Source organism: Cyprinus carpio, chromosome B17, assembly GCF_018340385.1.
Source record: "Cyprinus carpio isolate SPL01 chromosome B17, ASM1834038v1, whole genome shotgun sequence".
NCBI lineage: Eukaryota > Metazoa > Chordata > Actinopteri > Cypriniformes > Cyprinidae > Cyprinus > Cyprinus carpio.
The window spans coordinates 25,418,854-25,490,942 of record NC_056613.1 but is presented as its reverse complement, the minus strand read 5'-3'; the positions used below and the strand labels follow the sequence as shown (position 1 = coordinate 25,490,942).

The 72,089-nt window shown below is 38.1% G+C and overlaps 1 protein-coding gene and 1 long non-coding RNA gene across 6 annotated transcripts; one reads left to right on the top strand and one right to left on the bottom strand.

Moving 5' to 3' along the window:
• Positions 1–20,504: 20,504 nt before the first annotated feature.
• On the bottom strand, positions 20,505–58,841 carry LOC109091154 (centrosomal protein kizuna). Of its 5 annotated transcripts, none has more exons than XM_042742924.1 (15): positions 58,611–58,841; positions 57,920–57,982; positions 56,788–56,950; positions 55,300–55,380; positions 51,916–52,471; positions 51,636–51,783; positions 42,128–42,244; positions 41,615–41,782; positions 40,984–41,134; positions 38,518–38,683; positions 37,924–37,986; positions 36,494–36,580; positions 28,464–28,521; positions 22,128–22,167; positions 20,505–20,881 (listed from the first exon to the last, which is right to left on the bottom strand). In XM_042742924.1, the coding sequence occupies exons 1-15, from the start codon at positions 58,673–58,675 to the stop codon at positions 20,735–20,737; spliced, it is 2,073 nt and encodes a 690-aa protein (XP_042598858.1). In that variant the 5' UTR covers positions 58,676–58,841; the 3' UTR covers positions 20,505–20,734. The 5 variants fall into 5 exon arrangements, 4 of the variants coding, with proteins under 4 accessions (XP_042598858.1, XP_042598859.1, XP_042598860.1 ...); XM_042742925.1 differs by having other exon boundaries at positions 22,128–22,171; positions 58,611–58,837; XM_042742926.1 differs by lacking the exon at positions 37,924–37,986.
• Positions 50,343–50,840, top strand: LOC109086183. Its single transcript, XR_006156897.1, has 3 exons — positions 50,343–50,427; positions 50,575–50,678; positions 50,812–50,840. It is a non-coding gene; the product is annotated as an uncharacterized LOC109086183 (long non-coding RNA).
• Positions 58,842–72,089: the final 13,248 nt, after the last annotated feature.

Here is a 72,089-nt window from a genome sequence, read left to right as displayed (position 1 = left end):
GAAAACAAAATGATAATCTGTCAGTCAGAAGAAGGCATGTGGTAGATTATGAGCAACAGGTCTTTAAGCAAAGTTTTGAACGCTGATCATTTAGAGGCCTTATATGAAACAGTAGGCTTTTATATGGTTAAAGGGACAACTTTGCACCTTATTTACTCCTAAAAGCTGCATATTAGTAACTTAGAGCCATAATATAATCCCTTGAAGTACTACCCAGAAGCTTGCATGGGTAAATAAGGTACAAAGAAGTCTTTTTGAGGGTACTGCCTTAGTGACAAGCTGTTATACCGCTAAATGTACAATTTAATGTTTAATGGGAAAACAATCAGATTTTTATTAAAAATGTAATAAAAAAGTACAAATATGATACATATCAGTGTAAATTTAAATAATAATACAAAATAAATATCTCCTAACCCATGTGGGGTAGTCCATCACTCTGGGAGCATGGTTAATTCATTTAAAGACAATGTTTATCTGTTTGAACATGGCTTGTGCCCACTAATAAGCTTAATCAAGTTTAATTAAGTCTAACAAATTAAAAGACCACTGCTTGCTTCATTAAGTGGAGATGAACCTAAGAATGTTGGCACATTTGTTATTGTGTGAAATCCCCTCGTACAAACACAGCAAGTCAGGCCTAATATGCTGCGTACACAAGGCCAAAGAGCAGCGCAGGACCACCCACTCTCTTTCCAATTATCATCTTGCGACAACCTGTCTACTCTTCACCATTCACCAATAGACGCACCACTCCAAAGAGGCCATTACAATTAGATGCCTGTTGTTCCCCTTAATAAATTTCTAGACAGTTGCTGGGAATCAATAGCTGGCAGTCCATGTGCCCCGGATGACAAACAGGATTACACCCCAAATCCTGCGTTCTGTCCCCTGCTCCTCCTCCTTACTCACCCAGGATGTCAAACACTGAGAGCTGGCTAATCAGCAGAACACAGGATTGTGCTGCGGACTGAAAGAAATTAAGATTTCTCTTCGAGGCTCCTGCAGTGCACTCACAGTGGCATGCTTTCTAACTCTCTCTGGCTCCTTTTTCGTAACTGTTCATCATTAATTATCAGACGGTGTCCATCTGATCGTATGTAAATGTATCTGTGCATCTTGCATCACATTTCAGATCCATTCCTTCCTGCGTTTATCTATAACCTGCATAATAATATAATGCACATGACCCATGTGCATTATGCAAATAAAGCCAATTAGGCCAGGAAATGCATGAGACAAAGGTGCGCTACAGCTGGCTAGCCTCTTTTGCCAACAGCAGACGCTGGAGTGTTTGCTTGCCCTGATTTAAGCAGCTGGTCACAGAGGTTAGGCCTGGACACATTCACCCCGCTCCACGGCACACTCAGAGAGAAAGTTTTAGCTGCATTCACTTTTGCCGGGGGGGGGTCAGTGATGATAGGGGAAACAAAGATGACATGCAACACAGGTTTTCCTCAAATCCTCGGTCTAGCCGCACGTAATGGTTAATTAGCTGAGCTCGGCCAGTCCCCTAATCATTACACAGCACATTAAACCCATCCTAATCAGGCCTAATCCTGAATGTGTGCTCCTGAACTTTCGCAAGAGATGGACGTGCTCTAGTAGTATTGATTAAGCCACAAGTGCCTGCTAAGATGTGTACATACAAATAATTAGATTCTATATTAAGAATGGGATGTTTTTTCCTAATCAATCGCTGCTTTGGGCATCATCAGGATTTCGATTTTCCACGGACGTATTTCCCAGAAGCAATCTGAGATACTATGGAAGATCATTTCATGGAAGATCATTATGGAAGATCATTACCAAAAAAAAAAAAAAAAAAAAAAAAAACTGACATGGCTGGACTTGCATTTGCTAATAGGCTAATTGCAATGATAAATTTTTAAACATCATCTTTCCAAAACAAACCAGGCTCATTTGAAGTATGTGACTCAAAGCTGCAAAAACTTACCTATACTGTACACACATCGCACTGCACTTTCCAGCTGAAATGAACACTAGTAGCAGAGAATCACCAACAACTTTTGTTTCTTTCTGCACTAATTAGATTGGGGGCAGCTTATTTTGACCTCAAAACACTTTTACATAATGCATGATTTATAAACTAATATGTTTGCATCATAACCTGGTCCACATGCATGTTTTTTTTTTAAGTAGTAAGCTTGGTAGTTCACTTGGGAATAAGTCCTGTGAAATGTTAATAGAGTCGTAGAAGGAAGCTAAAATGGCATGGTTATGTCACCAGATGAGCGTTTGTTTTTTCCTCACACTGTCGGTTGGGTTTAGTGTAGGGGCATGTTCAGTTCAAATGTGAGACAGCATTAATCACTCACTGCACATTTCATTTCTGAACTGCCGTGATTTGTGCATTAATGTAATAAAATGCTGCCACATTCACATTTATAGTTTTTCAGAGGAAACTGAACAAGTTTTTTTAGAGACAGTCACTGGACATTTCACTTTAAAAATACCATAAATGTGTTTCATGCAATGAAATATATATGAAAGATGAAGATATATATATTGCTTATGGTGCCTCTTGTGGACATTCACCTGAAAAGTGCAGGGAATTGTACCTGAAACAACTTATTTCAGGTTTTGCAGAAATAGAGTCATGTAGACTCATGAGTTGTTTCGAACCGATATGCCACAATTTCTTCCAAGGAAAATGCAGAATTTCAAATATCTGACACTGGCTACTTTAACTGCGCTCCAATTACCTTGCTCCTCCAAAATAGGCAAAATGAGCTGGTCAGAATTTTCCAAGCGACCAAATTTTATTCTGAGTGCTGTGCTGCAGAAAACAGATCAGGTAATTACTGTACTTTCCAGGACTATAAGGCCATACATTAAAATCTCCAACAACTTCTCAAGTGACAACTCATCTAATCACAAGGACAATCATAGAGACTGTTCTGTTTACTGATTGCTCTAATCAAAAATAGCTTCTTCAAACACCACTAATTGGTAAGTTTATCCACCGAATCACATGGCAGACATGCAGAGGACACAGTCCTGATTTGCCGAACCCAAATATCCCATTTGCATTAAGTGCCACCAGAATGCTCTTGACTCCCACAAGTTATCAGCAAACCAGACAATTATTCATCAGCAGTAAATTGGCACATCAAAGTCAAATCAGGGAATTACGGAGATGAACACCCAACACCGGGGCTGAGAGATGTTAGGTGGCCTTTGATTGACCGCATTGCCCTTCCAGAGTCTTCTCCGACATTACAGCGCTTAAACCCCTACCGAGGCCCATTTGTCTGCTGGACAAGTGTTATATTCAGATAATGGCCATTTAGACAGCGAATGGAATCTCGCCTCGTTTCCCCTGATAAAATTAGTATATACCGCTCCGTCGTGGGGTTTGGGCATTTCACAAAATTGATAACTCTAGCAGACTAAGAAAGCACACACATGCAGCACCTTGACTAGTACAGGTATTCAAATTTCCATTTTAAGTTATAAGAAGCACAGAACTACTTTACAGTTGTTTTAACCTCATGAACAAAATATTATTTTCCAACAGTGGTTCTGCATTCCAGCTGAGATCCTACATAAAAACAAGGTACTAAAATTTATTAAAATGAAATGTTGCCCTCTACCATACGCTCCACGCATGAGCTTTTATTTCGGTGTCAAGAAACATGGGCAAAAAACAGTTTGGCAAACTGGAAACAAATGGATTTTAAAGATTAGGGGTCACATTAAATTCTGAAATGAGTTTATAGAAAATGCTTGCAGCTGAAAGGCTTTAATCCTACATTATGTAGAGACCTGAACAGTAGACAGTCAGCGCTTCAACCGTATGAATGCGACTTGGCCTTCTTTTCGCTTCGGCATCGCTTGACGGTCTTTTATCATCAGCTGAATAGCATGTTTTCACTGCTCTTGTACGAGTCCATCATTAATAAAAGACAGAAATGTGTGTATGAACAGAAAGACACTCTCATTCGAGGACTAGCCATTCCCAATTTTATCGCTGGCAAGCGAAACAAACCTTACGAGCAGCTATCCAGCGGTGGTCATGAAAGAAATGCTTCAAAATGCTGCACTTTAGGGCAGCCGACCTATTTCAATCATACGCTGTGAATCGAAAATGTGTGGCCTTGCTTCTGCTCGGTGTTGAGTTGAATACAAGGTGAAAGATATTTTTGACGAATTTGAGCATCTTTTTGCTGGTTTCAGGTTCTCCTAATTTCAATAAAAACTGAACCTGATCAGCCACATTCAATGAATAATGTGCTAAGTTAAATAAGGATTCATATTTTGTGTGAACATTTTGCACTTAGACCAGCGAGTTGCTGTCATTCATATGTTGTTTTACATGGAATGCATTTCTGTGATAACAAAATAAATAAATAAATAAATAAATAAATGGTGACTTGCTCAAGGGTTGTGATCAGAAACTGAAATGCATCGTTGCTGATTGCATGATCAGCAGCAGCGTTCCTCCTCCAAACCGTACCCTCACTGCATCGGTCAAGTGTTGAGATTTCTTTGATTCGAGTAAGACGATGCGGATCCTTTGTAAGGAAACTGATAGTGCTTGCATCTCATTCAAAGTATGTGACATATCCACAATAACACAGATTCAACATTGGTGGCCTCTAAGTACAAGGAAAGCAATGAAACCTGAGAGCACTTGTTTCCCATTTCAAGTACAGTGTACAACATTATGCTTCCTCAACCATTCCCTTCTCCTTACACACTGTAAGCCAGTTTATTCTGCTTCAAAGGGACATCATATGGTGATTTCAAAGTTTGGGACACATTAATATTCCATGTTGATTTTGAAGAGAATTTCTTATTAGCACTATATGAATTGCAGTAAACACTGGAAGCCTTTCTGGTGTGTTTACTCTTCTTTGTGGGAATTTTGATCATTAGTTCAATGGCTATTTAAGATTCTAGCTTGCATATTCAAAACTTACAGCTGCAGTACAGTATGCATAATGAATTACTATAATAACACTTTACTGAGGAATATCTTTTAATGTAAGCAAGGTAATTCAAATGTATTGTTTACCATATTCCTGTTGCAGTTAACAAGCTACACACTGATTCGTTGCAGTTTGGGGGAGTTCTAACTTTTCAGTAGCATTGTAGTAGCTCAGCTGTTTTCAAAATAGTATAGCTTTACCAGGAAGTAATAGCAGTGCAGTGTGACATGTTAGGTTTTCATGTCACGTATTGAGTTTTACAACTGAGCAATCTGAGGCAACATTCAAAAACATTTATTTGCATAGTGCTTTTCTCAATACCACGTATTATTTCAAAACAGCTTTACAGAAAGTCATACCGAAATGTTAATGCCTTAGTGCTTCACCAAAGCACAAGTTTCAGGACTGAGTGATATGACAATATAAAATAAAAAGCTATATTGTATGTGTGTGTATATATACACTGAACAAAATTATAAACGCAACACTTTTGTTTTTGCCCCCATTTTTCATGAGCTGTACTCAAAGATCTAAGACTTTTTTCTTTCAAATATAGTTCACAAATCTGTCTAAATCTGTGTTAGTGAGCACTTCTCCTTTGCCGAGATAATCCATCCACCTCACAGGTGTGGTATATCAGGATGCTGATTAGACAGCATAATTATTGCACAGGTGTGCCTTAGGCTCGCCACAATAAAAGGCCACTCTAAAATGTGCAGTTTTACTGTATTGGGGGGGGTCCAGGGGGGTCCGAAAACCAGTCAGTATCTGGTGTGACCACCATTTTCCTCACGCAGTGATTGTGGCCTCTGGGATGTTGGTCTGCTCCTCTTCAATGGCTGTGTGAAGTTGCTGGATATTGGCAGGAACTGGAACACGCTGTCGTATACTCTGATCCAGAGCATCCCAAACATGCTCAATGGGTGACATGTCCGGTGAGTATGCTGGCCATGCAAGAACTGGGATGTTTTCAGCTTCCAGGAATTGTGTACATATCCTTGCAGCATGGGGCCATGCATTATCATGCTGCAACATGAAGTGATGGTCGTGGATGAATGGGCACAACAATGGGCCTCAGGATCTCGTCACGGTATCTCTGTGCATTCAAAATGCCATCAATAAAATGCACCTGTGTTCATTGGTGATAACATACGCTTGCCCATACCATAACCCCACCGCCACCATGGGTCACTCGATCCACAACATTGACATCAGCAAACCTCTCACCCACATGATGCCATACACGCTGTCTGCCATCTGCCCTATACAGTGAAAACCGGGATTCATCCGTGAAGAGACACCTCTCCAAAGTGCCAGACGCCATCGAATGTGAGCAATTGCCCACTCAAGTCAGTTAGGACGACGAACTGCAGTCAGGCCGAGACCCTGATGAGGACGACGAGCATGCAGATGAGCTTCCCTGAGACGGTTTCTGACAATTTGTGCAGAAATTCTTTGGTTATGCAAACTGATTGTTGCAGCAGCTGTCTGGATGGCTGGTCTCAGATGATCTTGGAGGTGAAGATGCTGGATGTGGAGGTTCTGGGCTGGTGTGGTTACATGTGGTCTGCGGTTGTGAGGCCGGTTGGATGTACTGCCAAATTCTCTTAAACGCCTTTGGAGATGGCTTATGGAAGAGAAATGAACATTCAGTTCACGGGCAACAGCTCTGGTGTACATTCCTGCAGTCAGCATGCCAATTGCACGCTCCCTCAAAACTTGCGACATCTGTGGCTTTGTGCTGTGTGATAAAACTGCACATTTTTGAGTGGCCTTTTATTGTGGCCAGCCTATGGCACACCTCTGCAATAATCATGCTGTCTAATCAGCATCTTGATGTGTCAAACCTGTGAGGTGGATGGATAATCTCGGAAAAGGAGAAGGGCTCACTAACACAGATTTAGACAGATTTGTGAACAATATTTGAGAGAAATAGGCCTTTTGTGTACACAAAGTCTTAGATCTTTGAGTTCAGCTCATGAAAAATGGGGGCAAAAACAAAAGTGTTGTGTTTATATTTATATACCGAGCAGTCCTTAGCCATCTTTAAGAATCGGCTAAAAACACATCTCATCCATCTTTATTTGACCCTCTAAACCAGGGGTGCCCAAACTCGGTCCTGGAGGGCTTGTGTCCTACAGAGTTTAGCTCCAACTTGCCTCAACACACCCATAGACATAAATACCTAGATGCCTCATTGGCCGCTTTGAGGCGTTGCTGTGATATGTCAACGCGTCCGCCATGTTTGTGAGGGCAAGACTGCCTTAAAAATAAATGGAAGGAAACAAGGTAGCTGCGTTTTTTTCTGGATAAAAACACAATAACGTTTACATTTATCAACCAATTTCAGAGGTTTGTGATCTACATGCAGTTAAAAATAACTTTGCCTCCAGTTATTTAGTTAGGTTTGGAAAATTATTAATTTTCGAAAGAAATTGTGAAGCTTACCTTTGTCTCACTTGTTGATTTCGCTGATTTTTTTTTGATTTACAATTCTAATGTTAATGAAGTATAACTGTAACATATCCATGTAATTTGAATGTACATTAAATTAAATTAAGTTGTTTCATTGCTTTCTCTGTTCAACCCCAACATTTTAGCTTCAGGTCAGAACATAGCTCATTCCCTTTGAAATACTGAAAAAAAAAAAAAAAAAAAAAAAAATCGAAATAATACATCTTTAAGCACTAATAATTTAACATCATTGAGAAAATTGAATACAACCAGCAAATACGAATCAAAAAGTGACACACTTGTAGTCAACACATGCAACTGATAACACTATACAACATACAAACAAAACCCAAAAAAAAAAACAACAAACTTAAAAGACAAAACTTACAGTTAAAGTGGTAAAATATTATGCCCTGATACAGTGCACAGTAAAAGTATAGTAAAAGTGATATGTAATATTAAAAAGTATATGTAGTACAACTTATAGTAAAGTGCATAATATAAAAAGCGAGTAAAACAGTACAATAACATAATTAATATAATAGATTTATAATAGTACAAATTATATGTATAATAACATAATAAATAAATGAATAACAATAGATGAATAATAGCAAGAAGAATATGTAATAAAGGGTGGAATAATATAGAATAGACCATAATGAAGAATAAATAGTAAAATGAATAAAAATAATAAATTATAAAGTAAAATAAATAATTGTGAAATGTACAGTTTTATAATATTATTTGTGTAATAATTATTAAACTAATTAACACTAATGACACAACACAAAAAATTGTGGACGTGAATTCCAAATTGTGTGTAATTAATGAGCTCCTTAAGTATAATATATACATGTATACAAACACACACACACACACACACATATATATATATAAAATCCTCTGAATCAATCTCAGCTCAAGATACACATTTTATTTCAGTTTTCAGTTCTAGCTTTCCCTGGGAATAGAGTGGTTTAGTTGTGATGACAAAACCTGATAATGACTAATTCTCTACCGCTTCCTTCAAGATTTTCCTTTATTTTATTCAATTAATGAGAAAAATAATCTAAACAACTTGATGATGCTTGACATTTTGCTCTAAAAAGCAAATTACACACACCCATGCAGAAAACACAAATTTTGAAACAATTGTTTATTTTTCCATATATGGTTGGGGTGTGAGTCTGTGCAGCTTATGTTGTACAAAAAAAAATAAAAAAATGTCAAAGTATGTTTAACAGACCAGGTTATGAGATGCTCCCCCCCTTTTGTATACAGTAAATACACATACAGTACATGATCAGCATTAAACAGCCTGTGTAAATAATTTTAAATGCAGTCTATAGTATTGTGATTGACTGAAGAAACTGGTTATATTTAAATATGACAAAAACGACAGAAACATTTAATAAGGTAATTATATTAAATGATATTGTTATAAATTACCCTTACAAAGGTAAAAAAAAAATTATCCTGGAAGTCTATTCTGGGGAGAGAGAGAGAGAGGTTTGAATATGAGCAGGGTCATTCAGTATGGAAGCAGATTAATCTCAAATATAATTCACGCAAAAAACACGATTCACACATGCGTAGACAATTTCACATGCATGAAACCTAATTCACGTACACACAAAAAAAATTCACGTGCGTGAAAAAAATAATATATTCACAAAAAGCAATTCACATGCGCAAAATAAAATTATATATTCATAAAATACATTTCACAAATGCAAAAACACAATTCGTAGATATACAACTGTGCACAAAAACCTTTGAATGTTTAAAATGTACGAGTGTCTGAATGTACAAATCGTCATTTACTACGAATCCACTCGGATTTGTGTGTGTGTGTTTTTGAGACTTTCCTGGCAGAGCTCTCTTCCCACGTGGGTCTGTCGTACTCTTTAGCCAATCAGATGCGAGCTTACCATTCAACCAATCATATCATAAGCCACTGAGAGTGCATTCAAGGAGAGTAGTTTTGCACATGTTCAGATGAAGTCACAATAATGGCAGAAGCTTCCTTTGTTTGAGTCTGCGCTTCAGAAACGGAAGTGCTAAAAATCGCTAAAAATGGGCTTCACTTGTCTCAATTGAGTTCCAGTTGGGTCGCTGTGTCCATATCTTTTACTGTCTATAGGATTACTGATGTAAAGGCTTAATTTTGATTCTAATTAATCCATATTGCGCAAAAGGTGCGCAGAATCGTGCTCCTTGAATGCACTCTCAGTGGCTTATGATATGATTGGTTGAATGGTAAGCTCGCATCTGATTGGCTAAAGAGTACGACAGACCCACGTGGGAATAGAGCTCTGCCAGGAAAGTCTCAAAAACACACACACACAAATCCGAGTGGATTCGTAGTAAATGACGATTTGTACATTCAGACACTCATACATTTTAAACATTCAAAGGTTTTTGTGCACAGTTGTATATCTACGAATTGTGTTTTGCATTTGTGAAATGTATTTTATGAATATATAATTTTATTTTGCGCATGTGAATTGCTTTTTGTGAATATTTTTTTTTTTTTCACGCACGTGAATGTTTTTGTGTGTACGTGAATTGGGTTTGATGCCTGTGAAATTGTCTACGCATGTGTGAATCGTGTTTTTTGCGTGAATTATATTTGAGACTAATCTGCTTCCATAATTCAGGGCTATTCTGGGTTTTAACTAGTACAAGTACAAGCTTGGGCTTTGGAGGTATAGCCTTGTCTCTTGGAAATGCAGAGAACAGGCTTTCTTCAGCTTTCCTTAAGACTTTCCTTGTCCTGTTTGCAACTGACTAAAAAGGAAAATATATATATATATATATATATATAATCAGTTCATAGTTTTATGATAAGCTATGAAATCCTTATAATCAAGTGATGATAAACTTAATATTTGTAAATAAGTAACGTTAGTGAAATTAAAGAGAGATGCTTTAGCTCCACCCCTAATCCTGGCAGTCTGAGACTTGTCAAAGTGCTCACTGTACATATTGTGCTCATAACACAATTTAGTTTATGATATAAACTACAATATAAGTTAAAACTTTATAAGAATTTATTTAAACTTTGATTTCTTATCTTAAACCGATAGTTCACCCAAAAATGAAAATTTAATGTTTATCTGCTTACCCCCAGGGCATCCAAGATGTAAGTGACTTTGTTTCTTCAGTAGAACACAAATTATGATTTTTAACTTCATCCGTTGCAGTCTCTCAGCAGTATAATGCTTGGCAATGGTAACAAAATCAATGAGAGTAAAAAAACATGCACAGACAAATCCAATTTAAACCCTGCGGCTCGTGACGATACATTGATGTGCAAAGACACAAAACGTTTGTCTGTGCAAGAAACTGAACAGTGTTTATATTGTTTTTACCTCTGATTCACGCAATGTCCGAACTGTTAGAACGCTTGTGAATGTGCATTCATAGCAGCAGGCGCCTAAGGCATCTTCTTCTTGCTTTATGGCAGATCGCAGACTTATAAGTGCATTAGCGCCACCTATCACTCAAATGGACCATTGACACTCTATTTACAATCTCAATTAGGAGATTCAACCAATCATTTGAGAGACATATATCAACATCCCATAAAACAATAAAAAAAATACAATCAACATGGTGAGCGTGATTTCACCAAGTACAACATGTTCCTGGATCAACATCCTTGTTGATCCTGGAACAACATTCCAATCAACCAATCAGAATCGAGGGATAACTTTTCAGGAAATATATGTTTTAGGCTTCTGATCGGGGTTAGGTGCTTCTACACCCTTGTTAATGAGCTATCCTTTCACACTGATTTTAGGAGTAAATTATGGGTAGAGTTAGGCTTTGGGGTAGGGATTGGGTAAAGTGTGTATTTTTGGACAATAATGTTGATCCAGGAACATGTCTTACTTGGCAAAATCAAGGCGACCTACTGTATATGATTAGGGTTAGGATTAGGTTTGGTTTAGGGTTACTTGCATGTAATTATGCATAATTAATTGTTATTATAATAGTAAGACATTAATAGGAAGAAAAAAATTTTTACTCAGCACTTTTATGTGTAAAAAGATTTTGTCTCCTTAAATAACTTCACTTGCTACTTTGGATTAGTACCCTGTCTTTGCTGGTGAGTAGCTACTTTCCAAAAGAGTAGCTTCGCAGTAGATTAACTTCTTCAAATGACGGTTAGCCTGTAGCTTGGGAAGTAACCGTCTCAAAGAAGCTTCCCAAATGGTGGTCCTGCATATATATATTTATACCAGTAGCTAGAATCTCTTACCGCGCATAGCTAGGACCGCTGCTGAGGAGCAGGTGTCTGAGGCTTTAAATTAGCATTTCCTATTCATGCTAATGGCTGAACCCTGTTCCCCCTGTGAGGAGAGTTGAGCGTGCTCTCTTCTCCAGAGCACAGTGCATGCTAATAAGAACACACTCCACAATCCCCGCTCTGTGTGTCTTGGCTAATCTTGTTTTATCACCTTTGTTAACATCTCCATGAACAACAGATTTAATCCAGGCAGAGATTATCGTAATGTGACTTCTGCTTTCCCAGATGGAGTCTGCACCCTTCAGTCTATAAACATTTGTATTCCCTGTGGTAGGACAAAGAAGGATGAAGTGAAACGCTACAGATGTAACGGCAGGTTATGAACTGTGCCCGAATGCTTGAAGTGCAGAGGTTAAAAACACAGCACATCCGCATATAGGATGCAAGCAACGGGTGAATGTGAGAGGTGACCCCTTTTGAGCCCTCAATGCTGTTTGCTGAAAGTCAATAGTAGCGGAAGCCAAAGAGACACAAGAAAAACTAGTTCACCTTTATCTGCAATGATTAATTCTGTTCATCTCAGGAGATTGTCTTCAATCACAGAGCATAAGGTGCCAGTGCTTTGGCCCTGCATTCAGGGAGCAGTGAATTACCCCGTGCCAGATTGCTAGACAGCTGTGATAAGACTCAGCTTTGGGTTAATTATCCAATGGGAAGTCAAAGCTCACAATCTGGGCTACTTAACAAGAGGGCAGGGTCACCCTAGGACGAGAGCAGGTAGCAAAAGGCACACGACAGATTCAGAGAAAAGAGAGCATTAGGCCCTCAAATAGATGTTGGCAACATCTTCAAAACAATTCGATGGAATGCACATGCAGCAAATGACACGTTTAAGCTGAGCAAGGAACAGATGAGAACAGTGGCTGCGCGATTAATGTGCAAAACAGTATCTCAACAACACATTTTCCTGAACACGGAAGTCATACCGGAAAACTGTTTTACATTTCCGGTGCGACTAGTCAAAGTAGCCAGTTTTCATAGCTCATAAAGGAATGGTAAACCTATGAAAATGGCCATACAATTAAAGGTTCCAAAAGGGGGATTTGCATCAATGACATAATGTATTCTTAAGTGTTAAAAATATTTAAAAAATCTGAAGAACATTTTTTCCACTATAAAGAACCTTTTGTAGAATGGAAAGATTCCATGGATTTTACAGGTTTTTTACTCAACCTTAAAAATGTTTTTTTTATTTTTACTAATGTAGTGCCAACACTATCTTTTGGCAGCGTCTCACCTGTTAAAGTTTAATGAGTGGGTAGCTGACATGAAGCGGACCGAGACTAACTAATTTGATAACAGGTGGGAGTTAAACACTGCTTTGGACAGAAGTGAAGTTTTTCACGGCTTTTGTCCACTTTTTTTTTTTTAAGGCTTGATTGTGTTTATGGGGTGCACAGTAATGTGTTCATGCTTTGTTTAAAGAAAAAAAATAAATCACATTATTTGTCACATATTTTATCTTCATTCTACACTGTTTTCAGTTCTTCTAAAAAAAGGTTTGATAACTTCCTGGTTCTCCCTCAGAAATTCGCAATGGGCCCAGATTGGTTAGCTGGCCCAGTGTGTTGTGATTCACTAGTGCACGTTGTCCGGAACGGTCATGCCTCTTTCCATAATGGGTAGATGCATACACAGAGTATTGTAAACAATAATTTCAAAATAGCCTTATCAATTTAAACCTGAGTCAGACCCGGAGAATATTATTGAAGAGGATCCAGCAAAACCTATACAAGCATGACTCTTACAGGACATTTAAGAATGTTTTTTTTATTTTTATTTTTTTTTGTAGTTGTCATATTTTTTTTTTAGATACACTGTGTATTTTTAAATATTACTGCAGTTAATGTTATCTTTTGATTGAGTTCTTTTGAACTCACATAGATTAAGGAAGCTGTCCTCAATAAAATGTGCAGCACAGAGAGCTATATTTGGATTATAATTTTCAGGAACCAAGTTAAAAATAAATTTTAACTATTGCTAGAAGTCCAGTGTCTTTATGAAGGCCGAACAAAAAGGTCCTGCAACCAGGGTGAAAATAGCAACGTTTGGATGTCACGTCAATGACACTCTACTTCAACAACACTTCCTCTTCTCTAAAGTAGCCCAACATGGCCCCACCCCCTCTGTTGCATGTTCCCAGGGGCAGGGTTTATGTAAATTTCAGGGTTTGTGATGTCACTAACCCAGAAAATATCTCGCTGTAGTCCTTACCAGCCTTTTGTTGTAAGCCTTAAAAAGTGAATTCTGTAAAAGACCATTTCTCCCTTTGCACTGAACTTTGAGCGTCTTAACTTTGCAGAAGTTGTTTATGCTCAAACAGCCACATTACACAATAACTAAAGTTAAAAAGGTGAAACTGTAATCTACGATCCCTTTAAATAATTAAGATGCTCTTTTTGCCCAGTATTAACATGGGTTTCTATGGAGACCGGAATAGTTCACTATAGACACTCATTGGCTGTTCGGGAAAAAGAAGGATATTCAGTGCCAATTATCAGCAAAACAAAACCTAGCTGGCTGTTTTAAAGTAGTTCTGAATAATAGCTGAATTTGAAGTCATGCTAATTGAGATATGACCAGCACATTAATGCCACTGTACAATCATGGCATATGTAAAATTTCACCCTAAATGGTTGATAACTGATGGAGAAACCCAGACTATAGGTAATGGCCAGTAATCATCCTAACTCAGCCTGCACCTTTATTTATTTATTTCCGTGCCCTGATGTGTGGGGTTAAAGTATCACACTGTTGTTGTTCCATTTAGCAGATCACAGAAATTGATTTGCTGCCCAAGGAACGGCCCTTTTCCTGCTCCACTCATGCAGCCGGGTGGCATTCCGCTCACATAATGAAGGATGAACGTTGTCTGTCTACCCAATCTAGCTCTCGGTCCCAATGGGAGAGGGGACTAGTAGCGAGAAAATCTGCATGAATACTAATTCAGCCTCTCGGCATTAACAGCTTTCAGAAACCCATCTCAAAGGAATTCACCGAACATGATGTCTTACCATATTAATTACTCCATGGGCATGAAGCGGAAAAAAGAGGCAGAGATCACGGGAAACCTATAAGGAGGGACTTGCTGCTCCAACTTAAATGTGGTTAATTATAATTTGATTTTGTGCATTAGATGGAAGGGCCCAATGGTCTAAAGCGATGCTGAGGGTTCTTTTGCCTGCAATGCTGTGCGCTCTCATCTATATGTTGCCTAGCTCACCTTGAACATTGAAGTCTAGCATTACAAATTACTGTTGTATACACAGCCTACATGGAACTTTACTTCAGATATGTACAAAAATATTAATTTTCACAGGAGCCTCATATGAATGATTTTGGTCATAAAACATGCAACTGTAGTATGGGGCCAGTAAGGCATTTTCCTTTTGGTCACTAAAAAGTGGGTGAGAAAGCCATGAACATTCAATGTTAATCAAAATTTTCAAATAACTTATTACAAGACTCAAAATGCATGCATCTATGCATACAATGTAAAAAGTGACTTTTTTTAAGGTATAAAAAAGTAAAAATGCTGTAAACATTTAAATTGTTCAGTTTAGCAGTAATTTTTTTTAAAACTTTTGTTTAAATTTTTAACTTTACATTAAAATACGGTTAAATTTGCGTTTTATTTTTTTTTTGCTTAAGGTTTCTTATAAAAAAAAATGTATAATCTATGTACATTAGGGATTTATGTTACATTATTAATAAATTAATGTTTATTACATAAATTAATGTTTATTGAATTGTTTTAGTGTAATGTGTGTCACCAAGTAAGCATTTTTCATTTGTGTGTATATAACACTGCGACTTTTATATATTAGCATCTACCTCCTCAGCTTGAGGGAAGGATCTTGTGATGAGTTTTGATCCATCAATTGACTTTCTTATCCTCACTTGATTTTGGTGGTTGTAAGTGTATTGTAATGGTACAAAACAGATTAGTACTTCAGTAGGATGATATATTAAAATATAACTGTGAATTTAAGCTAATAATATGAAACCCTACATGTTGCTGTCATAAAGTTCTTTTTATGGTCAAGTTTTTAACCAAAAATAAAAAGAACATTATTTTGTGTATTTGGTGTAATAAAATGTGTTTATGCGGCTTAAGGTTCAAAAAACACATTATTTTCCACATACTGTACATTATTGTTTCTCCTCTATGCCCCGCCTTTCTGAAACGCATCGATTTTTACAAAGCTCATCGGTCTGAAAGGTGAGGTGTTCTTTGATTGGCCAGCTATCCAGTGCGTTGTGATTGGCTGAATACCTCAAGCGTGTGATGGAAATGTGACGCCCCTTACCATACTGTGATTCCGGGTCCCTGCACGACGAGACACAACCAATAAAACCCATTACACACAAAGCATTTGTTGCATCCAGTGGGGACATAATTACTGATTATAATGATTTGTACTGTATTTTAACGTGTTGCGTTGCACCATGTAAACATAAAACCATGTCTGCATTTGTGTTAGGAGAAACGACAAACAACAAGAGCTACTATACACTGCTCAAACTCCCGTTTGCATCATCAGTGGCAAACTCTTTAAATATTAAAACATACTTACAGTTTGTGAGTCAGACCAGCCGGCATTGTATGCTACTCTCTCCAGGAAACAGTCCTCCATAAAATGTGCTGCACACACACGAATATTTGATTTGAACTGTTCTGGAACAGTGTTGTTAATACAAATTAACCACTGATTTCTCATTGTGTCCTCTTTTGGAAGGCCAAATAAAGTAGTTTCGCTTTCGCAACGAAACACACAGCGTCTCCACAACATGGCGGCAGCGGCAACAATACTACAGCAAGAATAAAAGTTACACCTTCTTTCTTTGCTTGAATATTTGGGCGATGTTATGCAAATTTTCCCACATCATGACGTAGACATATGGGGGCGTGTTTAAACGAAGCGTTTTAGGAGGGCGTGGACGAGTCTTATACCTTTGGGTTTGAGACTTTAGTCTTTGGAACTTTAGGGATCTTATCTATTCACGAACAGTTTGTAACACTCCAAAGAAAAAGGAAAACTTGAAAATGCATCATATGACCACTTTAAGTTAATGTAGATAATGTAAAATTTATCATTTACATCTGTTCTCATTCATTACAATTTATAGACCAGCATTTAATCTGATCGTAAAGGTTGATCAACAAATAGTTTGGTATACATGTGATTTTTAAACTGGTTTGATTATTCTGTATGTATTACTTAAATTACATGGTCAAAATAGGGCACTGAAACATAATGAATATGTGTATCTCATATGGTAAACACAACTGTTCACAATGTACATTCAAGGAAGAAAGAAAGACGAGTCATTTCACAGTATGCTGCATGATGAACAAAGGTTGCCAAATTAGTGTAACTTACCCAAAGGTCAAAAGGTCAGCTACAGTACCAATTCAGTCATATAGACAAAACATTTAGCCAAGAAAACCTGTAGGCTGCAGGCTACTGCATTGAATAATAGTAACAGTATCAATAGTATTGTCTGTTCTACTTTTAGAATTGTCTTCATTAACCGTGTCTGTTGATTACAGAGTGAACAGATTTTACAAGCATTGTGAAATTTATATCAATTTGTTTAGATAATGTATGTGTATTGATGTAAATAACACTGACATTTTTATTTTCATTCAGCACCAGCATGGTTTTAAACCAGTCTCTTGCATTGTGAAATGACACATGACCCTAAAAAAAGCACAAAAACAGGTTTTGAACGAATGACAAGCTTTGTTACAAGTGTGATTTGTGGATTTCGAAAAACCTCTTGTGAAAATAGTATCCTAAGCCACAAAACAACAACAACAACAACAATTCCATTATTTTGGAATGTTTAAAATTGACACTTTGTCTCAGCCTGGCACTAGCAAAGCTGACGACATAGGTCAAAGGAAATCTTAAAGCCGATTTTATTACCTAATGTGTAATGTAATGGATTATGTTACTAACTACATTTTTTGTCATGTAATTTGGAATCAGTAACGGATTACAATTTGTAAGTTATCTACCCAGCTCTGAAGGCTGATATACAGTAGAAACATGCCACAATATACAACACGGTCCAAGAAATAAGACTACTGTCAGATGCAAAGTGACTTCATTGAGGTGATGACATACATATCGTACTAAAGATTGTTCATGTACAAGTGTTTTTCACCTAAAACACTGAAGTACATTTAGTCTTTACAATCCTAAGAAAAGACTTGATACTGTGCACAGCCCACATTCCCCCAACCCACAAGTCTTATTTGCATTTTATAAAATGGCTTTTGCATGGACAGGTAAACTGCATGTTTCCAAGTAAAAAGAGGTTTCATTATCTATATCTGTATGAATCAAAACGTGAAACGTGGGCTTGAATGATGAAAAGCACAGCCTTTGTGTCTTCATCCACAGAAAACGCTGTCAGAGAAAGCACAGGCGAGTAAATGAATATTTCATTAAGGTCTATTGAAACAGAAGATCAAATGACCTTGTTTTAAATCATTATTCCCTGATAAAAATAAAAGTGGATAGGGGGAGAGTGGAAGGGACACACTTGAAACTTCAACTTGTCGAATAAGCGTGAATAAATTACACAAACACGCAATATGCAAATAGCACAATGCTGGCATATCATTGTTAATGAGAGTGTTTAACTTCCCTACTTGCTTTCATCTAGGTCTTCCTTTCTTTTATTGTCTGAGATTGTTCCTGATACAAAAACAGACATGTCTGGCCTTCGCTGCATATCATTCATCGCCAAAACGTAAGTTTAGCTTAGGTGCCCAGTGCTGCGAACAATTGAACCACTTATTTAACTTGGATTCAACCTTCTAACAAAGTCTCCATTAAACACACTGACAGTTTACAGTGGACCGAAGAAGAAAAAAGTTATTTATGATAACTGAGACCTTGACCAAAATCATCTTAACATTTAAAGCTAAATTAATATATGATAAAATAATGTTTTAAACACATTATGAATCTATCTATCTATCTATATATATATATATATATATATCTATATATATATATATATAAACTTTTTTTTTTTTGAAGGACACTTTTATTAGGCAAGGATGCATTAAATGAATCAAAGTGGCTGTAAAGACATTTCTAAAAACTATTTATCAGAGACTCCACACTCCAGCACAACCATTTTAAAGTACTACTAAATTATTGTAAATAATAATAACATAATCATTATATAAATCTGAAAAAAAGAAAGCAGGGCATTTTGTAGGGCATGAGTATAAAAGTGGCTTTGAAATGTACCATGTGACATGTTACACACATACCATGCATAACACTGATAACAGCTAGATAAAAACACTGACTTTCTTAATAAAATAAGAAAAGAGTTAAATGTGTAGAGCAGACTGATTTTATTCATCAGATGAAAGGAGATTCAGCAGCAGACATCCTAACTGAGCCTTGAAATCAGGCACTATACACCATTAAACAGATGATTTAAACCAAGAATGTCTCTGAATCTGAATGCTTTAATGACCTTCCCTGCTGGGAGACCGTCGTGCACGCTTACAAAGTGGCGTCGTACACACATTTTTGCCAAAGAAATCAAAAGCAAAACATTTCCTCTGTTTTGATGTGACATCATTTGCAAGTCGCACTCCATGTTCGACTTTTTTTTTATTAGCACGTCCGTGGGCCGTAGCGCTCGAAAGACAGTTCCTTTAAAAAGCGCTGTTATGGGCCGGCGCAACGTAACTCTCTCACAGAGCTTCCTCCATCACACAAGTATCTGTTGACATGATCCTTAACACAGATATTATGTGAGGGGAGCTTTTTAGCAATCTCCAAATTATGCAGGCGCGTTTCGACACGTGCGGGTCAAGGCTGGCTGCAGCCATTACGGCTAATGAGTGTGGAGTCCTACTCTAGCAGGTTCGGCCTCATAAAGTTACTTAAAAGCCAACTAATGGAATCATACTGATGGATAGAATGCTGCAGGTTTTGTATCATTACAGGATAACATGCCTCCGTGCATGTTAAATATGATGAAACCAAATGAACCCGGAGTCACAGACAAAATGACAATCCCCCATCACGGGCGATGTAGATTATTGATGGCTGGGAAACAGTTCTGGAAATCCGTGCACAGCAATTTTAGTTTGCAATGTTATTTTCAGGTCCATTAGAAAAAGGGTTACAGTCGTTATCACTGATTGGCTGTTTTGGAAAAATAACCATGATTACTGTAATGATATTGCTGTGTTTGATCAGTGCTCTTTTCAATGCCTTATCATAATTATCTGTAATTTTAACTATCATGTGGAGTCTAAAAATAGCCATTAGAGGGGTATATTATAACAATAAATCGAAGCCAGCACGTCACATGCTTTGTACAGTAACACAGATGTCTGTGGCTATGACGCAAAATATATAAAAACTAACTTGACATCCCCCAAGAATCAGCCAGAGGGCATAAAAATGTGCGACTTTTTTGTGAAGTGGACTTTGCTGCACGCATATCGTCAGTCAGGGAGACGCTCGCATCACGTTCGGCTGACGAAATCGCTTTTCTACCGCCACAAATAAAGAGAGCGTTTGTTTCTATATTGAGATGAGCACAACGCATTTTGTCCTCCTAAATGGGCCAGGGGTACTTGAGTGAGTTCAAAGGTGTTTCAGCAGCATGCAGAGTGGCCATTGTGCACTGGCTTTTCATAGGAGTTGACTCAGAGCATTCCACTCCAACTCTCCGCCAGGTACCTGCAGCATCTAAAATGCGTAATATTCAACACAGTGCAAAGGAATCACTTTAAAATCCAAGTTTAATCTATTTCAACCAGGTCCAAGTGTTGTTCAGCTAAAGAGATTCAAGCAGGGTTAACACCGACATGTTTTGAAAACCCTTCACAGTCTTTGGCCACAATAAAGAGGATGGCTCTTTTTTGTTTTCGTGGAATGTCGCACTCATTCCTCAGTGAAGATTTTTGTTTGTTTTGCGATTGTATAAAGGCATCTCTTTCAAACATATTAACTGCTCATTGAAAAAACTCGACAGTGTGAACTCTCAAAAGAGAAACGTTAATCATAAAAATCATCAAAGTCGTGGCTGCTGGTGGTGCGGGACTGAGGACGCAAGGCCATTTCGATCTCAGAGTTGCTGTCATCTGATTCTCCCCAAAATGCTGCAAGCAAAAATATATGTGTACACCATTAACATCGGTTGCAGCAAGGGGGCAGAGATGAATTTGCCCATGAATATGATATAAAAGTGGGGTTTTTTTTCAATGTTTTTGAAAGAAGTCTGTTATGCTCACTAAGGCTCTATTTATTTAATAAAAAATACAGTAATATTGTTAAATATTATTATAATTTAAAATGTCTGTTTTGTATTGTAATCTACTAAAATCTACTAAAAAAAATCTACTAAAATTTAATTTATAGCGTTGATCAAATTATATCATTATTCCAGTGTTCAGTGCTTGCTGCTTAAGAAACATTTCTTATTATGCTGATAAAAGTTGTGCTGCTTCATATATTTTAGAAACCGTGATACCCCAAACCTTTGAATGGTAGTGTAAGTGTAGTATATATATATTATAGTAGTCAACATTTGAAGTGGATCAAAAAGTTCATCAAAGTTGTCCTAAGACAAGAACACATTTTGGTTTTAGGTTTTTGCACAACTTTAATGAAAGGTTTTGATCCACTTCAAATGTTGACTATATATATATATATATATATATATATATATATATATATATATATATATATATATATATATATATATATATATATATATATATATATATATATATATATACACACACACACACACACACACACATGCACACACACACACACACACACACACACACACACCACACACACACACACATATATATATATATATATATATATATATATAAAAATATAAGCTATTTATTTTAACTTGGCTATTCATTAAAGAATCCTGAAATAAAAGCATCACAGTTTCCACAAAGCAGCAACAACTCTTTTCAATATTGATATTAATAAGAAACATTATTAATAATGTTTTATGAATATGACATTAAAGAGTAATGGCTGCTGAAAATTCAGCTTTACCATCACAGGAATACATTACATTTGAAAACATATTCAAAATAGTAAAAAGCCATCTTTGATAATTTTTCATAATATTTCACAATATTGCTGTTTTTACTGTATTATGGATTAAATAAATGCAGTCTTATTAAGCATAATTATTCCAAACTTTTGCCTTGTAGTGTACTTACAAAATGTAGGCAGTACAGTAAACTGTTCGTGAGTAGTAGTGTATCTTAATGTGGATTGTAAGCATTAAAATAAAGAGACATCTGGACAATGTGCTGGCAGCTGCATCTAGACACCACATTTTTAATACTTTAGTCATTTGTACAGCGGTCTTACCCTTTGACTGGACAGCAGAGAAAGCTTTACTTTCTGCAGTCTTCCTGTGAGAAATGAAAAAAAAAAAAAAAAAAACAAGAGATATGAATATGTTACACATATGTAATATCAATAACATTTTGTTTCACAACATAGAAGCACAAAGAAAAGAAGAAGACGAAAAAAAGAAACCTCAATGTTTGAATCTCATCATACAATCGGTAAAACACATTTGTCATCGCTCAACATCAATTCAGCCGCAACATGTAAAATGCTCCAGGAAGCCATCATCTCTTACCAAAACGCCAACTTTTCTTTCAAAGGTACCTAACCAAACCCTGAAGAACATCATTTCCCCTCAGATGGGGCGAGTGGCCAAATAAACTTCCTTGACTTCTTTTCTAATGGCGCTGAAGGACCCGGTCAGGGCTCTCTATTCATAAGTGGCCTGAGTGCCGGGTTGCCGGGTTCCCAGGTTCCCATAGCATCACTGATATCTCTATGTAAATGCATGACCCCTGACAAGCCTTTGATCTGCATTGATGCATATGCAAAAGCTCACGCTACTTTTCATACAGGCTTCCTTCTTCATTTACATCAGCACAGGGCTATTCAGATCAACAATGACATCTTCATCTTCACCCTCATCCTCACCCTCCATGTCTTCATACATCCATATCATTGATTTTGTTTTCACGTCTGTGTACTTTAAAGGATTCTGGGAGCAAGAGTTTCCCTTTGATGCATTTGGATGAATAAACCAAACACCGATTGTATGTGTATTCACGTGTGCCCCCCCGACCTGATGGCTAATTCAGTCACGTGGGCACAACCTTGACACTGACCAAAAGAGCTGTAAAGATGTAGTTGAACTCAATTAGGCTGGCTCTCATATAATTCAGCTTAGCTCTTTTGTTTCCAGAGCATCTCTGCACAAAGTACGACATTTCATAAATTCTATTGATGCATGCATGCAGATACTATGATCAGGGTCAGAACGAACATAAGAGTTGCATAAATCACCTTTGACTCAATAAGAATACAACTCCAAACTCATAAAACATAGAGCATCAAAGTTACAGTAGACAGATACATAAAGTACCACTGATGCATTCACTCTCAGGGTCAAAGGACATGACTGACATGAAGCCCGTGAAAAACCTTTCTGAAACAGATACTGGCAGCTGAATTCTTTTTCATCAAAGTTTACAATATAGACCGATCGTGAAGGTTACTTTTAATGACTTTAGAAGAAGCAACCCCCCGCAGAAACATACTATTAAGGGTGCAGTCTTGCAGAGCACATCAATGCAGACAGTAATCATCCTCTTGCTCAAAATGGCCCTTTAAGGTGGACCGAGCACAGTCCTTATTAAATATGATCAGCAGATATTTGGAGATATTTGAGATTTGTGTTGCATAGACAGCATGATGGGAGCACATTCAAAACATGTATAATAAGCATTAGAAATACTCTTGTGTATCATAATTTGTTATAGTATATTTATTCTACTTATTGTTTAGCTCTCTGTTTTTTTTTTTTTTTTTTTTTGTATACTGACTGACAATATAATTTTGGTAGATTTCACATTCTTCTTGTATTAAAAAAATAAATTATAATTTATTTGGTAAGCAGCTGCATAATACATGGTCAGACTGACTGTACATTATTCCTCACATACACTACCTTATTTTAAAAAGTTACCAATACTGCATTTATTAGATCCAAAATATTATACAGTATTTTTGTGAAATATTACTGCAATTTAAAAGGTTTTTATTGTGCCATATTTTATTTCTGTGATGGCAAAGCTAAATTTTCAGCACCATTACAGCATCTGAAGGATCGAGTTTCACATGATCCTTCAGAAATCATTTTAATATGCTGATAGGGTGCTTACAAACCATTTCTTCTTATTATTATAAATGTTGAATACAGTTATGCTGTTTCAAGTTTTTATAGAAACCATGATCAACTTTCTGAATACTCTGATGTGTAGTTAAAAATAATAAAAATGATTTTAAAAATGTCTTTAAAAAATATTTTTTACCAACAAGGTAGTGTATGCTTATTGCATAGTATATATTATATATTTATTTATTTTGTAATCCAGGAGTACGTTTTGTCATGTCCTAGTACATAAGCTGTCACTATAAGGACATAAAGGACATTTTTTGAATAACGATTACATTGATGGGTCATGCTTAAAAATGCTTTATGGGATTTAAGAAAATTAAATACTAAACTGTCTGCAAAAATAAATAAACTAACAAATAAACATCTTGTGTCCAATTTTCCATCTCCCTTTCAAATTGAAAGCTGAAAATAGGGAGGCCTTTCTCTTTCCCAGCAGCGAACGCTAAAGCAAAATTTGAGGGCTTTTTCCCCCTTTAGTCATGATGAGCTCAATAATAAATACATGTTTGGGTGGGTAAATAGGGCTATTCTTTTATATAACTTGCTTGCCATGGGAATGCTCTATCAGCTGGGCCACTTCAGACAGTGACGAGTCTGATTTCAAGACACTATTATCATAGAGAGCTGTGAATGCCACTGACCCTCCAATCTAATATTCCATTTCCATAAACATTTATGCCAGTTCATCTTGCACTGAGGTTCACTTAATTGAGGCAACGAATCTGAATATGTAAGACATGGCTGGCCACTGTTTGGCTGCGTCTCATACACAGAGGTGAATGTAATGTGTAAAATGATGCAAATTACTGCTTTGACGGCAACCTCTCTCTATTTCCCTCCGCTCCGGCGTTTACTTTTTCCGCTCTCCCTCTGTTCCACGTTGTTTTGAGCATTTGGATGTATTTGCGATATTTGATGAAAAGTGCCCCAGTGCGTTTTTAGGCAAGCATTTGATACATTAATATATGGGGTGTGTGGGTTGTTGTTATGATATCTATGAGCTATGAATAAAAGACGTCTCTCTGCATCCTATGCAGCAATACACTTCATGTAAATAGACTGCGGTTAGTCTGCGTTTGTTGTCTGGGCAAAGTTATTTTCATAATACCTGTGATCACGTACGATTATAGCTCTGCGATTACATTTGATGAAAGTGTATCATTGTGATATTGTTCCTTTTGAAATAGTCTGTTTATAAAGTAAAACAAAATGTATGCGTGTTATGTCAAAAATCACAGATATTTACGTATCTTAAAAAACAAATGTAATTTATTGATTAAACTAATAGATAGATTCACTTAATGCCATGATCCATGTCTAATCCAGTGTGTTACTTGACAATTCATTGTAAATAATTGTGAAATTAAGATCAATTTTATGCAAATTGTTTCTAGAACAAATTTCATTTTTCAGTCTATAAGTATAAATGGATCTATACCTGTCATGAGAATATAGCATATGAATATAAACATCTATACGCCTCCACAGCTATGCTAATAGAACGTGTGTTTGTGCAAGGTAGCAGTAGCACCTCCTACACCGGTCCCAGCTGTGACCCACAGCAGCACTGATTTACCATTGATTAGACCCCTGAGTGAGGTAATGATTCAGAACAGCAGAGAGAGCGCCCTCTACTTGTCACCCTCTGCCACTGTCTGGGTACCAACGGCTGCGCTAAATATGAGTTCCCTCTGCTGGCCAAGAACAAGAACTGCAGGAGAACAGGCAGGGGGGCTTTTCTATTTATTTGTGGTTGTGTACACACAGACAGCACCTCAAGGGAACTGGGTCACTGTTATTATTGCCCTTTTTAAACCTCTGGTATTAATTTAATATAACAAAATGAAGACCTCACCTCGGAAATAAAGAAAGTGTAATTTTTTGCTCAGTGAATTAAATGTTGTTATGCATACAGAGGATATTCTTTTTAGCAGACAAAAGCAGGTGGACATAATGAGGCACAAAGAAAGAGAGTGACCCCCACTGGCTACTGCTGTTTAGTGCTACCCTAGTTACACCCACCACCCCGCACACGCTCATTCACTGGTGCACAGCTAAAGACACACTCACCACTGTTATTTTAGTTGAGTAAAACCATAAGAAGGAAAAAATGTTGTTACTTGAACTAAACAATAAAATATTCAAAAATAATAATTTTAGCTATTTGGCAGATTTGTATTTCTCATTGCAATATTTCTAATTTTAATTTAGTTTAACTTGATAAACTAAAACTGAAATAAAAATGAATAAAAACAACAGATCATCTAGACAAAAATATGAAAATTAAAACTTAGTAGTATCTCAGTGACACAAAACTTAAGTGCAAATATGTCAGACTAGAAAAACTCTAACAAGGGTGTGTAAAAGATCTTCTTCCTTTACATTTTATCAGTCCTGCTGGAGTTACACAAGCATTTGTTTTCCTCAGTGTGAGAAACTGATGAAATATTGGTTAAGATGTTACACAAACCTACTACTAATCCTAACCTTTTATTTTTCATAAAGCAACAGAGTGGGACATTTAGAAACAGCGAGCGAGCGAGATCTGCGCTACATGCCTGCAGTAGCAGAGGACACAATAGCGGCTGAAGAGGAGGAAGCTGTGGCATGCAGCCTTAAACAAAGCGCAGAAACAAGAGGCCTTTACATGGAGTGCAGCTGCTTATTCCAGTGCTCTCCTTCCTGAATCACTGCGGCACACAGGCGTAACAAATACCGCCTGGTCTGTCCACACAGCCTCTGAATTATAACACAATAAAACGCTGTGTTCGATAAAAGTATTTCGCAGTAAAAACGACACATTGACGAGAGTGCAGGGAAGGGAATTAAGAAAAAAAAAAACGGGGGTGGATATGAAAGACCCCAATTCTCTTCAGTGCTATAATAGTGAAATGAACACACATAAATGTGTTAAGAGTATCTCTTTGCATCTTGTATGGACTGCATGTATTTAATCTGGAAAGCTTATTATGGGCGAGTCATTGCTATGCAAAGGCAGCGCCTGACGCTTTTCTCTGGTCTTTTCAGCCCAGCGCAGTGTTTGGCCAATAGGCCTGGCCCCCCGCCTCTCATTGGGCATTCATAACATGCAACATTTGCACAATGTATCTCTCAAAGACTGCTGAATAGGGGGCCTTAATACTCATGTAAACAACTGCAAACCAATTACTTAATGAATCAGCCCCACACATAATGAGGAGGTGCACAAAGGCCCATAAATGCATTTTTTGCACCAAAGCGCCTGCTTTAAACTCTGATTCTTCAGCTATGGTCTCGGCTTAAGCACAAAATCATAATTACGGCTAAGAAAGAGAGGCACTTGATTTATTTTATTTTGCTTTATTACTATTTTGTCGGGAGTTTTGGTCCGAAGCAGAGGGTCTTTTAATGTGCCCATCGGCTCAGTGACAGAATGACAGCAGTAAGTGACGGAGACGAGAGAGCGAGAAAGACGAGAGGACGGGGGAACAGCACATGTAGTGTTCTACTGGTGCTCGAGTGCAGGGTACTTGTAGAGGCAATAAAGCGCAAGAAGTGACTGGCAGAAGAGGAATTCTTCAACACAGCACAAAAAAAAAAAAAGTGCCACAAAATTTTTTACCTGAAAGCAAAGCAAATGCACCAATGCTAACCTTCATCTTTGCTGGGCTTTAAACAACCTCGAACCCTCCACAAGCGATGCAGAGTCTCCGTCAGGGTTCTCTCAGGAGCTTTGTAAGGTTCTGGGTTGATCCAAAAGCATCTCGCACTAGAGACAGCTTATGTTTATTAATGAGGCCATTCATTGGGCAGACTGTGGCGTCCATCAGAGAGCTCTATCAGAGTGCGATCATTATACCCTTTCCTCTGCAAATATTGTAAACTAGCTGAGAGAGAGCGAGGGGAGGCGGGCAAACAGTGGGCATAAAGACTGGGCAGAAGAGAGAAAATGAAAAAGAGGGGGGAAAAAGGACGCAGAGACAGGGAGGGAGACTTTCGTCCCTTGTGTCAGCGTGATGCTTGGAAAAGCATGTGAAATCAGAGACGATTACTCTTCTCGAGGTTTACCCATCCATTACCTGCCCTAATGGATTCGTGGAGGAGAGGCGATGCTGGGAGGGCTGCGTGTCTTAGCTGATTGTGTGAACTTGTGTTGATGTGAAAACCTAAACATTGCACCCTCAAGATCCTTTTTCATCATTCAAAGTCCTGATTTACCGAAGCAATCAAATAATGCCGATGATGAGAGAGGTAACTCTGAATGAAAATACAGCTTGACTGATGCCTCCCACATGAACTTGTGTTAATGATGCTAACAGTGTTTCAAGGACAAACACTTACTGGTTTTTTATTAAAAGAGGACAAATGGGAAAAAAAAAATCTTATATATAATATATATATATATATATATATATATATATATATATATTATTATTTTTTTTTTTTTTTCAGGTACTTACCGCCTATTTTGCATTAAGGAGTCCAGGAGTGCCTTAGACTTCTCCAATTTGTTGATGTCTTTGGATAAAAAATAAATAAATTAAAAAAGAAGAGAAAGGCTGTGTTATTATTACACATTTATACTACAATATTAAAAATGCATTATATGCATTTATACACAATTTTGTAATGTATTTAGAAATAGCATGTATTTGTCTGATAAAATACAGAGAATATTTACTATGAATAACAGTCATGTGAGGTAGACTATTGTGGGTGCTGGTGGAAATTGAGCAGACATAAGTCGTCCGGGTCAGAGACGAAGTACACTTTAATGGTTTCAGACTTGTAGAGGATTTACAGTTCTTGAATTTGGTTGAGGTGAACGATTGTAGTACAGGCAGCAGAGAGTATGCCAGAGCTGTACAGAGTAGCTTGGAGTGTAGGTTAATATGAGTGGTTCTAAACAAACAGAAAATAACATAACCAATTTAGTAATGATATATAAAACTCACTCTGTTACTTATACATAATATTTATACTTAAACATAATAGCAACATAGCATAGTAGCAAATTAGTAATATAAATGATCGATTCAGACATGTACAGACTAGATTAGCACTTGTGAAAATGGCATCAAATTATCTGCCACATGAGCTCGGAAAGAACGGATAAATATGGCTTAAATACCACAAACAATCTCACTTATTCAGTAAATAATAATATACACATACTCAAAGTGACTTTTCAGTTTACAATATTATACACCAATATTGCTATTTAACTGTATCTCATATGCATTACTAGCGCCGTATGTGGATGATGCAATACGCAATGCGTGTGGCGCACATACACGATTAGAATTAGCAACTAGCGATAACACAAACTTATGCCTTCAAATACAGCAATTTAAAGAGAATGAATAACATAAACTTAATCACTCACTTGTATATGAACGCACTCAGTAGAAAACAACAACGGCATGAACAACAGCGAAGAATGTCTGAACTGCGTCTTGTTAATACTGTTAAAGGGATCGTTAAAGGGAAATGCCCAAAGTCATCAGCGCAATAGCTCTTAAAGTCACAAGGGGGCACTAATGCCTCTTTACATAGCCGGTCTTTTCTACAGCCGCCCCCACATTTGCTGTGGAAATGTGTAATTTAGATAAGGCACGAAGGTAAGGGATAGTACTACAGAGTACTCAATCTGGCAAAGCTGGGAGGCTGATGAGCCGGGTGATGGGACGAAGATAGGTCTTATTCTTGACTTCCACTTCTGCAGTCCGGGTTCGCCCATCTTCTCCAGGAAACACTTTTGTTACTTGTTCCAACTGGCCATAGAGCTCGGGGTAGTTGATGATCAACAATCATGACAACTGTGCCTGGCTGTAGATTTTCTGCCTCTCTGTGCCACTTCTGTCAGACTTGCAGGTCTGGGAGATAGTTACGGAGGAAACGTCTCCAGAATTGGTCTGCCAGAAAGCTGACTGTGTCTCCATCTCCGTTTGCTTAGCAACTCTGATTCAGGATATACCACTTGTGGCAAGGATGAGTCAGGCCGCCCCATGAGCAACATGTTGGGTGTGATTGGGTCAAGGTCAGCTATGTCTGAGGACGTATATCCGATTGGCTTTGAATTGAGAATGCCTTCAATCTCAACAAGCACAGTACGCAGTACTTCCTCTGTCACAATTTGATCCCCTATAGTAGAACAAAGAGCTGATTTCAGGGATCTTATTTCTCGTTCCCAACGGCCGCCAAAGTGTGAAGCTCCTGGGGGGGTTGAACTTAAAACTAATCTGGTGGCTGGCTAATTTTTCATGGAGGGGAAGGATGGAGCACAGCAAAATCTTCTTGTAGTGTTCTCTCGCCACCTCTGAAGTTTTGTACCTTGGTCAGAGATGATCTCAAATGGCTTGCCCCTGCGGGAGATGAATCTTCGGAGGGCCATTAAGAATGAATCTGTGTCCATCTGATAGAGCAGGTCCAGGTATACAGCTCTCGTTGTCAGACACTTAAATATGATACCCCATCGTTTCTCATGTCTGCGCCCAATCTTGATGAGGTAAGGGCCAAAACAATCACCACTCCAGTGGAGTAGAAGGCTGGTTGATGTAAGCGCAATCTTGAAAGAGGCAAGTCGGCCATCCTGGGAATGCTGGGCTGGCCTCCTCCACTGTTTACAGCCTAAGCACGTTCTCTGGTAATGCCGAATAGCTTCTCGGCCTCTCAGTATCCAGTACTTACGACGTATTTCAGCAAACACCCTCTCTGCTCCCGGATGGTGTAGAATTTCATCGAAGTCCTGGATGATGAGTCTGCTTAGGTGATGCTTAGAGTCGAGGACTATAGGGTGTATGGCGGATTCGTCTAGCTGCTCTGTTCGTCTGAGACGACCACCAACTCTGATGAGGTGGGTACTGCTGTCATACTCTGGGGCAAGACACAAGAGACGACTGTTTATTGGTAGAGGTTTTCCTGACTTAAGATGATCCATCTCGATTGGGAAACTATGGATTTGTGCTTGATGAAGGAGAGCTAGTTCGGCTTCTCTATAATTCTCGGCTGTTAGCACTTCCGTAGGGGTAGCCGCCCCATGCAAGGCTCTAGCTGTAGCTGCAAGTAGTTCCTTATAAGATCCAAACTGATTGCAATCAGGCAATGCTGGGTGGGGGACAGGAACTGTAAGTCCACAGAATGTGACCTGTTTCAGCTCTGCATCCTCAGTAGGTAGCTGTAGGAGAGGACTCTGAGGCCACTGATCTGCAGGCAGGAGAAGGAATGATGGGCCTTGACTCCATCGGCTTGTCTTGGCTAGCTCGGCCAAGGTCTTGCCCCTAGTGATGTCATCAGCAGGATTAGACTTGGAATCAACATAACGCCAATCCTTGGGGTCTGTTAGCTCCTGTATCTCTGCTATTCTCGTTCCGACGAAGACTTTATATCGACACGAATCAGCTTGAATCCATGCCAGCACAGTGGTGGAATCCGACCAGAGTGTGACCTGATGTATGGGAACACTGAGCTCAGTCTTCAGTAATTTGGCTAGTTGTGCTCCTGTCATAGCGGCACACAACTCAAGACGAGGTATGGACTGTTGTTTCTTTGGAGAAACTCTGGAACGGGCAGTCAAGAAAGCTATCTCCATGTCTCCTTGAGGACTGAGTGTATGGATGTAGGCTACTGAGCCATAAGCTCGCTCTGAAGCGTCACAGAAAAATGTGTAGGGTTCTGATACTTTGGGGGTTATCCAACTTTAAAGTAACGTAACATCTGGGAATTGAGATGTGCTTAATGTTTGGTAACTCTTGCTCCCATGTTCGCCAGGCTTGGAGCAGTTTGTCTGGAAGTTGAGGGTCATCCCATTCCCTCTTCTTGTCCCACAGACGCTGGACTAGGACTTTAGCTCTCGAGGTGTAAGGGATGATGTACCCTAGGGGATCATACTGACTAGCCAGAACCTTGTAAATATGACGCATAGTAGGGGCAGAGCATTCAATGGGGCGATACTTGTATGACAGTGTGTCGGAGGTACAGTGCCAGAGTAGTCCAAGTGCGGACTCTTGTGCTTCTGGTTGCTCTTGGGTCAGCCACAATACCAGGTTACTTGACTTGGCTTCAGATGGGATAGAGTCCAGTACTTGAGGGGCATTGCTGGCCCACTGTCTTAGATCAAATCCTCCTGTGGCTAGGAGGTCTCGCAACTTAGATGCCCGTGCCCTGGCTTCTTTCTTGGGTATGGAAACTCTGGAGGAAGTTGTCTACATAGAAGTACTTCTGTATACTTTCTCTGACATCTTCGCCTGGCTGACTATGGTCGATGACATGCTTTTGGAGGGCAAAAGTCGCGCAGCAAGGGCTGCATGTTGTCCCAAACAGAAGAACTTGCCACTCGTAAACTTGGGGTGACTGATCTCAGTTGATGTCCCTCCAAAGGACTCTTAGCAGTGGGCGGTCCTCTGGTAGCAGTCACACATGATGGAACATGCCTCGAATATCACTACCCAAGGCAACAGTGTGTTCAGGGAACATCAGGAGGACAGACATCAGAGAAGGACCCTGCGTGGGACCAGGAAGAAGCAACTGGTTGAGATTTTTCCCTCCATGTTGAAATGAACAGTTGAAGACGACTCTGTTCTTGCCGTTATGTTGTGTCATATGGTGGGGAATATACCACGACTCCTTAGCTTGCTCCACTTGTTCGGCATGTATGACTTGTGCATATCCTGCCTCCTTCAACTTGTTCATCTCCACCTGGTAGGCTGCTGCTTGTGCTGGATCTCTGACTAATCGCCTCTCAATTCCTCTGAGACAAGGCAGAGTGGTATCTGGGGAAGCTCGCAGGAGAGGCATATCTTTCACTCTTAATAAGGGTGTGGCATATCTGGCTACTCCATCTACTGTAACTCTAGTAGTCTTGGACTCGAGCAGTGCAAGGGCATCTTGATCTTGCTTAGAGCGAGTAATGAGTTTCTCACTGCGGTACGGGATCACGTCTAGTTGCCACAATTTCTCAACTTGTCTGTACAGGTTGGTATATGAGCTTGAAGTAGCAGTAAAGAGACACTGCTGGCTGGAAGGCAATGCTTGATCTCTTGAGTGGGACCTTGCAGGGTCCAGCCTAGTCTGGTCTTGATAGCGGCAGGACCGTTAGGTGGGCCTAGACGAACTGGCTCTACTGGGGTTATGAGGTGAGGGTAATCTGACCCTATAAGGAGGAGTGGTTGGACGGATTCAACAGGTCATGGCACTGTAGACCTTGTAGGTGGCTATACTTGCGTTGTAACTCATCTACTGGATATGTATGCTCGGCTAATCCCAATGACTCAGCTGTAAAGGCTTGACGAATCCTGAATGAAGTCTTGGGTTGGGACGCTGGTGACACCGTGAAGGTTACTGATGCACCATGCAGGATGTGAAGGTCTTGTCTGACTGTACGTAGAACAAGCTCTTCGGGTCGACCAGTCAATTCAAGCTGCTGGGCCGCTGAATGAAGGAGGATGGTGCGCTCTGACCTGTCATCCAAGAGGGCGTACGTCTCTAAGCACTGACTGCCATTTCTGAGGAGTACTTTACAGATCTTTAGTAAGACACGTCGACTGTCAGTGGGCCGATCTAGATACAGTGTCTCTGTGGTTGTGTTAACCAAGCAATTCTCTGAAGGTCCAACCTTAGGTGTCTCAGGTGTTTTCACAAAGAATCGATCGTTAACCTCATGGAGGATGTACAGATGGCGCCGATTACAACTCTTGCAGGGTGTCTTGAGGTTACACTGTGCTGCTTGATGGGTTCTTCCACAACGCCAACATCTCTTGTGCGATTGTATCCAATGCACTTTCTGATCTCTGTTAAGTCTCTGGAAACTGGCACACCCATTCAAGTAGTGGTCTTGAGCATCACAATATGGGCAGAACATCTTCCTGTCTCTGGGCTTAGGGTCGGAAGCTTTACCTGGCATGTCACTGCCGTCTGTCTCTGTACCGAGGAAAATACTCGTGGCCTTCATTGGCTGTCTTGTGTCTCTCTGGTGTCCCCTCTTGTGTATAGGTATTGGCCTACTCATTGAAGGATAGAACCTGGTACTGTCTTCTTGAACTTGCAGCTCGAATTCTAACCATGCTGAGAGATCGAGCAAGGTAGGGATGGGAAACTTGTTGGGGATGGACAGACCGTCTAAAACTAGTCTGCAGATCATGTGGAAGCTTACACAACAGTCTTGATACATGGGAACCGCACTCTAATTCCATGTAGCCTTTATTCACCAGCTGCTGAAGCATACTAACTAAAGAGCGAACTTTCAGTGCAAACATTCGGAAGGCTCTCACGTCCCCTTGGCTGATGTTCGGACCGTCCATAAGCTCAGCTATTCTCTGAAGGGCCAACTGGTGGAGGCTGTCCGTACTGTTGGTTAAGTGCCTCCATAGTATCTGAGAAGGGGTATAATGAGTTGCAATAGGAGTCTGCAATCAACAGGGCTTCCCTCCAACTTCAGGTGATCAATGAGAATCTGGTATTTAAATCTCTCTGTAGCGTCTGCTGGAAGAATGTTCTCCAAAGCGAGGCGCAGGCGGGAAAACTCTCTCGGATCTGCTCTGGCTTCACAAAGTTCGGGATGGTTGGAGGCTGGTCCCCTATATGTATTCTCTTGACTGGGAGGAACACGTAACTGGGTCGAGCTGTAGCCACTTCTACGGTCATCAGTTCTCTCATAAGATCTATGGGGGAAGAACTGGTGCTGTGAGGGTCGTGTATGAGTTGGTGGTGATATCATCTCCAGCTGCCGAAGCCTCTGTTCTAAGTCATGCAGGCGATCTTGTCTGAGTGAATCTGCTGCACTCTCAATCGGTCTCGGAGGTAGCTTGGATCTAGGCAGAGGGGATGGGCCTGGCATCTGTAGTGACAGGTGGAATATTGGCGCGCGGGGTTGAGGAACAGGGGGAAGATGTACTCTGTAGATAATGACTGGGCCGATCACTCACTGCAAGTAGGCTCAACTGAGTTTCCAGGGCCTCATTCTTCTCTTTCAGTCTCCTTATCTGCTCATAGGAAATGACGTCGCAGTTCCTCTGTCTCTTTCCGCAACTGCTGGAACTCTGCTAGAACTTCTGATGACAGCTCAGGGAGGGGTGAAGTAAGTGCTCGCTGCTGATCATACTCTCTACTGGGACTCCACTCTGTCAGTGGCTGCCATGACTGCATACCCGTTCCATACTCAGTGGAGGTGTTGGTGAGCTTGGGTGCAGTTCCTTGCAATTCTGAATCATCACTCATTTCAGAATAAGTATCTACTCTCTGTCTTGACTGTAACCTTTGTTGATGATCAGTGAGCTCAAAATCTGACAGGTAACTAGGGAGCCGCACAACTCGTCTGGGTCTGACTGCAGGCTCAGGAAGGTCAGGTCTATGATCTGGATCACTGTGATGCATCTTTCTTATGACAGCTCTTCAACTCCGGCTCGAAGGACCATTTGTGAGGTACACTATTGTGGGTGCTGGTGGAAAATTGAGCAGACATCAGTCGTCCGGGTCAGAGACGAAGTACACTTTAATGGTTTCAGACTTGTAGAGGATTTACAGTTCTTGAATTTGGTTGAGTGAACGATTGTAGTACAGGCAGCAGAGAGTATGCCAGAGCTGTACAGAGTAGCTTGGAGTGTAGCTTAATATGAGTGGTTCTAAACAAACAGAAATAACAATAACCAATTAGTAATGATATATAAACTCACTCTGTTACTTATACATAATATTTATACTTAAACATAATAGCAACATAGCATAGTAGCAAATTAGTAATATAATGATCGATTCAGACATGTACAGACTAGATTAGCACTTGTGAAAATGGCATTTATAAAAATTATCTGCCACAATGAGCTCGGAAGAACGGATAAATAAATGGCTTAAATACCACAAACAATCTCACTTATTCAGTAAATAATAATATACACATACTCAAAGTGACTTTCAGTTTACAATATTATACACCAATATTGCTATTTAACTGTATCTCATATGCAATTACTAGCGCCGTATGTGGATGATGCAATACGCAATGCGTGTGGCGCACATACACGATTAGAATTAGCAACTAGCGATAACACAAACTTATGCCAAAGAGAAAGGGCTATTTATGTACATACATTCAAATAAAAAAAAAATTATTTACAAAAAGATGTTTTTAAGGCGCTGTACATGCAGATTAAAAGAGAAAGGGCTATTTATGTACATACATTCTTATAATAAAAAAGTGATTTACAATTAGGGGAAAAAAAAAAAAAAAAAAAAAAATTTTTGTTTATGGTTGTATGCCAATATCTGGCAATTATGGTGCTGGTACCTTAGACCTGAGGTGCGGGAAACAAATTAACTTGAACCTTTTAGGCACAAAAGGCACATTTCTTGAGAATTTCTTGAGAATGGGCCATTTAAAAATAATTATTTACAAACACACTCTGGACAGACAACCTGCAAACTCTCCAGAAAAAATGTATAGTTACAATAAATGTAACAATTCAACTTTAGATCATTTTCTATTATTTTCCGTTACCTGACGGCTCAGAATTCTCCTCCTCCGAGTCACTCCAGTGTCTCTCTTGTGCCACAGACTGTTTAAGCAGCTGATATGCTTTGGTCTCTATAGAAAAAAAAAAAAAAAAAAAAAAAAATACAAAATGCGAAAGCAGCTAGTCAAATATTTACTAAAGACCTCGACTTCCAACTTTCCAGAGCCCTGATGTTTGATTAACCAACATCAGCTCTTTAAGGCCACTGATGAGCAAAGAGAGGAGGTGAAAAACAGAGTGAGTGAGCACTAAACTATTGATCTAATCCAGATGCACATAGACAGGCTGCCGTCTCCGAGAAAAAAAAAAAAAAAAAAAAAAAAAAAAAAAAAAAGAGCCCGCCGGCTTTTGTGTTGCCACACATCTTATTGGATTCCATTCAAAACTCTGTCTTTCATGTTCTATAAACTTTGGAAATTGAGATCTTTAACCAGCGAGCATTCAAGCTTAAAATATTTTTGAAAACGAGCCATGGAAACCAAAAGTATGACGGCTATAAATGCCGCAAGCAAACAGAAAAAAAAAAATTGCAAAGTGGTTAATACTTTCCAGCATCTCGTTATCCTGATATCTGCAGTATGGCATGTTGTTTGTTGCTTGTTTCTTCCGGTGTAATGACTGCAAAATATAGGCATCAGTAGCATGTAGAAAGAGCATCTAAAGATTTCCTTTTTGTTCGCCATATACATTAAACACTATTGTGCGTGGCATGGAGACGGTGGAAGGCCACCGTTCGGACGCTGTTTCCACTGATGATTGCAAAGTGATGTAATACGAAAGGCAACAGAACTCAACGCAGTCTTCATTAGCCGCCTGTAAACAGCTCATGAGCAGCCAGGGACAGCAGAGGCGGTTTTCTACTACCATTATGCCTTTGATTAGTTGCAGTGAGAAGCTGGACTTCTCTCTCTGTGGCGCTCTTGGGCTAGCCCTGCGCATGAAAGGCACAGTTTGAAATCAGATAGCCAAGTGGAATAATGGATAGTTTTACATTTCTGAGCTAGCGCTGGGACTTGCTACCCGAGGCTTTTCAAAGGATGCCTTGACATCCAGTCTTTTCAAGTCCGCCTCTGGCTGGCATTGTTTAGCAGATAATGAGAACCAATGACAGATCTTGTGCGGCACCCCCAACCCGGCCGGCGGACAATTAAACCTCCGCATTATGCGCTCTGAGAATCTCAGTTTCACCCATACCTAGGGCAGAAGAAAAGAGATGGGTTTGTTTTCTCTGCCGATAATTAGAGGAACTGTTCCACTCTTCAGGTGGGACTTTGACCTCTGATTCACCTTGATCATCCTTTCACAGCTATCCAGTTGGGAAAAAAAGGGACCCCCATTATCTACTGCGTGAGGAGAAAGACAAAACAGGCACAGAAGAACTCCCGAACGAAGAATCTTCGATCTGCCTTTTTACCTCTAATAGGAATACTTTCCACTGGGCTTTGGTCGGCACTGTCCTCTTCAGCACTTTGAATTCCTGAAACAAAGAAAAACAGAAAGGAAAGCGCAGCTCAGAGAGACAGTTGAAGAGAGAGACAGAGGAGAAACGAGAAAGAAAAGAAAGAGAGAGAGAGCTGGGGAAGGGGGGTGGGGAGCTTTTTGAATCTGAACAGCAGGACTGATTAAGACAGGTTTAAAGGGAGAATGAAGGCTGGCTGGCTTTGTCGGAAATGAGATTTGGCCAAAAGTGTATTCTCATGAGGGTCAGAGCTCTGGCAACCTGCGAGTACTCGAGGTCCCCTCTTCCTTCATCAGAACGGAGCCACCGAGCTGATGCTTCTCTGCTTTGGCACTGGAAATGAGCCGTTCATGCGCTTTGCCTGCTTTTGGGGAGTCCCTCTCAGATTCTCTCTCTGATCTAAACTGTCTGGCCGAGCATTGCTCTTAACACCTGTGCGTATTTAAACAGCTATCCATCTGAAGCCGGAAAACTGATCTTTGCAATAAGCAGAATTTGTAAATGCAAAAAAGTGCCAGCTAAGCGGAAATGTCAAACAAGCCTACTAACCTTGTGTTCCAACAGTTTGCTCACTTTTTGTGGAAGGCCTGGTGGGATTGATTTCCACACTTTCATCCAGAAGAGAGGGCAAGCTGCAAGAAGATGACAGTTCACTTTCTGACGGCTGATGGTTCTCAGATTTGTGGGTCAGAAGCCTCTTCAACAGCTCCCCTGCCTGGATGACAAAGAGATGACTTGTCTTTATTTCAGGGTTCCACCACCTAATATTTCCAGTCATGCATGATTAGAAAAAATTATATTTCACAAAAACTAATCCTTTTGCAGGCCTGTAGATTTCCAGAACATGTTATTCATAATGATATCACTATGTGTACCTGACTAGATTTAATGTGTTTTTAATTTTTGGAATTTGCTAAAAACAGCAACAATAAAACATGTAGGATTCCCACATAGAATCAGCAGCACCCACTGAAAGTCTGTTAATTAAACATTTCAGCAGTACTATTAAACACTTTTTACAATGCATTTGAATTCACAAAATCGAATCTCCAGTATTCCAAATATTTTCTAGCAAAAATCAGTGTATTTTTCACACATTAGCAAATTTCACATACAATTATACAAGATCTGAGGGCTGATACCACAGGCAATGCATTGCATGAGGGAAGCTGGTGACTGACTTTAAAAACTAAAAACTAAAATCGTTATCTTTATTCAAAGCTCTGCTCTCAACTTAAAACTGCTGTTTACCAATATTACAAAACACTAATATTACTACGTCTTTGTAAACTGTTAGTTAGATTGTCATCCTCGGTCAGATCCTGAGAATTCAGTTTCTCTGCATGAGATACAGAACAGACAGAACAACTGAAATACACATGAGCAATATATAAACCCCAACTATAAAGCAAGCCAAATAGTCACTATGCAAGTTAAAATGCTGATAAATTCTGTGTCAAGAGAAACTATCAGAAATAATGACAAGGAAAGGAGGTCAAATGTCAACTATTATCACATCCTAGCAATAGATTCACACATCGTCTTATAACAACAGGAGAGCAACACCAACCCCATGACCTCATTTTAACAAAAAAGAAAAGAACTTTATAAAGCTGGATTTTATAGCAGGGCTGCTCTAGAAAAGACCCTTGTACATTTACAGGATGAGGTCATTTTAATGGGCCAGCTGCATCATACTCTAAAAACATTATTTTCTCGTAATTATTACATATTCCAGGATAATAATGCCTCCATACTTACCACTACAGACATTAAAAAGTGGTTTTATGGACACTAACATGAATCACTGAAACTTTAAGGACATTTTCAGCAATGCTTTAGTAGACGCATTAAAAGAAAAAGAAAAAAAAAACGACACTTCACCATAAAAACTGTTTCCTGCTGTAAACAGCTAAGGACCCGTGGAAGAAAGAAAGAAAGAAATATAATGGTTATATTATATTAAAAGTTGGAAATATTACTGTTTTAAACCATGAAGGCGAGCCAATGGATATCACACAAGCAACGTGCAAACTTTGTGCAAGAGTTATGCCGGAGAACATCTTAATCTCAGTCAATTCACTCTACAGAAAGTGAAAGTACAATCGGAATGATGGAGTAACAGAGCTTTCGGCATCTGACGCACATATTCTCTCAGAGACAACGAGAGACAAATCTACTTCAGCATATGCTGATAATGGTATTTAGTTACCTGTTTATTTTATTCCCCTAATTTTTCTCTTATGGCCCATACATAGTGAAAAAAAAAAGTCAAGACACACATTTAGTGTTAAACAGGTTGTTTTTGAAAGTCAGTGCTTGAAATAAAAGCTTATTACATTGATTTTTATTGATGACTGCAGTGTTAATATTTTTATTATATAATAGTATAATTCATTGTACACTAGACCTGTTTTAAAAGACCCTTTTTAAAACATTTTAATCAAGGAGTAAAGAGCCTAATCTTTTATCCTCGCAGCATGTCAGTTATGTGGTAATTATTGCGGGGCAAATTAATTGTAATCTTGATTTAATAATAAAAGTAACTTCATAATATATATACAGATCTGTGATCGCAGGCCTGTCCGCTACACCTCTGGTGCAACTGGCGCAACACCTGTTACGTCATTTGGGCTGTCTTGTTAAGCGCAGTGGCACTGAGAAAATTAAATTTCACACACTTTAAGCTCTTTTATTTTCCAAATGTAATAGGATTAGTCCAACGAATCATTCGGTTTGTAATGCGTACCGAACCGAAAGCCTCGTACCTAGCGGTTCAATACAAATATGTGTATCATTACAGCCCTAATAGATAGATTTAACTAAAATAAGTAATAAACACAATTTATCACCACAAAATGATTTAGACAATTTAGACTATGGCTGTAGACAATTCACCATTTTATATAACAGGTCTGTGCCAAGAATACTTGCAGTATAAAAAAACAAACAAATAAAAAACCTAAACTGAGACTGAGAAATTATTGTGAAGCAGAAATCAGGTAAGAGCGATACCTGCTCAGTATAGGTGGCATTGCTTGGCACAAGGAGTGGAGTGAAGAGCTGGATGATGTGGTCAACGCTGAAGATTTTCTGTTGCTGAAGCTGTAAGAAGTGTCTGAAGCAGCAGTCCCACAGAAGAGCACTTTCAGCTGACAGACACGACCTGCAATCCCAAACCAGGACAAACAAATGTACTACAAACACACTGCTTTCATATACATCACGATTAAATAATGGCAAGAAACATTAACATATATATATATATATATATATATATATATATATATATATATATATATATATATATATATATATATATTATTCTATTGTTAAAATAAAATGCATTTTATTGTTTTTAATATGTAAATATCATCGATGTAATTTAAACCAAAATGCAGTATTACAAAAACAGCTTAGTACTTTGTTAGTGGTGACCTGTGAATCTGTAAGTCTTCTTACACTTATAAAACATTAAATCTGTAATAAATTAAAAATACACTCTAGTTAAATCATTTCAAAACACAAGAAACAGAGACAGAAAAGAAAAAATAAATAGGCTCTCAAACAGTCTCTTGCTATACGTAACAGTGAAACAACCTGAATAGATGCTATTGGTCCAGAGAACTGTAAAGAAGCACTATACCTGATCTGTTCTGGTTTTGTAGCTGATGACCAGTGAGTGTTGATCAGATCACTGGGTAACAGGCATCCATGAGACAGACTGCAGGACAACACGGGCAGCTGCTGCAGAACCACAGCACCACAGGCATGCAGCTCCACACCATCCAGACGCCCTAACTGACCACATATACTGGGCAATACATAAAGAAACATGACATTAGAACTGAGAATATGTGGAGTGCCTCCTTTATATTCTCCACTTCTATCAATCTACACAAATAAACACAGAAAACAATAAACTGGCATGTATGGATGCCATTGCAAAATGGTTACTATAACAATTCACTGTGATTCAAAACCCCTTAGAAACCAAGATTTATTGCAAGAGTGTTGTTGGTGCCAAAGTAATGGCACTTAATTTATAGTGAGAGCCCTTAAAGGCAGGATAATGCAATTTCCACTGAATCTGTGAACACTACAGCACCATGAGAGGAAGCAGACTCAAGCAGGGAACAAAACATCTTCCTTCTCTGACCTGATGATATCATCGAGTTTCTGCTCATTGACTGTGCTTCTGTAGAGGTTCATGTCTTTACCACTGAGACGTCGCTCAATGCTGAGCAGAAGATGACAAAATCCTTCCATGGAGAGCCTGGAAAATAAGAACAAACAAACAAGAAGTTAAATTATCATGTATATTGTGTATATTAAGAAACTACATTTGCAAGCCACTTTGATTATACAATGTAACATATTTCAGAGCAAAAAGAATGTTTAATGGGAAATATATACAGGCTGGGACTTGATATTATCAACTTGGAATTGACCCTTCCCAGAGAGCTTGACTGGCAGGCGATCTGACCAATCATATCGCAGAATCCGTCCATTTTGTCAGACAAACAAACCAGACGAGAGAGTATATTAACTTTGGTGGACTTAAACTTGAAAAATTGTGATGTCTTTCTGCGGTTGAAATAAAATACCTTCTAATGTTCATTCATGATTATTTCATGCTTTAACTAGTAAATATGAAAAGATGACCGCTTTAACTGAGGTGCTACAACATTCTGTCACGACACATTATAGAGCCACAAAATGGTATTTATCGTTTGAATTTCTTTAAAAAAAAGGCAAAATTTGAAAGCTGAAACTTTGTTTCATACAAGAAGTAACCTGCTCTCTCTGGTCTGAGAGTGAGTTTGCAATGGATTCTGGAGGACTTTTGAGGGGGACCACTTTTAAGGGGAATTTGGAACTGGGATGAGGAAGTTGAAGATGATGTTCATCCTTGACAGCATCTAGACATATCCTCTTTTTCAAATCTACCATAATTTGCTTTTATTGAAGTCACATTAATTACATGAACTGACTTTACATGTATTTACTTACAAGATCAAGATATATATATTTTTTTCCTGAATGTTATGCACTGATGAATCATGCACAGTAAGACCAGGAATGTGTATTAAGAATTTAAGTAAATTAAAAACTTTAAAATTGCAATTTAAAAAACAAACAAACAAACAAAAAAAACAAACACTTACATTAACCATATTATTTTTCATTCTTATTCATATTCATATTCTTCTTCTTTGGTTTTAAATGAGAAGCACTGGCTGTAGAAATGTGAAATATTGTTTGTGGCTCATTTTGTTCTAGCAGATCCATATCTGTACCACTGACGAATTAAGCACTGGGTGGCCCTTATAGAATAGCTTCTGCAAAACCTAGACCCAAATCCTAAAACCCCCACCATATAAAACGGGCAAAAAGAATTTATGACAATCTATAATGGGCCCTGGGGTCAGAGGCCACCAAACAATCGCTGCCTCTCTTTGGCAGGTTGTTTCCTGGAAACACCCTGATTAAGCTGCCTGTGTGAATTATATCCATGACATTCTGTCGAGCACAATCCATCTGGGCAAAGTCCTCTTCAGAGCGGCTGAAACAGCCTCCCCCCATACATCCCTCTGCTCCGTCATCATCTTCCCCCCTAGTTTATTCGCTAGGGCTCTTCAAAACACCAAACATACCCAAACAGCAGCTGATTACAGAGTATTGTTGGCAGCATCCATAGGTGTTTGCTCTTGAGGCCATTTATGAGGAACATGTTATCTATATTTCGACAATTTGCTTTCTCCATAACAGCAATAATGGTTCCTCTAGCATATATTCTAGTCCTCCTCAGAAATAGAATGCAAAAAGGGAAATGATATGACTCAGATAAAGCATGGAAATACTGAGAAACGAATATGTTAACAAATCAATCGGTGAAGATACAGTACGCAGTCATTACAAATTCAGCATCATACTTGAAAGGGCTTCACACTGGATCCATTACAGGGTGTTTTAGTGCTGATCTTTTCTTTTACAAAGTTAGAATTACAATGGGTTAGTTGAAAGATCAACTGGAGCACATCAAGATCTTTGAAAACACAAACTCGTGCTGTCATATGAGAGGCTGAGAGGAGAGCTTCATGAAGGGAACGCTCGAAAGAATACAATGATACACTCTCCTCTCTAGACCCGAGCACACGATAGCCTTGACTCCACTTTCGCATCACAACATGTGCGACACGGTATTTACTAAATGATAAGATTGATACTAATGGTTTCTCCTTCTCTTGCTTACATGCACAATAACGTTACAAAAGCTTTGTTCTTAGCCTGGCCTCTTTACAAGGCCACAAACTCTCACATTCATGTTCAACAACAAACACTCACAACGAATAATAACACGCCGGAGATGTCACCACCAACCATATTCATATCTAGACAATGTGAGCAAAAATGTAATAACGTAGCAGCCCAAGAAGTGGTGGGTGTCGTCAATAAAATGTCATTTAAATCTATTAAAAGGTCTTAAATTACAAGGAAACACTTTACAATCACCTCCATAGGGAACCACTGAGGATTTTCACATGCATTAGCATCTAAAGTGAAGGGGATGTTTGTTTTGATACACATCTCATTTGATCGCAGAGCCTTTATTATTATGCATGAAGCAAACAAATGATTCTGCCAAAAAATTCTGCCATGCAGAATTTGCATGCATACCTTTGTACTATGTATGTATTCAACCAATTCATTAAAGTAGATAATGCACTCCATGTATGCACTGAGCAATAATGATAAAATAGAATTCCATAAATCTATTTATTCACTGCAGAATTAAATAGATTGGAATAGAATAGAGAAAGAAAGAAAGAAAGAAAGAAAGGAATAAAGAAAGAAAGAAAGAAAGAAAGAAAGAAAGAAAGAAAGAAAGAAAGAAAAAGAATTTAGTATAAATCTTAAATTACATTGTTGTGGAGGGTTAAAGTTGTAATTGATGCATATCATTTTATTGTCTCATTTTCAAAAGTGATGTCCATAACTACAGAAGTATGTTTTATGAAGGGGTTGAAGGGACAACACATTGGCAAATCTTACAAATCTTGTTATCCACACATATAGACTAACAGGCATATGTATTCAAAAATTTACATATATTTATATAATACGTTTTATAGTGAAAATGCAAATGGACTGGATTCTATATGTGCAGTCAATTATAGATATAAAGACATATTTTTAGATTCATAAGATTTTAAACAATTTTGTGTTTAAACATTCCATTTGTGGGTGATGTGTATATATTTCCATTATGTTGAAATAATAGCATAACTAGTATATGTGCACATCATGCCAACTCACTAACTATCCACCTGAGCAGAGCCTTCGTGATGCCCACACTTTCATTCTTCAGTAAATTCTATGAAGTCAAGAAATAGCTGAGTCTACTGGGACTTGGGGTCAAATCTCCCGAGGAGAAAATTGCTCCCTTAAAGCTTTATCTGGGATTAGGCCAATAATGTTGGATTCGGGGTCTGAGCCTTCCTTACAAGGTGTCCTAAAGCCACAACTGAGCCCCACTGAGTGAGGTTGTTTGTTGCAGAACCCCAATTCATTAAATCTGTACACCCATGTGCACATGTACACGCATCCCCATCCGACATAACCACACACAGATAAATGATCTCCCAGTTGTTGTGGTTTATACTTTTTGGAGAAACTCTACTACTGACTGTATTAGCCTTCCCTTTTTATAACAGCTGTACAATTCAATGATTTCAACAGGCATAATATTTCTTTTATCTTGTTTTCTAAAAAAAAAAAAACATCCTAACACTTAAACAATACTTTAATGACAAATCAAATTTTCCTTGATTGTTTGACACAGAGATTTCTGTACCCTTAAAACACCCTGAAAATGCCCTCCTCAGTATAAAAAACATTTCTTTAATCGAGCTGCATGGCTCATTTGAAGGTTGTGGAATCTGTGATGTCACATGGGCATTTGCATGTGACTGACTCAAGGGCAAGACATCAGTAACAAATAGTATGTTGAAATTAGTATTTTTTCAGTAGAAATTTGACGTGCAGCTCCGTGCACACTCTAATGGCTAATATTGCCCACAACCCAGTTTGTGTTGATCGAGAATTCGATTAGAACTGCAAATACACATAAAAAGTGTTACTCTACAAACATGGTGGATATGCGATATTGACGGACAGGTAGAGAAAGGGGTTTGAGTGATAATCAATAGCAACAACACTGTGATCTTTCATAAAAATATGTCTGGTCATTAACTTTCAAATGCATTATTATGCAAACACAGGAGGAGAGTTCTCAACATGATTCACCCGTGACTGGCAAATCAACATGCCTCTTAATTTCTCTCAGATAATATAGGAAATCAGATTAAACAAAATAGATGATGTTAACTGTGACAAGATGACTGACAGGGCAGTTTAAATCATGACAGAATGCACACTACGCAGACTGATCGTGTATGACATCAAATACCGCAAAAGTGTCTGGAAAGCATATGGAGATGTCTGCTCCCTATACTGTAGCTCTAGTGATACTGTAATGTCATACACAGATTGGTCTGCGCACAGTGCGCAGTGCAAATTCAGGTTTTATATCACATCACTGTCCACACCCACTTCACTAAGTCACTTAAAGGGGTCCTATTATGCTTTTACAAAGTCTTGATTTTGTTTTGGGGGTGTACTAGAACATGCTCTCATACTAGGTTGTTCGAAAAACACATTATTTTTTCACCTATTTTACATTATTACAACACCTCTCTCCCCAGTCTGGCATGAACAGCTCATATAGTTCCTGTATCAAATGAAGGCCCGCCTTCTGAAATACAAAATGTGCTGTGATTGGTTAGCTGGGCCAGTTTGTGTTGTGATTGGCACTACTCGACGGCTGTTCGGGAAATGTCACGTCCCTTGCCATAGCCGCCTGCCAGCTTCTGTGTAAATATTGCACCAAAATCAAATACATTTGAGCGCGATTTAAACCCGGATGATTGTAATCACTCTAAATTTGTCTGCCTTAGGAAAGCTAGCGTGTCTCCCACATAACCAGGTCTTGTCCCATTCGTCAATATTTGTGATATCACAAATCCCGGAAAATATATGTTGTAGTCCAAACAAATCGTTCGGTTCATGACTTTGAGCTTTGTAAATTTGCAGATTTTTTTTATGCTCAAACAGCAATATTACAGACTAATTAAAGTTGAAAAAGTGAAAAGCATAATAGCACCCTTTAACAGTTGAAACCTGGCCACACCAATAAATAGAAAATGCAAATAGAACCCATTCCAATTGCTAGATGCTGTCTACAATGGATGATACATATGACCATTTAGTTTCTGACACATGCTTGAGCTACTGTTGACAACAGGACAAACAGAAGAGTAAAGGAAGTTTTGCTTTCACTTGTCCTGTTTAAACAGCATGTTTGCATCAAAAACAAGGAGGAGGCATCAGGAACAACTGCGTAGATTATTTTTAACATCTTATTGGAGGGTTATAAGTTTGTTTGGAACATTTGTGGCCCTGGACCACAAAACCAGTCTTAAGTGTCAATTTTTCAAAATTGAGATTTATACATAATCTGAAAGCTGAATAAATAAGCTTTCCATTGATGTATGGTTTGTTAGGATATTTGGCCGAGATACAACTATTTGAAAATCTGGAATCTGAGGGTCCAAATGAAGTTCTTAGCAATGCATATTACTAATCAAAAATTAAGTGTGAATATATTTACAGTAGGAAATTTACAAAATATCTTCATGGAACATGATCTTTACTTAATTTCCTAATGATTTTTGGCATAAAAGAAAAATCGATAATTTTGACAAATATACCCCAGTGACTTAAGACTGCTTTTGTGCTCCAGGCTCACATTTGATTTGCAGATTGTTTTGCAAACGAAGCACAGTGCAATAATATATGTAGCGGCGCATAAAGAACAATCCAAAGACAGCTAAGGAGCTGAGTGGAGGAATAACTTTCGTGACGCGTTTCCTTAAAAGCTTAACTGTTGTTTTATTTGTACAGGTTTGTACAGGCTTGTACGGTCAACAAAATATGTGCTCCAGCACTCACCCCTATTCTTCCCTTCCTCCCGCACACACCCCAGAGGTGTTTTTAACCCCACTTAATGAATGACACTCCCATAAACATTAGGTCACATGATATTCCCATTACATGGCTCCTACAATATATATATATATATATATATATAAATATATATATATATATATATATATATATATATACACATACAAAATATTAAAATTCTTTTTCAGGGTTAATGTACAGTTTAAAGTCATATGATGCGATTTCAAGGTTTCCTTTCTCTTTGGAGTGTTACAAGCTCTTGGTGCATAAAGAAGATCTGTGAAGTTGCAAAGACTAAAGTCTCAAATCCAAAGAGATATTCTTTAAAGTTAAGACTCGTCAACGCCCTCCTAAAACGCCTCATTTAAACACGCCCCCTCATGTCTACATCACAGTGTGGGAAGATTTGTATAATGACACCTAAATGTTCACGCAAAGAAAGAGAGTGTAACCTTTGATTCTCGCTGTTGCCGGTGGCGCCATGTTGTGGAGACGCTGTTTTGTAGTGAAAGAGAAGCTACTTTGTTCTTCCAAAAGAGGACACAACTAGAAATCAGTGTTTAAGTTGTATTTACAACACTGTTCCAGAACAATTCAACCCAAATATTCAGATGTGTGCAGCACATTTTATGGAGGACTGTTTCCTGATCCTGGGAGAGAAGACTACAATGCCGGCTGTTCTGACTCACAGTCTTTAAGTACGTTTACATATGTAAAGTTTTTTCCACTGATGATTCAAACGTGAGTTTTGAGCAGTGTAGAGCAGCGGTTCTCGATTCCAGTCCTCGCGCCCCACTGCTCAGACGTTTGTTCTATTCGAATGTAAGTGCCCTGCGAAGTGGACATCACAGGATATTCTGCCAATAATTCCAGTTCGAAGCGAACATATATGTTCCATTCAAAGTGTACTGATGTGTGCGAGACGTGAATTTAAATTTTATTTATTTATAGAGGTATATGATGTCACACTTGTCCGTGTGTGAAGAGGTTGTGCAGTGCAAATCTGTTAATTTACTTGAAAGTGAAAAGTGAAAGTGAGGTAAACTTCAACAGATTTCCCCTCCTCAGGGAGTAGGGAGCAATGAACACTGTGTAGGGACCATGTAAACGGGAACACAGTCCATGCACGGAGATCAATTCTAACAAGCTGATTATCTGAATCAGGTGTGTTAAAAAAGAGAGATGTGCAAAATATGCAGAGCTGGGGGTAGCTAGCACTACAAAAAAAAACCTACGCAGTAGAGTAGCGTTTGTTGTTTGTTGTTTCTCCGATCACAAATGCAGACATGGTTTTATATTTACGCGATGCAATGCAACGCAACGCAAAAAAACACAGTATAAGTCATTATAATCCATAATTATGTCCCCACTGGATGAAACAAATGGCTCATTTGTAATGGGTTTTATTGTTTTTGTCTTGTCTCGCCGGTGTTCTGACTGGGACACACATCACAGTATGGTAAGGGGCATAACATTTCCATCACATGGTTGAGGTATTCGGCCAATCACAAAGCACTGGATAGCTGGCCAATCAGAGCACACCTCACTTTTCAGACCGATGAGCTTTGTAAAAAACTACACGTTTCAGAAAGGCTGGGCACAGAGGAGAAACAATAATGTACAGTATGTGGTAAATAATGTGTTTTTTGAACCTTAAACTGCATAAATACATTTCATTACACCAAATACACCAAATAATGTTCTTTTTAGCAACGTCATATGACCCCTTTAAAGTTGGCCTGAAATGAAAATTCAGCTATTATATTTTGTAAATGCATATTAAAAAAAATTTTTGTGAACGATTCATCAATGTTTGTTTCTTTTTTTTTTCTTTTGGACCTTATAATGTTCTCATAAACATCATAAAACTCGATCTTCCAGTGAAAATGGCACATTTCTCTCTGCTGAAGTATACTTCTCAAACATTCAGTCTGCTTAAACTCTGGGCCTCCATAATCGACCACAAGTTTGTGTAACCCTGGTTAAATAAGTTTTACAAATATTATTTATTTGTATGTTGCTTGGATATAATATGATTTTTTCATACATGTGAAACTCTGCATAAAATACATCTATATAAATATATGTATATTTGATTGGAGTTTAGAAATGAGTAACAACAAATCAGAGCGCTGGGTTGTTGGCCCCGCCTCCTTGCTTACTGATCGCGTTGCTCAGATCACGTTGGAAGGCAGATGCAGAGTGACGGAGAGATGTTATCTGACGCGAGAGCGTAAAAATATAGAAACATATGTTCCTTAAACTGTTAAAAGTTCACAAAAACCAATAAATCAGAGGGTAACCACACGATATTGGATGATCCAGTGTGATTGTGCCGATCGGGCATTTCAGAGGTTACAATTTGACTCGGTGAGTTTACCAGTTTACCAGTGTTATAATTAGACTTAAAAACGAATGACAACACATTGAATGTGATAGTGGTTTATTTGTTTATTGCATACGAGACAAAATTGTGTTATATTGTGATGTTTTATTGGTTGGATTGTTTATTTGCAGTGTGGTTGTCTCAGGCCGCGTGGTGTATTAAGTGTTCATCACTGACGCCATTTTGAGCGCGCGTGCCTGTAAAAAAAAAAAAAGAGAAAGACGTGAATGAACAGGTAATTGAATATAATGTCATTTACTATGATGATGGTATTCATGTATGTATTGTATTTACTTTCTGTGTTATGTAATTAATTGTAACGCATTATTGATATGCAATATTGAATGCATATTCTGGTCTGTGATCAGGCCAGGGTTTTTTTTTTTACAGGCACGCGCGCTCAAAATGGCGTCAGTGATGAACACTTAATACACCACGCGGCCTGAGACAACCACACTGCAAATAAACAATCCAACCAATAAAACATCACAATATAACACAATTTTGTCTCGTATGCAATAAACAAATAAACCACTATCACATTCAATGTGTTGTCATTCGTTTTTAAGTCTAATTATAACACTGGTAAACTGGTAAACTCACCGAGTCAAATTGTAACCTCTGAAATGCCCGATCGGCACAATCACACTGGATCATCCAATATCGTGTGGTTACCCTCTGATTTATTTGGTTTTTGTGAACTTTTAACAGTTTAAGGAACATATGTTTCTATTTTTACGCTCTCGCGTCAGATAACATTTCTCCGTCACTCTGCATCTGCCTTCCAACATGATCTGAGGAACGCGATCAGTAAGCAAGGAGGCGGGGCCAACAACCCAGCGCTCTGATTTGTTGCTACTCATTTCTAAACTCCAATCAAATATACATATATTTATATAGATGTATTTTATGCAGAGTTTCACATGTATGAAAAATCATATTATATCCAAGCAACATACAAATAAATAATATTTGTAAAACTTATTTAACCAGGGTTACATTTGCATCTATTTTTTTGAGTACAACGACCAAATTCAAAAATCCACTCAACACTGGAGTACAGAACCAAGACCCCGTCCAACATTTTTTTCTTTTTTCTTTAGGTTCTTTAGGTAAAGAAGTCTTTAGGTTCATAGAGTTTCTGGCTGTGTTCAGAAAGAAGAAATTAGTCCTACAATCCAAGCAACTGTACCTGTTGGGGGATTCGAGAAAGTCAGGCCTTCCAGATTCCCGTGTGTTGACCTGCTTGTGTGCGCCACCTTTAGTTTGAAAGGATATTACATGCTGTTCTTGAATTACAACATTTCCTCTCAACTCTTGATGCGTGCTGTTAGTGTGATCTGAAATATGTAGAAGATTAGAAGTATAATTCTTAAAATGGGCTAATCGAAAAAAAAAAAAGTCAAGTCACATCAATAAATCTGCTTAATCACAATGTACAATTGCAGTTAATTGAGCAGAAAAATTCAAACCTGAAAGATCTTGATGTCTTGGTGCAGAGTCATCTTCTTCCTCATCCTCACCTCCAGAGTTCATGTATTGTGAGGAATCTCTTGGATCAGTGTTATCTGAGGAAGGACTGCGGGTCGGACACCTCTCTAATGACACAATGTCTGCAGGCTCCTTTGCGGTCACAGATCGAAAGGACACTTCGGCTTCTTTCAGGATCATGTGAGGTGAGTTTAGTCTATGCTGCTCTCCTGTACTCTGAAAGACGTCCCAATCAGACTCCATCTGCTTTTCATGCACGTCACTCAAATGTCTGCCCTCAAGAAAATCACCTGAGTTTAGAATGTCATCAGATGAAATGGCAGTGCCACTGGCTTTTGAAAGATGGGAGTGCATACAAAGGCCACTTTGTAGAGGAGAGAGTGAAGGATGATTAGGTATCAGCTCTGTCTGAGATGGTGAACGTGTGGTTGTGACGCCATCATTTCTTGATGAGCCGTTGGAGGTTTGGTGACCTGTGAAGATGACAGCACTCTGTGATGATCCCTGTGTGCTGGGAAGCTGCAACCTGCTCGGGAGCTGTGCAAGTCAAACAATATATATGGAAGATGTAAGTAGTGGATGACAGGAGTTAATGGCAATTCACGCAAAAAAAAAAAAAAAAAAAAAATTCTCATTTACTTACCTTCATGTTGTCCCAAACTAAAACTACAACCAAAACTTTAAATAGAACATTAACCGAAATACATACATACATATTAAAAAAAAAAAAAAAAACTGACTAGTTGCCAACTTATTTTTGTTTAGTTTAAGTTGAAGTACTGAAAATAACTAAAACTAAATAAGCTAATTTGAAAACTAATACTTTAGAAAATATTAGGGGAAAAAACTAATAAAAATGAAGGAGAAATACATTGCTAAAACTTTCACTACAATAATATATATATATATATATATATATATATATATATATATATATATATATATATATATATATATATATATATATATATATATATATATATACTTTTGTAGTTTTTGTTAATATTTGGATTAAAAAAAAAAAATATATATATATATATATATATATATATATATATATATATATATATATATATATATATATATATATATATATATATATATATATATAAAATTGGTATATATTTTTTTTAATCCAAATATTAACAAAAACTACAAGTATATAAATGAGTGTAAAATAGAACTGTTTCTAAACCTGTATGATTTTCTTTTTTCACACAACATATTAAAGGTGGTTTATAGCAACCGGTTATAATTTGGAATACTGCATGCTTTTTTTTCATGGTGCTTTTCATCATTTTTTAATCCTTAGCATCATTCCCTATTTGCTTCCACTGTATATTGTGAAAATTCCAACATCTCCTTTTATTTACAACAGTGAAAAGAAAGTCATACGGGTTTGGAAAAACACAAAGGTGAAAGAATTTTCATTTTGGGGTAAGCTAACATTTTGAGGGGAATCAACTATTTGGGTCATCTCCTTTTGAATATCCATGGGAAGAGTTTGTTAATATTTTGACAAATGTAAAAAAGTTAAATATTTTTCAAATATATCTGTAAAAATGTGATATACTACATGTCTATACTCATGAAAATGAAAGGAAGTAAAACTGCAGAAAACAAAAAAGGCATGTCAAGTACACTGAGTCAAGAGGTTTAAAAAGTGCTAAAATTAATTGGGTGGTCAAGGATACCTTATTGCCAGCAAGTGGGAGCTACATTTCTGATATGTCATTCACTCATTGCTTTACTTCCACTAGTCCTTGGCCCCAAAACTCAACCCTGACAATCAGGTTACATTGGTTTCTTTTCAAATAAGCTTTAATCCAAAACATTTCAAAGTATCATTTTTTGTGGCTTTTTACAGACTGACTAGGATTTCTTTTGGTCAAGGTTAGATTTTCTTCCAACTGTCTATTCAGCTGAGTGCACTGAGATCAGTGTCTTAACTTTTAATCTTATTAACAATCCGATGCTCCTAAACTCTGTTTTATGACAGAAATACCGCACTATGGAGGAAGAATGGTGGATGGGTAAAAGAAAAAAATTCACCACATAAAAAAAAAAAAAAAAAACATGGCTTCTGTTTCTTTTCTGATAAGGGTCTTAAATACCAACCCGTTAGCTGCTTAATAACATCCACTGTAAACCACGCAGTCTGTCTGGCAGATCCAGTGTAGAAGTAAAAAAAAAAAAAAAAAGAAAGAAAGGAAAAAAGAAATGGAGTGAGAGGAAAAGTTAATTTCTTGGCTGAGTGATTCCATCGCTAGCTGCAGGGCAAAGTAGAAAGTGTTTCGCTAAAGTAGCAATTGATTCTTCTATCAATCTGCGGCACGCGCCTGCTCTTCCAAGGAATATATTAAATATGAAAATCATATCCCGTTATCATGGCTTCCCAGCTTTCAGGCTGGTAAGCTCCCCTTAATGAATGCTGCAGCCTCGGGGACATGCACGCAGCCAGTGGTGGCGCCTATGCATAATGGAGTGATTCCTCCCATCTCTGCTCATTACAATATCGGCAGGCCGGAGGGAGGGGGTGGGATTTGGGAGAGGGGATGCGGCACAGTCACAAGTGACTGCTCTAGACGGAATGCTCTAAGTCATTATGAGCTGTCTTCCACATTTCATCCGAGAGAGCTCGAGTCGCTTGAAGAGAGGGAAAGCTACAGCCACGGGCTTGAACTACACCGTCAGTGCGGGCAAAGCAGCTAGGATTAGACACCTGCGGCACTACAGATACGACGAGAAAAATGAACAGCCTCACGACCGCCACCGAGCAATCTACATAACAGCGACTTTTATTCGAGGGACTGACAGAAAGAGTTTGGATGCATATTGTTTTAGCTGTCACACACGACATGAAATAAACACTGCAGACAAAACTGACACACGGTCAGTTGGATTGCATTAGCAGCCAGAGGCTTCCGCAATACTCTTTCCTTTACTCTTTTCCATTCTTTTTTTTCTTTCTCGTTTTAAATAGCCTTTTAAAAATGCGTAATATCATTTTGTTTTAAGAATGTGATACTTCTTTGTTAAACCAAAGCAGCCATTTGAAGTCATTTGAGCAAAACAGTAATTACTTCAAGCACTTTCCAATTTGCTTTTGATTAGAAATTAATTGTGGCCTTTGAACACTGATACCCCATATAAACTGTCAAAAGTGTCTCCTGAAGAGGGAGGCTGAGCTGAATAATGGTTGTGGTATTTTTCTCTACAACTCTCAACTCTCTTCTTTTGAAAAAACGACACACTTCCATTGGATCCCATCACAGCACTGCAGTTTTATCAAAGGCACACAGATAGCTTTGTAAATTCCCCACTGAACTGTAATTTCCATAGATGACACGATAATTTTCTCTTACCTCGTCCGCTTCTGATTCCCCCCTGCTCCCCATTTTCTTCCCGTCTTTCTTCAATCTGGTAATATGATTCTTGTACTCCAACTGAAATGAATTCAAGTCAAATCATTACTAACATAGATCATTTTTAACAATGCAAACAACAATAATATTTTCTTATAACCCTAGTTCTTAAAAAAAAACATGCATGTACACAGGAAATTACAATTTACTCAAATCTATAATCTCCTTTTTTCATTAAATATTACAAACAAAGCAGCGGAGGAGAAAAAATTTTTATGTCCCTAAACGTAGCACTAATCAGTGTGTGTGTATTCCTTTGTGAGTGCCCTTAATAGTGCCTGCCAAGGCTCTTAATCAGTTTGGCGAGTTAACCAGTGGCGGAGATGAGGGCACTGGGATTACCTCCAACCTCCCACTTCATTCTCGTAAGACAATGTCTGCACTCCCAAAAGGGACCAGAGTAACAAACGGTTTACACCCCTTTTAGACGTGATAACACAGCTACAAGCAGAAAAATCTTAGCACTGTTAAAATCTGGGTGGGGAAGAAAAAACGTCAGCGAGGGAAAGGGAAAGAGTGTTTTAGAATTAAATGCGATGTTTTGAGGTCATGGTGTAAATTTGAGCAATTAAGTAATAAGGATCAATTTACTGTAATAAAAATCAAAGTGATACTCCTCGACTTGACAGCTAAATTAGCAGGTATCTTTTCCTACTGCAATTCAAAGCATCCATTTCAGCAACAAAACAAAATACAACAAACACATATGCACACATACACACACACAGAAAGTAGGAAAACCAGTTCTTTTCACAAAAAGGCAAATTCAGAGGCACTTCACTATCTGAATACAGGGCGATTAATTTGTGGTGGTGTAATTAAACAATTTGTCTAATTTGATATTAAGCTGTGGAGCACTGTTCAGTTTTAAGTGACAATCTGACGGAGCTGTTGTTTTCTTTTTCTCATTTGTGTGCAGTGATAAATGAGTGCTGGAGTGTTTACGATTGTTCCCAAACAACAATAAGTGTGAATGTTTAAACACTGGAAGACAATTAGACAGACAATTACAGGATTATAGCAATGGTCTAATTGAGGCTCAGAATATATGTCTGGAAAAAAAAAAAATCAGTGCCTCAAAAGATTCTCTTAGTTTTGGGAAATACAAATCAAATATTCAGACTACACTAAAATTTTTGCTCCCGAGCAGCTGTCATTTGGGTCACTGCATATCATGGTAAGTATAACACACAAGACTTCACATTTCACTTCACGTCTACAATCAGAACAACACAAACAAATAAAATAACAACCAAAAGACAGGCAGGGCTGCCAAAGCGACAGTTTGATTTGATGTATTTGCTCTAAACCAAATCAAACGCACATCTTCAATGATAAAAACTGTGAAACGACGATACACACAGAGTACTGTTTTAAGAAGCGCATATGATGAATATTGGGACAGATGAAGCTGCCCAAGGTTGTTACCCTCTTTTGAAGCAGCCTGCTACAATCAATGGAGAATTCTTTCATTTTTGATGCCAAGTTCTCCACATTCCCAAGAAGCTCAAGGTTGCGTGTCTTTGCTTGCTGCTCTCTCTCACGCAGCTCCTTGTAATAGCAGCGCATCTTGGCACACTTCAACTTAGTCCTGTGAGCAGGAGACAGACATGAAACGGACAGCTTCTCTCTCTCTTTTAAGAAAAGGCTGCACTGACTTTATCTATATTATTTATGGAAATAAATACAGAGACCTGTTACAAATAGGTCAAACATTACTATAAATAGGTTAATGCTGGCTTATTAGTATAACTAATTGCTTGTCACTGTGCATAGTACAAGACAAACTAAAACACTGCATATTTGTCAAGAGCCACTTTACAGTAGTACTAATGGATTCTCCACAGCTAAGATGGCGTTTTGTGACTAGCAAAGGGCGAAAATGGATAATGATGGCTGAAATTTTAAAATGAATGATAAATGCTGGTCTACTAACCTCTAACATACCCTTGACCGTCACGGCCTCATATCAAAATTCTTTATTTTTATAAATGCATTTAATTGAGCCGTCATAAAAACAAAATGTTCTCAAGCACTTAAACAGAGAGAGATGACAGAGTAAGTATCACAGAATCATTAATGAGTGCGTAGTCTACTTATTTGTCCTGAAATAAACATTTTTATCGGAGAATGCCTATTATATCAGTGAAACAGTAAAACAATTGCAGTAGTGTCACCACAATAAAGACTCATTAAAATAATAATAATAAAAATACATAGGATAAAGGATAAAAATGACAAATAATTACTCAAAGTAATAAACTGAAAGCACATTATAATAGCACAGTGAAAGATGATAGACATTTCTTTTCTGCCCTGAATACAGTCCTATATAGCAATGCACATCAAAACATGTGTTGTTAGCTACATGAGGTGAAATCCATATTCATCGAGCTATCTGCCTTTTGTTTTATTTACAATTGTTTTATTTTTATGGATTCTATATGGATGCTGGTGTAGGATAATATAAATCATTATATATTTTATATAATTGTATTTGTTTCGTGATAAGATATTTACAAGTAATATTTTTGTAAGGTTCTAATGTTTTTATACTTACAATCTTTCCTCTGATTTTAAGTAGGCAAACAGTTTTCCTTCCAGCTCATGTCTCCATCTCTCCCTAAACACAGAAACAAAAGAATCTTAATACACCTGCAGCTTTCAGAGTTCATGTGTAGCATTTAAACATTTCTTATTAAATACATATCTTAAATAGATCTTATTACATATATAGTTTAAACAGATTACATTTATTACATATATACATACATGTATACTGTTTAACCAGATTAACCAGCGGTACCAAATATACTAACTTTATAATACAGTATAACTTTATATTTCTCACAAAAAGAAAGCGACCCGATATAGTGATGCAGACAGTATACAAATCTGTCATCCTGAGAAGCAATAATCTATGAAGGCGAATGCTAATTTTTGAAAATGCTTAATACTGAACAAAAAGACAGCTAAGCAAACATCTGACATACTAGTTGAGCTCACTACCACACAAAGATGATTAATAAATTATTTGTTATTTTAAACGCTATAATGAGTAGTTCAGCGCACTCCCACTAGTTATCGCTCTCGTCTCACCGACCTCGACAGCTACATTCCGGGGGGAGGTGAAATTTACTGCGCTGCCTCATTCAAGGCCCACTTAAATTTCCTAATGTTTAATTCTAGACAATACAGCATCTATCGAAATATCGTAAAAAAAAGAAAACATTTGTACACCATGCTCTTACCGTTCGTGCATGCTCTTTTGAATATTCCCAATCTGGTCGAAATACTCGGTGTTGCAGTAAGCCATAGCTGTTTTTTTTTTTCGTTCTTCTCCTCGGTGTGGCAGGGCGCGTTGTTTACAGTGGTTGCCAAACTCACCGTTACCCAGGAGACCGCGCGAGCTAGTTGACTGAAGGGCGCGAAAATTTCTCCCAGGCGCTGATAGACAGATTCTACATAAGGAACAACGCGGATGGAGCAGGAGTGAAAAGGTACAAATGACGCTTTTTTTACTTCAAACCTACACATTAACCCGACATAAAAAGTACAACCCCCACATTTTACCTAAGAATATGAATATTTATTAATATTTAATACGAGACGAAACATACAAATGAAACAAAATCTTACACAAGAAGATACAAATGTATCCAGTGCCTTTTTAAAAAGTATTGGGATGTAACGTGAAGTTATATTATAATGAATTAAAAATGCTTTTGGGTGAGGGTGCTTCAAAATAATCAAAGACCATTCAGAAGGCAACTCAGTAAATGTTGTAGGTGTTCATACAGACCTACATTTTATTTGAAACCCCCCATTTCCAAATTTTCCTGATTATTGTAGTTGGGCTGCAGTATGATCTTCATATTCAGTATTATTGAAGTATAATGAATGAAATAGTATATATGACTACATGCACCAGAAAATGTCATTGCTTTTGGCTAAACAAAAATGACAGATGAACCCACGGACATTAGCTGTAGTGTTTTTTCTTCTGCCAGTTATAATTGGTTATATTATAGTTGATAATTTGCTTTATATGCATTGACTTTATGACCAAAAGTACTTTGCTTTCATCCTGTCTGTTACAGGCTGAGGCTGTCATGAGGTCAATTTGTAAATAAGAATGAATGAGAAAAAAAACAATTGTGGTTAACATTCCTTGGTTAGTAGTGTTGATAACAAGTTTGAGGTCTGACTGTGTGTAATTTGTAAAAAACAACAACAAAAAAAACTTAGTTATTTTATCAATGGCAATTTGGCATAAAATAGAAATTCACCCTATTTTCGAAATGCATGATCTTATTGTGTACAGTTTATCAGTGCATGCTTCTTTATTCTCTCTCTCTCACTATCCAATTATCCTCATTTTTATTTTTTTATTTATTTTGACCTCACAATACCATAATTTTGAATCACAATATCATAACTGGATGCAGATGCAGAACTTCTCCAATCATTCTCCACAACTTCTCCACAATTTTTTCCCCTGATTTTCCATAGACAGTAAAAGAAATGGACACAGCGACCCCGTTGGATTCAACGGAGAAAAGTGAAGTCAATTAGAAGCATGCACTTCCTGGGGGTCGGGCGTACTGCGCAGACTCAAACTGAGCTTGATGACGTAAATGTCACGTGAGCAACCTGTCTGACAATTGTAAGTCTTCTAAACACTGTGCCAAAAGAAATCTGAATCACCCACCAAATCTTGCAGATGTTGTTGAATTATTTTGTACCGTTGCTTTTATGGACTCTCTATGGGCTTCTCCCTTGACTTCATGCCTCCACGTCCCCCCGATAGCCTCATAGACAGTAAAAGATTGCCTGCGAGCTTCTCCTCCTGTCCATACGGTAATTTCTCTACTGTGCGACACAGAGTCGCAGGTTATGACGCAATCGTTAGCCGATTTTTACAAAAACTGCTTCTACGGGGCCATAACGTAAGATACAAGGTAATGGGGCCTTTTATACATTTTTGTGTTTCTTTAGAAATAATGAATGGACAAATGGAGTCTATAAACACCTCAGATGTAAAGTTATTCGCTGTCAAAGTCACGCCAAAATGAATGGGAGTCAATGGAATGCTAACAGCAGGTGGGGGTCCACTAGCCAATGGCGGAGCCCAGGGATGCTTCAATAAAATATGAAACCCTGCCCCCCTGTGATTTTCCACCGATTTACAGTCTGGACAAGTTGAAGCTAGTTGACGAAATTCAAAGCCAGTCTGCAGATTTGAGTATGACAGTGGTGGCTCGTCGGGGGAGGCACAGCTTCCCTAAAATTTTGAGGTGAAAATTAGGACGATTTAATGTTCATAAAATTCACAGTTCATTTCAGTTCATGTCTCAGAATGTGTATTTTTTTGTTTGCAATTTTACAGTTGTAATACCATAACGTGAAAGTGCCGCTTTTCTATCGAGAATGTGCCGAACCTGCTGATATAATTACAACCACTAGGTGATAGAGAAGGGGAGGCAGGGGGAGAGTTCAACCAATAGACTTAATAAATACTTATTAATGAGAATTGATTATGTCTATGGTTGAGCTCTCGTGCCTCCGTTGGTAAAAAAAAAAATTAGCCAATCAGCATCGAGTGTTCACTTACAGCGCTGAGGAGTGTTGAGAAAAGAAACCTCGTAGGGGAGGCTAGCCTCCCTTCTGGTATATCAACCAATCATCATAGAGATGTATATTACGTGATATTAGTTTAAACGTCTCCCGCAGCTGCTGCGCTGATAATGCAATGTACCAAGTACTTATGAGTAGATGAACTTGTGACTATATTGAATATTTGATCGCAGACAGATTTACCAAGCTGTCATTCAAACAGTATATATACAAATTAAAAATAAAGGGAGAACACGCCTAAGGTGGATATAGGCTACAGCAGTCGGCTTAATTAAATAGCACAACAGGCAGCTAGCTCTCTTTTAACACAGACTTTTAAGAAGGGATGGATGTTTGTTTCAAGTGATAAGTAAGTGAAGTTATATTATCTTGCTGTATGTGTCGTTTTCTTTACATTTTCTAACTAAAAGCCACCAAAAAGCCATTTTAAAGTGGTTAAGCAAATAATAATAATATTAATAATAATATTCAGCAGGGATCCCCAGACCAATACAATTAGTGTGCCTCCCCTATTTTAAAACCCATGAGCCTACACTGGTGTATGATGGTCACAGACTCTGATTTTTTAGCTTTTGACTCCTCGTAGTCGGAGTATATCAAACATGTTTTATATTTTCAGCCGATTTTAGAACACACATTGTTTTCATTAGTTAATGAAAAGCAACAAAGGGGCATGTTTCTGCATGAGTTTGTTGTGTTGGAACGACTTCAAAGTCTGGTAGGCCACGTTCACACAGCAGCAGAATACCGTTGTCAGTCATGTATTTTGAGTCCTTAACACAGTTACGTTCACACACAGTTCGGTTATTTACGGGTGTGACAACCATAGACTGTATAAAAACATGGACGTAGTATCAGTGATGTCACCCGTAGTTTTCTGAAGAGCGTTTTTGAAGCTCAAAGTGGGCGGAGCGGGCCGTCGCCATCTTGGCAGCACATCACCACGCTTCACTCCCAGGTGACTGAAAATGGCCAAAAAGGCGGGAGCTAGTTGCTGAAGCCACGCCCACCTAGCTTGACAGCAGTCTCAGCAGCGGAAATCCACCTGTCACTCAAGTGGCCATGCCCTTAATTATGCAGAACTTTAAGACTTAATATAATTTAAACGGATGATGTCATGAAGGGCAAAATTAGCTATATAGACCAGTGGTCTTCAATGTTTTTCAGGGTAAGGATCCCTGACATGGAGCAGGGACCCCTGACACAAAATGTGTCAAGCAGAGCTACATAGCCTATTAAGCATACAGCCTTCGATATTAATAGAAACTAGTCATATTATTAATAATAAATTATATTGTTATACTGATTGTATATTATGTTAAGACAGTAGATCAGAACTATGCACATTAATATTGGTATGCATATTTATTTCATATAATTAAATATTTACTTAAATTTTAGCTTCAAGCTTACTAAAACTTAACATTTTATATTTTTACTGTGGGATGGATCAGCAGCTCCATGACATGAATAGATATAGGCCTACAGTGAGACATTTAAAATGATTTACAAGGCATTACTTTTACAAATAATTGGAATGGAATTAAAAAAAAAAAATGTTGATACAATTTTTTTTTAGTAATCTTATTGGCCTGCATTTAGATGCGTATCTATTTTGACATGCCATATTTTTGTCCCGTGCTAGTGTAACCCCTCTCTTCCGGGTCCTCGCCACCGCACCTCGTACTTGCTCTGAGTGGGCCTCGAACCCGGGTCTCCGGCATGGGAGGCGGATGCACTTACAAGGAGGCTAAATGACTGCAGCCACTAGCGTCTGTCGCTAGTGCATCTCTTGTGATCAGAGGATTGAGGTTTACCTGCACAGCACCTACTCGCTTCCCCCTCCCCCTGTCCCTGCTGGACTGTGTTCATACTATTTTATTTACGTAGGAGAAGGAGGCAAATGCATAACATTGCTCTCTGCACTTTTATATATTTACGTTTTTGAACTGTTTGTTTTGTTTACAAAGCTTCGGTACATAATGGCACGTACGTCTGTGTTACGAATGTACTGCAAATGATCTAAAGAATGCTGAAGGTGAACAGAAATGACATATACAGCTCTCTGTTTGCAGCATGTCAGTCACGCTCATCAAGAAATTGAGTGAAACACACTCACAAACACACATTTTTATCAAATAATATGTCATTAATAGCGGTTCATTTCTATGATTTGGTACGACTGCGTTCACATCAGCAGTGAACCGTACCAGAGTTCACATGAACCGTACCCCAGACCACCCTTTATAAGCGGACTCGGGTACAGTTCGCGTGTGCGCACCCGAGGAAGACAGCGTTCACATCATCCAAACGAACCGAACTCTGACGTCAATCGAACCCAATCGGGTGCGCACCAAAAGTGCTAGTGTGAAAGCACCGTCAGAGTGAATCACGCACTTACATGTAGATGTCACTTCCAAAACTCTGCAGCATGTAATTGGCCGTCGGTCCTCTTAGCAGCATGAAAAACAATACTTTTATTCAACGGATTATAGGTAGCTTATATAGCCTTGAGGTACAGACTCGGGTACAGTTCGCGGGTGCACACCCGAGCTCAGAAGACAGCGTTCACATCATCCAAAAGAACCAAACTCTGATGTCATTCGAACCCGGGTGCGCACCAAAAGTGCTAGTGTGAAAGAAGCTGTCACTCATCTCAGTTCGCGATCTCCAAACTAGTGTCGGGTGATATGGTCATTTTTCAAATCGTCATATCGTCAGCCCGAGAGATCGACGATACACGATATTATCATGCATTGGTGGAGCAAGAGAGAGACTCTCTGTACTTGTCATAGCATAACTGTTTGGTGTATTAAACCGTGCAGGTGCGCGAGAGTGAGCCTATGGAATCACCAATAATCGAAAAAATATACTTTCAAACATACTGATAAACTAACGTTAAATATAAAAATACTATATTTAAAACAGCTAGTTCATATATAGTCGGACACAACTGTCCGCAACTACCGCACGTCCTGTGACAAATTTGCCGCATCTGCACACGGAAGTTATCAGTCTAAATGTTTTGCAAAATCAGTCAACGGTGAAAATCAAAAGTAGATTTCATTTAAAGACCAACAGTTTAACACTAAATATTGGACATAAACGAACACTTTAAATATAAAGTATTTAAAACAGGTGAGTTCATATAGTTGGAGTAAAGTTAAATTGAACTGATGCATCAGTCATACAGCGCTCCGGACCGTGTGCCCCATGACGAGCCCGAAGCAACCCTAACAGAAACGAATGAGATGCATTCTAACATAACTGTGGCATTAAACTCAGTTAGTGAAGGCTCGTTGAAAATATTGTACATATATAGCCCGTTTAGATTACTTGTTAAAGTGCAATGAAATACCTTATATCTGCAGACGATGTAGGCTACGTCTGTTTGTGCTTGGAGACTCCTTCACCAGTTCTAATCCTTATTTGCGCACGTGTGTGTGAAATGCGGTGCTGAAGTGAAATAGCGAGGCAATTTCATAGCCAAATTATAATAGGCCGCCAAATAAAAAGAATAATATTAATAATAATTATTATAATTATTATTATTATTAATATTATTATTTAATACATTAATACAAGAATGAGTCTAATATCGTCTTGACTATCGACAGAGACATCTGCTATCGTCAATATCTCTGACTATTGTCGATACATGATACTATCGTCTATCGGCACAACCCTACTCCAAACGTTCCATTAAGATCAATAAAGTTGTCTACACTGCATAATGAATCTCTTACTTACGTCGTGTCATTCTTTTTTCAATGAGAGAGGATTCATGAGCGAGCATAACTCATTACCAAACAGAAACTCTGGCATTTTGAGCGGTGACGGTGAGTGGAGTGTTTGTTAAATTGCCAGTAGGCTAATACATGACCCGTGCTGGCAAAATGAGTCTGAATGAGTAATTTTAAAAAATGACTGAGCTACAGCCATTTATAGGCGATAGAGACAGCAGAGTTGATTTAGAGAAAAATCGAGTTTAAGTTTTCTGAAGATTCCAAAGCATAATCGCCAAACATCGTTGCATATTTTCCTCCAATTTTTTTCTTAATAATAATTACTATATATTATGAATTACAATAAATATATATTTTTTACTTTATCTTTGTTATTAAAAGTAAGAACACGAAAACCGCAATAATGTACTTTATCAGAGATTGCGCGCTCTTGGAAGGCGCATTTTATGCATGCACTTTGCAAATGTTAGTCAGCGTGTTTGTTTCATTTTCATCAGCATGGGTTTGAAAATCATATTTCACTGGTTTGGACTCATGTCATCGAGAATTCAATATGAATATTCACGAAGCTGGAATGCTGCTCTTTGCAACAATAGACCTACAACTTGTGGTGAGAAGCAGCAGCAGTCGTCAAAAGTGAGCATAGAAAAAGGTAGACTACTCCTCTCAGAAAATGTACAAAGACAATTTTAGATGTTTAATTATTAATTGGAGCATTGGGATCGCTATAAGAGGGCCTAATGAACAAATTTTTGTGAAAACCTCAAATTCAACCAGAACTGACATTTTTCACTTTTTTTGCCTGTAGCTCAAAATTATTGTGCATTCCAACTCATTTTGCCAGCACGGGTCCCATAATATTATTAAAGTATCAACTGGGAGTGTTTTTGCATTCATTTTGTGGTGCTTATATTTAAAATGGATTTTCTGATGTTTTTTTTCCCATGTTTTAATATTTGTAGCAAAAATGATTTGTGATCAAACATTAACTAGCGTACCCTCTTCAGTGCAGCTGCGGACCCTTGGTTGAAGACCAATGATATAGACAAAAATCACTGTTTGTACCTGGCTGTAAACTTTTTTTTTTCTGCTGTAAAGTTGAGCATTTTAACATGGGGAGTCTAAGGGATTGACTCCCTTTTGGAGCCAGCCTCTAGCGGCTAGTCAATGAATTGCAGCTTTAGTCACTACCTTGTTGGTTTCAGGAGAGAGAGAGGGAGGTTGCCACTTGGTGACAACCGCATTCTGTAACCAAACTCACACCTGTAAATTTTCAGGACTCAAGCCCCATTCACACCAAGAACGATAACTATAAAAATAACTACAAACCCTATTCCAAAAAAGTTGGGACACTGTACAAATTGTGAATAAAAACAGAATGCAACGATGTGGAAGTTTCCAATTTCAATATTTTATTCAGAATACAACATAGATGACACATCAAATGTTTAAACTGAGAAAATGTATCATTTTAAGGGAAAAATAAGTTGATTTTAAATTTCATGGCATCAACACATCTCAAAAAAGTTGGAACAAGGCCATGTTTACCACTGTGTGGCATCCCCTCTTCTTTTTATAACAGTCTGCAAACGTCTGGGGACTGAGGAGACAAGTTGCTCAAGTTTAGGAATAGTAATGCTGTCCCATTCTTGTCTAATACAGGCTTCTAGTTGCTCAACTCTCTTAGGTCTTCTTTGTCGCATCTTCCTCTTTTTATTATGCACCAAATGTTTACTATGGGTGAAAGATCTGGACTGCAGGCTGGCCATTTCAGTACCCGGATCCTTCTTCTACGCAGCCATGATGTTGTAATTGATGCAGTATGTGGTCTGGCATTGTCATGTTGGAAAAGTGCAAGGTCTTCCCTGAAAGAGACAACGTCTGGATGGGAGCATATGTTTTAGAACTTGGATATACCTTTCAGCATTGATGGTGCCTTTCCAGATGTGTAAGCTGCCCATGCCACACGCACTCATGCAGCCCCATACCATCAGAGATGCAGGCTTCTGAACTGAGCGCTGATAACAACTTGGGTTGTCCTTGTCCTCTTTAGTCCGGATGACATGGTGTCCCAGTTTTCCAAAAAGAACTTCAAATTTGGATTCGTCTGACCACAGAACAGTTTTCCACTTTGCCACAGTCCATTTTAAATGAGCCTTGGCCCAGAGAAAACGCCTGCACTTCTGGATCATGTTTAGATATGGCTTCTTTTTTGACCTATAGAGTTTTTAGCCGGCAACGGCGAATGGCACGGTGGATTGTGTTCACCGACAATGTTTTCTGGAAGTATTCCTGAGCCCGTGTTGTGATTTCTATTACAGTAGCATTCCTGTATTGGATGCAGTGCCGTCTAAGGGCCCGGAGATCAAAGGCATCCAGTATGGTTTTCCGGCTTTGACCCTTACGCACAGAGATTGTTCCAGATTCTCTGAATCTTTGGATGACATTATGCACTCTAGATGATGATAACTTCCAACTCTTTGCAATTTTTCTCTGATATTGCTCCACTATTTTTGGCCGCAGCATTGGGGGAATTGGTGATCCTCTGCCCATCTTGACTTCTGAGAGACACTGACACTCTGAGAGGCTCTTTTTATACCCAATCATGTTGCCAATTGACCTAATAAGTTGCAAAATGGTCCTCCAGCTGTTCCTGGAATGTGTAGCTCTCATGAAATCCAAAATGAGCCAATATTTGGCATGACATTCCAAATGTTATTTATATACTATTGTGAATAAAATATAAGTTTATGAGATTCGTAAATTATTCCATTCCTTTTTTACTCACAATTTGTACAATGCCCCAACTTTTTTGGAATCGGGTTTGTATATTAGCGTCCACACCTGAACGATATTGTCAGTTTATTCTTGGCGCACATGTGTCTGCCATTTTAAATTCTTGCGCTCGTGATAGCAGGATGGATTCTGATTGGGTGTCAATGATTTTACCGTTCATCAGCTGGGAAAAAAAAATCGTTCTGGAAGTGAACAATGTGCCTTTATCGTAATTGTTAATATTGAGAACGATTTTTAGAACTATATCTTTATCATTATCTTTGTAGTTATTGTCCTTGGTGTGAACGGGTCTTCACAACCCTATTCTCTGAAATCAGGCACTGTGTGAACAGGACTGGACAACTAGTTGTCTGTCACGTCATACAGCACAAGAGAGGGCCGTTCTGCCACACAAATGGGTGTGTTGCATGTTATGTGCTTTCATGTGAGGTTTCAGTCACTTACAATGATGGAGAAATTAGCTGTGTGTCATCTGGAAGTTTTAGATCCAATCAGTTTTCCACCGGAGCTGCTCCCGTCAGTCTTGTGTTTTGTGCGTGACTCAAATATGCTCCGCTCTCTACCCAAATATAAAAGCTACTGTCGTTTCAAGTCATTTGATGGATGAACTCGCAGCTCGATTGGACTCTTGTCGTGTCAAAAAGTGTTAAGACTTTTAGTTTTAAGGACGTCGCCATCTTTGATATTACTTTTGTCACTGTTGCTATGGTTACTGGTAAGGAATACAGGCTTGACTCCTGTTGTTCATACAGACAGTATTCGAGACACTACTGTAAGCTTCTGTGTGAATGGGACATTTCGAAACTCACACCTGTTAAGTAAATGCGGTTATCATTCCAGAAAACTGACAGTGTGAACATAGCCGTAGTGTACCATCCTCAGTCGTGTAATGCATGAAGGCTAATTTTCCTTTGTCACTATTTACAAAGTCGGTAAGTGTATGATGCGTAGTGTTTTAAAAAATCTGTTCAGATTTTAAAAGTCATGTAGTGTATTCCAGCCTTTAGTGTTCTTATCCCCTACACTGCAAGCTTGCTTTCATCTGCCTCCGCTTTTGAGTGCCTCATCTTAACATCCAAACAAAATGGACCACTTTCTTCCTTTATAATCCATTACACTCTGTGTAAGTCACAATTAGCAACAAAAACTTTGGTTGTTACTTCTGTTTCATTGTGACTTTAACCACTATACTTTATTTTGCATATCAAAAACTGTCATTCTAAAAACCTATAGGAAATAGCTAAGGAAACTCATGGCTCGAAAATGCTAATTCTCTTCAGTGATTTGAATCTACAATTGAAATTTCTGCTTCACGAGTGTGGAACTGTAATAGAGACCTATTTCTGACTGTTGAACTAGTGTGTCACTGTGTGGAATCATGAAGGAGAAATTGATCGTGTCCGCTCTTTCTCGGTTCAGTTTCATCATGTCTTCCCTTCAACACTTGTGTTGTGATTCTCTCTTTGACCTCCTCCACACTCTTCTTAATGAAGGCAAGCCCACAAGGTAAGCACACAGGTGTCAGTGCCTTTAAAAATAACTGTGCACAAACCCCTGACCCTCATCCAAATGGTCCACTAAATTATGTTTTCTGTCTCTAGCTGTGTGGTGTCCACATCGAAAAAGTGGCAGCTGAATGTGAGTTTCCTGCGTCTATTGGGTTTTTCTATCAGCACAGAGGCAGACATCAGTTAGATAGATGCTCAGAACATGAAGGTAAGTGTCTCTCAAGTTGATAGAGGTGAGTAATCAAGCATTGTCAGGGATACGGGGACAACACTACTGGCTGTCAATTGAGATTCGCTTTAGGTTGTAATCTTCCAGATTCTTACCATTTCTCCAAGATAAGACAGAAAGAAGTTAAACCCACTTACTGTAAATTGCTCTCCTATTCTGACATCTATTGCACATGTTGGCAGCTTTCTCAATTTCCCAGATGGCCTATTCTATAGAGAAGGAAACTCCCCTCAGAACGGGCAAATTGAGACCATTAACCTACGGTTGCAGTTGCTATTTATTGCCATTATATGCTATGGTGATAGAAAGGAAAAAGAAAGAAAAAGCAGAATCTCATAAGAGAGGAATCTATGTTAAATCGATACCATAGGTGCCAAATAAGCAGCCTCAAAATATAACTGAATTAAAGTGCCCCTATTATGGATATTTGGAAAATTACCTTTCATGCAGTGTGTAGCACAGCTCTAAGTGAATGAAAACATCCTGCAAAGTTTTAAATCCGAAAGTGCACCATGTATAAAGTTATGGTCTCTCAAAAGAAAGAGTCAACTCTGAATCATTGTAACAATTCATTTTTAAAACAAATCTCAAGCTGTTTCATGTTGACTCAACATGGCAGATTAGCATATTGCCCGCCCACTTGTTGGTCTTATCACTTTGGTCTGAATGAAAATGCAAATTCATTCTGTGCCACTAGGTGCCACTTCTGGAGAGTAAAATAGCTGTTTCCTCAGTAACGCTGTACACAAAGCAGCACTGCGCTTACAAACTCTGCTTTATCAGGCATTACAGGCATGATGAAATGAAAATGAGACCAATCGGACAAATCATCGCAGATCAGCTTTACACACATGAGGGGTTTGGAAAAATGAATTATTCAGCGAATTGTTTGGGAGTCACTGAGCAAATAAGGTAAAAATAAATGCATATAATAAGACAACGAAAGTGTTTTTTGACCTTGCATGCATGTCAACCTGTTGTTGGGGACTCCCAAAACCAAAATATGAACCTTTCATTACCCATAATAGGGGCACTTTAAGAATTTTATGAAGAACACTGCATGAAACTCTGTATAATGCATATTAAAGTTAATAAGTGCAGCGCTGCTTCGTTTACAGCAGAAACCAAGGAAATGCTTTAAGCACCTGCTGGCAGAGAGTGAATCTGCGTCTCATTCAGCTCATCTGCTGTTTCATGCAGATATTTTTATGTATAGTATATTACGTATGTATAGTATTTTTTTCACAAAACTGAAGTCAAACCATTCTGTTTTTGCATCAAAATTTCTAAATTATACAATCTAATTTAAATTAAAAACTGCTCATGTTGCATGTACAGTATGCAGCATCTTTGTTTGGATAATGATTAAAATGCAGTGGTTGCCTCTAATTTTAAATGGAAAAGACAAAGTCTTATTTTGTTTATATGAAGAGATTTATTTTATTTGTGTTATTTATTTGATTTGGAGCTTGTTTTAAAATTTAAATTTAGTTTTGTTATTTACATTTACATTCTATTTAGATGTTGTCATTTAGCAGACGCTTTTATCCAAAGCCACTTACAAATTAGGAGAATATAAGCAATCAAAACCAACAAAAGAGCAATAAGTGGTAAGTGCTTTATTAGTATTATTATAGTTATATTTCAATTTCACAAAGAAATGTACAGCATTTTGTCCAAGCAATAATAAAAGGACACATTTAATTCTTAATTTGTCTTAAATATATTAATATTTTGTTAAAAAAAAAGAAAAAAAAAGAAATCCCTAGTTAAATGAGAAAGTATCAAGTAGATGTTACAAATTATAGCTTTAGAAAGAAATATTTTATTTGATTAAAAAAAAAAAAATGACACATAAAACATTTAGGCTCAACGGCCTAACAAACTATGGAACATAAAAGAAGATAATTTAAGAAACATCTCAGTATTTTTTGTTCTCGGTAAAACTCACTAGTAACCAAAACAGCTTTGTTAACAACAGTCTTCAGAATACCTTCTTTTATATTCCAAAAGAAAGATTTGTAATGACATGAGGGTGAGTAAATGATGACAGAATTTTTTTTTTTTTTTTTTTTTTGGTGGTGAACAATGCCTTTGATGATTTTATTATTCTTATTATTTTAATGAAATTAAACACTTATTAAAACACACTTATTTTGAAATGCCTATTTAGAAATGCTGGCTGCTTAAAATATGCACTCATAAACATCTGCAGCAAATTACAATATAACACTGTAAGGTGAAAACTGTTTGTCAACTGTCGATCATAAGAGATTGACATAAATGCACATTATTCACTGATTGTGAACTGCTTTTAAAATGCAAGCCCAGAATGTGCAACACACGCATTTTGACTTTGGAATGTGCAGCGCTCATATTTATTTAATGAAATCATTGGCTTTTGAAGTTTATCACATTAGGCTGTATTTCCTGCTTTTCCGTCCCCCAATTTAAGACATCTTAAAATGATAATTAAGATATTTAGTGCACGATTTAAGCTATTTGTGAATTTTTAAGGATCTGCATTTAATTTGCACTTGTGCACCTAAATACATTTTACAGTTCACACAATCTTTATTTAATAGCTAATGCAAGTGAAATTCTTGCACAGTCAAGCCATGGATCAATTATTTGTATTTTATTTATTTATTATTTAGTTTAAATGATTTAAAATAGTTTTAAGGGATGTGCTTGCACCATAATTATGCAGGGCTTTCCACTAAACAAAATTTTCTAAGATGTTAACACATATGTTTGTGTTGCACATCACAGAAGACAAGGTTAGCTTCCGTTAATTATTCTTTTGGGGAAAAA

Coding starts and splice junctions, on each gene's coding strand:
- LOC109091154 (XM_042742924.1), bottom strand. CDS start 58,675: ATGGCTTACTGCAACACCGAGTATTTCGACCAGATTGGGAATATTCAA. Junction 57,983..58,610: donor CAAAAGAGCATGCACGAACG/GTAAGAGCATGG, acceptor TTCTGTGTTTAG/GGAGAGATGGAGACATGAGC. Junction 41,783..42,127: donor AAACTCGATGATATCATCAG/GTCAGAGAAGGA, acceptor TGTATTGCCCAG/TATATGTGGTCAGTTAGGGC.